The following is a 72,089-nucleotide window of genomic DNA, read 5'->3' on the forward strand; positions in this document are numbered from 1 at the left end:
GATGTGAGTATCTTATATCATCCTGGAAAGGCGAATGTAGTAGCTGATGCTGTTAGCCGCAAATCCATGGGCAGTCTATGTGATGTTCAGCTGGAGAAGAGGGAATTAGCTCGTGAGCTTCAACAGCTAGCCAGTCTAGGAGTCCGCTTGATGGATTCAGGAATTGCGAAAGTTACCGTCCAGAATTCAGCTATTTCATCCTTAGTAGCGGAGGTGAAGAACTGCCAATACGAGGACCCTATGTTAATTCGTTTCAGAGATACACTTCCTCAAAAGAAAAAGTCACCATTTGGGATTTCCGCAGATAGAGTTCTCAGGTATCAAAGCAGACTATGTGTCCCTAATGTTGTAGGGCTACGTAGATAGATTCTGGAGGAAGCCCATCATTCTCGTTATTCTGTTCATCCAGAAGCGACAAAGATGTATCATGATCTAAAATTTGTATATTGGTGGGATGGAATGAAGAAAGATATTGCCGATTTTGTGGTCCAATGTCCTAATTGTCAACAGGTGAAGATTGAGCATCAAAAGCCCGGTGGATTGTTGCAAGCCATGGAGATTCCAACTTGGAAATGGGAAGTGATTAATATGGAGTTCTTTACAGGCTTGCCTCGTTCCCAGCGTAAGTATGACTCTATATGGGTAGTTGTGGATAGACTTACGAAGTCGGCTCATTTTCTACCAGTCAGAACTACGTACTCAGCAGAAGATTATGCAAAGTTGTATGTTAAAGAAATAGTACAACTTTATGGAGTTCCGCTATCCATTATCCCTGATAGAGGAGCACAATTTACCGCTAATTTTTGGAAGTCCTCTCAAGAAGGTTTGGGAACTCAAGTGAGAGTTAGCACAACCTTTCATCCATAGACGGATGGGCAAGTTGAGCGCACTATTCAGACCCTCGAAGATATGCTGCGGGCATGTTTATTAGACTTCGGGGGTAGCTGGGATGATAATTTGCCACTCATTGAATCTGCATAAAACAATAGCTATCACTCCAGTATTCAAATGGCCCCGTATGAGGCTCTATGTGGGAGAAAGTGTAGATCGCTAATCGGACAGTTCGAAATAGGAGAGTGTCACGCCCCAAAATCCACCCTAGACGTGACAGGCATCCGACGTCATGAACAGCATCAGAAGAACCTAAATGACACAATAATAACACTTGAACCTGCCAGGTTCAACATTCGCCTCCAACAGTTTATAAAATAAAGGTAAACAAATCGTACGTATATGAATTAAATCAGCGGAAGTCCTTAGTAATCAATACTTGTCAAACATAACAACATTCCTGAGAGTTAATCAATAACTCAATAACTACTCACAAGAATGTATACTATAGAGCTTCTAAGATAAAGACATAATAGTTTGACTCATCGGGACGCAGCCCAAAAACTAATAATGAATGAACGAATAAATAGGGTGTCCCACGAATGAACGTGTGGGCTAACCAAATCAACAGCAACAGCAAGGCCTTCCTAAGCGCCTGAAGTGTCAAGAACCTGCTCTTCTCTGTTACCTAACATACCATCAAAAACAGCAATGGTATGCCTGAGTACTTCGTACTCAGTGAGTGCCTCGGGGACAACAAGTAATATGAAAATAAATTATAATAATACATAAAGAAATCAGTCCTAAAAAGATAGTATAAAAACAGTTATTCCCCTTTGTGATTCTTAATATCATTTGTTAAACAGTTTACAGGCCATTTCAAAATCCCAGTTTCCATTATGCTTTAAATTGATCAGGCAAAAATACCAGTTCCATAATAAAGATGGATATCACAATCGCCTATATAGGCCCAACTCAATATTAACAACACTGCGCAATACACCAGAATATGGATTCACGGTGGCAACTGTTCCTCCCGAATAGGAAGGCCATTAATACACCCCAGGTAGCGAACTCGGAAGTGGCCACTATTCCCCCCCCCCCCCCCCCGCCCGAATGGCAAGGAAATTAATACACTAGGAACCATAGTGAGTACTCTTCCACCCGAATAGCAAGGCAAACACAACAACAAGGTCCATGGCATAGAAGTCGATTCATAATTTATCTCAAAGTAGTCACACCATCAATAACATTAAAGTTCATTATGCCATATCGAAAGAATAAGTCATTCCAATCAATGTTTTGAAAACGTATAACTTCTTTACAAAAGATTTCCATGTCACAATTCATCAATAAAAATGTCATTACCAACTCTTAAACATCATTATTAAGTATCTCTCATGGGGGAAAACATTCATAATATTTTATACATATATAGGATTTGGTACAATCTAGGTTTAATGTGTGTTTGTCCCCACACCCACATTAACCACCATTTAGACATGAATTAGGGTTCAATAAACATGAAAAGATTACTTTTCCTTTCATTCATTAAAGAATCTTGAATATAATTTATACTTCCAACAATAGTTTCAAAAAATGATTTTCATTCAGAGCAAGTTTCCAAAAGAGAGACATACAAATCACCTTTATAGTCAAAAATGATTTTAAAAGAGACATACTTTAATACGTTTAACAAAGTTTAACAATTCACTTTCCTAATGAAGAACACCCAAACCCTAGCTTGAATCACTTTGGGAAGAATTATGCTGCAAACCCTTTGATTTGAAGACTTGGAGGAATGATTTTCGTCCTTAGGGTTTGGAAGGATGAAAAAAAAATGGGAACAAAATAAGACCATACCCATTTTAAACCCAATTTTCTTCCAGAAACGGTGAAAGTATGGCCACAAAGTACATCCCGTACTTGTAACCCGTACTTTGGCTGCCAAAACCAGTGAGGAACGGAAGAAGTACATCCTAAAAGGACGTCCCGTACTTTTTGGGCGTACTTTGGGCGAAATATCCAGCTTTTGCGCCCTTCAGTAAAACGGACATAATTTTTATTGGACTGGGAGACCTACCATTGGAAAGATATTTCAAAGATCTACAACTTTAATCAAGGATGTTTTTCCAAATTCGCAACACATTTTCATGAAAATCACCCAAAAGACAGACCTACCAAAACTTAGGCGAATAAAAGGGCCCTTAAGAACTTCAATTGTTGGTTTGACTTCAAAACGACCATCTTCCACCCGAATTCGTCAAGAATGGATTCATATAGATATAATATCATCTTAACACTAGATTTTTACATATTCTCACCTAGTTCAAGTTTATGGGGTGTTACGTTATCCCCCCCCCCCCCCTTAAGATCATTCGTCCTCGAATGAGAATAGTATTCTATGAAGTAATCACTAACCCATAAGTTGATTCAGCAAACACAGACGATTCACCTAAGAATAGTTAAAACACTAGCTCATACCTGTCATAGGGAACAACTGAGGATATCTCTTCTTCATGTCCTCCTCTGCTTCCCAAGTAGCTTCCTCAGTATCATGGTTTCGCCACAAAACCTTGGCTGACGCCACATCCTTCGTCCACAACCTTCTAGCTTGACGATCTAGAATCTGAACTGGTTCCTCCTCATAAGATAGCCCTTCATTGATTTCAATATCTTCACGATTCAACACATGGGAAGGATCGGGTTTGTACAACCTCAACATCGAAATGTCAAACACAAGATGCACCATGGCCATATCGGGGGGCAACTTCAACTCATAAGCCACTGTCCCAATCTTCTTAACAATCTCATAAGGACCAATGAAACGAGGACTAAGCTTCCCCTTTTTACCAAACCGCATTACTCCCTTCCTCGGAGGAACTTTTAAGAACACCTTGTCCCCAACAGAAAACTCTAGCTCACGCCGCCTCATATCTGTATAAGACTTCTGTCTACTCTGAGTTGTCTTGAGTCGTTGCACAATAAGATTAACCTTCTCAATTGCTTCATGAACTGAGTCAAGACCCAACATTTCCACTTCAGTTGGTTCAAACCAACTAATTGGAGACCGACAACGCCTCCCCTAAAGAGCCTCGTAAGGAGCCATCTGAATACTTGCTTGGTAACTGTTGTTGTACGCGAATTCCACAAGAGGTCGATGTTCATCCCAATTCCTCCAAAATCTATAACACCGGCTCTCAGCATATCTTCCAGCGTATGAATAGTTCTCTCTCCCTGCCCGTCAGTTTGAGGATGAAAGGCAGTGCTCAATCTCACTCTAGTTCCCAAACCTTCCCGAAAGGATGTCCAAAAACGAGCAGTGAATTGCATACCTCTGTACGATATGATGGATGTCAAAATCCCATGCAATCTAACTATCTCCTTTAGATATAGCTTGGCGTATTGCGCCGCGACATACGACATCTTCACAGGGAGGAAGTGGGTAGACTTTGTGAGTCTATCCACTATCACCTAAATCGAATCAAACTTGGTCTTAGTGAGAGGTAAACCCACAATGAAATCCATGTTGATCTCCTCCCACTTCCACTGCAGAATCTCAATACTCTGAGCCAGGCCCGCAGCCCTTTGATGTTCAGTCTTCACCTGTTGACATTTCAAACACTTAGCCACAAAGTTAGAAATATCTCTTCCACCAGTAGTGTTGTTTCAAATCCTTATACATTTTGGTGGATCCCGGATGCAACGAATACTTGCAACTATGAACTTCCATCATCAATTCTTGTCAAAGGCCATTAACATCAGGAACACATAAGCGTCCCTGCAACCGTAGAAAACTATCGCCAGTCCCAACAGTAAATGAAGTGTACTTACCCCTTTCCACTCCCTCTCTTAGCTTTGCCAGAAGCTCATCATCATATTGCTTGGATTTAATCCTTTCCACAATGTCAAACCATGATGGAGTGATTCCCACTAACTCTCCATCTTCAGTTTCATCAAGCCTAACCCAAAGACTAGAAAGCCTTCGAATCTCCTTCCCCATGGGCATGTCATGAGCACGCAAATAAGCCAACGTGCCCATAGATTTCCTACTCAAAGCATCAGAAACCACATTAGCCTTACCAGGATGATACAGAATATTCAAGTCATAGTCTTTTAATAATTCCAACCACCTCCTCTGCCTGAGGTTCAACTCTCGCTGCTTGAAGATATATTGCAGACTCTTGTGATCAGTAAAAACATCACAATGCTCACCATACAGATAATGCCGCCAAATTTTCAAAGAAAATACCAGAGCAGCCAACTCCAAGTCATGAGTCGTATAATTCTTCTCATGCTTCTTCAACTGACGCGAAGCATAAGCAATCACCTTACCGTTCTGCATCAATACACAGCCCAAACAAATTCTGGAAGCATCACAATACACCACATATCCACCAGACCCAGAAGGTAACGTCAAAATAGGAGCCAAAGTCAACCTTGTCTTAAGCTCTTGGAAAATCTTTTCACAAGCTTCGGACCACTGAAACTTAGTAGTCTTCTGTGCCAATTTAGTCAGTGGAGAGGCTATTGACGAAAAACCTTCCATAAACTTTCGGTAATAATTTGCCAAACCCAAGAAACTACGAATTTCAGTCGCACTAGTGGAACTAGGCCAATCCTTCACCGCTGAAATTTTCTGAGGGTCTACTTTAATGCCTCACCAGACACCATATGACCCAAGAAAGACACAAAATCAAGCCAGAATTCACACTTAGAGAATTTTGCATACAGCTCGTTCTCCTCAAGTCTTGTCAAAGTTATCCTCAAATGATTAGCATGATCCTCACGATTCTTAGAGTACACCAAAATGTCATCAATAAACACAATAATGAAGCGGTTTAGATATGACTTAAACACACGGTTCATCAAAATCCATGAATGCAGCAGGCGCATTAGTCAACCCAAAGGACATGACTAAAAACTCAAAGTGCCCATAATGCGTACGGAAAGCGATTTTCGGGATATCTTTTTCCTTTATCTTCAATTGGTGATACCAGACCTCAGGTCAATCTTTGAAAAGAACTTAGCACCCTGAAGTTGGTCAAATAGATCATCTATCCTAGGCAAAGGATATTTATTCTTAATGGTCACTTTATTAAGTTGATTGTAATCAACGCACATCCTAAGGGAACCATCTTTCTTTCTAACAAACAAGACTGGAGCACCCCAAGGTGAGGAACTTGGTCGGATGAAACCTTTATCCAACAAGTCCTTCAACTGATCCTTTAACTCCTTTAGCTCCGCTGGAGCCATACGATAAGGTGGAATAGAAATAGGTTGGATGTCAGGAATAACATCAATCCCAAAATCAATAACTCTATCAGGAGGAATACAAGGAAGATCTTCGGGAAACACTTTGGGATAATCACTAACTATGGGAACAGATGCAAATTCAGGTACTACGGCTTTTGTATCATTAACAGCAATCAAATGGTAAATACACCCCTTCGTAATCATTTTATGAGCCTTAAGATAGGAAATAAATCCACCCCTTGGCTTAGCAATTTCACCCTCCCACACAATAACAAGCTCCTCGGGAAAGGCAAAGTGAACTAACTTATGGCGACAATCCACATTAGCATAACATGCAGACAACCAGTCTATCCCCATAATTACATCAAATCCACCATCTCAAGTTCATACAAATCAGCCATGGTCTCACGTCCCTTGATCACAACAACACAATTATAATACACTCTAAAAGTAATAGCAGAGACACCAGAAGGCGTATCTACAGCAAAAGGTTCACACAAAGGTTCGGGTTTCATACCCAAATCAAGAGCAAAATAAGGGGTCACATAGGATAAATTTGAACCCGGATCAATCAATGAGTAAGCATCATGAGAACAAATGGAAAGGATACCTGTAACCATAGCATCAGAAGCCTCAGCTGCCTCTCTACGAGTCAGCCCATAAAGTTGAGCTGTCCCTCCACCAGAAGTATTAGCAACTTTCTTTCCCTTGTCGTTGTTACGAGCATTCTGATTATAATTGTTAGCATTACTAGCAGGCTGATTTTTAGCAGATGCAGAAGCAGGCGAATCATTATTTTGGTTATTCATAGCATCCATCTCACGTAGCCACTTTCTGCAGTCCCTCTTAAGATGCCCCCTAATACCACAGTGATGACAAATACGATCCTCCTATACAGCGGACCGACTACTACCTTGGGAGAACCTGCTTTGGTTATTATTCTTCTGACCTTGCCTACCAGAAGGTACACTAGCATTCGAATATGCGCCAGACTGAGCAGGTGCTGAATACCCTTTACTCTGACCTCCCTTATAATTATTACCACTAAAACCATCTGCCGATCGGGCCTTCTTGTTCTGATCTCGATCCACCCTCTCCTTATTCTTCCAACTCTATTGTTGTTCAGCAAACCCAACCAGAGATGACAAAGTGCAAGTAGGAGACATAGCCACAGCAGCACATGCACACTTGATACGTGGAACCAAGCCTTTCACAAAACGAGTCAACTTATGCTTTTCAGTTGGAATCATGAATAAAGCATACTTTCACATAAGGGTGAACTCCAAACTATACTCGCGAACCAACTTGTTACCCTCTTCTAGCTTTTCAAACTTCGTGGCCATAGCAAATCTCTCCTCATCAGAAAGAACCTTTCCATGAACGCCTCTTCAAATTCAGCCCACATCGGAGCTAAAGCAGCGTCATCCCTCTCAGACTCCCACATCTCAAACCATGCGTAAGAAACATCCTTCAACTAATAAGAAGCAAGCCTCACAGCTTCAGAATCCTGGGCATCCATTGCCCTCAATTCCTTGAAGGTCTCATCTAGAAAGTGTTGGGGGTCATCCACCTCTCGTGACCCGAAGAACTCTGGTGACTTCAAGTCGAGGAATTGCTTAAGTCTGCTTCCACCATGAGGTCCCACACCTCTACGCTGCTGCTGAGCCACAACCAATGCAGTTAACATTTGAATAGCAGTTTGCACAGTACCAATCTCAGGCACATCCGCAACAGGAATAGCAGGAGTAGGCGGTGCTGGAGGTGGTACTTGGTTTCCAGTATCATTTTCGTTACTTACATTCGCGCCCCCAATATTTCGGTTAGCTCTCACTGGTTGTGCTCGGTTACCATTTTTGGATCACGTCAGAGCCATTTATGCAAGGCACGAATTAACGAGCGAATTAGAATGATCTTAAAAAGGACTTTAAGCTCTACAACACCATCTAGAATCAAGAAGAATAGGAAACACCTATGAATGTCCAGGGAGTTACTCAGTCATGCAGGTGATTAGGCTACACAAGGAAAACTCCACTAGACACAGCTCGACAGATACAGACAATAATCCTAGGACGTAGTTAAACCTATGCTCTGATACCAAGCTTGTCACGCCCCAAAACCCACCCTAGACGTGACCGGCATCCAACGTCATGAAAAATATTAGAAGAACCTAAACGACACAATAATAACACTTGAACTCGCTAGGTTTAACATTCACCTCCAACAGTTTATAAAATAAAGGTAAAAAAATCATACGTATATGAATTAAATCAGTGGAAGTCTTTAGTAATCAATACTTGTCAAACATAACAACATGCCTGAGAGTTAATCAATAACTCAACAACTACCCACAATAATGTATATTATGGAGCTTCTAAGATGAAGAAATAATAGTTTGACTCATTGGGACACAGCCCAAAAACTAATAATGAATGAACGAATAAATAGGGTGTCCCACAAATGAACGTGTGAGCTTACCAAATCAGCAGCAACAACAAGTCCTTCCTAAGCGCCTGAAGTATCAAGAACATGCTCTTCTCCGTTACCTAACATACCATCAAAACACCAATGGTATGCCTGAGTACTTCGTACTCAGTGAGTGCTTCGGGGATAACAAGTAATACAAAAACAAATTATAATAATACATAAAGAAATCAGTCCTGAAAAGATAGTATAAAAACAGTTATTCCACTTTGTGATTCTTAATATCATTTGTTAAACAGTTTACAAGCCATTTCAAAATCTCAGTTTCCATTATGCTTTAAATCGATCAGGCATAAATACTAGTTCCACAATAAAGATGGATATCACAATCGCCCATATAGGCCCAACTCAATATCAACAACACTGCGCAATACACCAGAATATGGATTCATGGTGGCTACTCTTCCTCCCGAATAGCAAGGCCATTAATAAACCCCAGGTAGCGAACCCGGAAGTGGCCACTCTTCCCCCCGAATGGCAAGGCAATTAATAAACTAGGATCCATAGTGGCTACTTTTCCTCCTGAATAGCAAGACAAACACAACAACAAGATCCATGGCATAGCAGCCGATTCACAATTTATCTCAAAGTAGTCACACCATCAATAACATTAAAGTTCATTATGCCATATCGAAAGAATAAGTCATTCCAATCAATATTTTGAAAACGTAGAACTTCTTTACAAAAGATTTCATGTCACAATACATCAATAAAAATGTCATTACCAACTCTTAACCATCATTATTAAGCATCTCTCATAGAGGAAAACATTCATAATATTTTATACATATATAGGGTTTGTTACAATTTAAGTTTAATGTGGATTTGTCCCCTCACACACATTAACCACCATTTACACATGAATTAGGGTTCAAGAAACATGAAAAGATTACTTTTCCTTTCATTCATTAAAGAATCATGAATAAAATTTACTTCCAACAATAGTTTCAAAAAGTGATTTTCATTCAGAACAAGTTTCCAAAAGAGAGACATACAAATCACCTTTATAGTCAAAAATGATTTTAAAAGAGACATACCTTAATACGTTAAACAAAGTTTAAAACTTCACTTTCCTAATGAAGAACACTCAAACCCTAGCTTGAATCCATTTGGGAAGAATTATGCTGCAAACCCTTTGATCTGAAGACTTGGAGGAATGATTTAAGTCCTTAGGGTTTGGAAGGATGAAAAACAATGGGAACAAAATAAGACCATACCTATTTTAAACCCAATTTTCTACCAAAACCAGTGAGGAACGGAAGAAGTACGTCCTAAAAGGACGTCCCATACTTTCTGGGCGTCCTTTGGGCAAAATCTACAGCTTTTGCGCCCTTCAGTAAAACGGACATAACTTTTTGTACATAACTTTGCTTGGGTTGGGCGACCTACCATTGGAAAGATATTTCAAAGATCTACAACTTTAATCATGGAAGTTGTTTTAAATTCACAACATATTTTCATGAAAATCACCCAAAAGACAGACCTACCAAACCTTACGCGAATTTAAGAGCCCTTAAGAACTTTAATTGTTGGTTTGACTTCAAAACGACCATCTTCAACTCGAATTCATCAAGAATGGATTCATATTGATATAATATCATCTTAACACTAGATTTGTACATATTCTCACCTAGTTCAAGTTTACGGGGTGTTACAGAGAGACAAAGTTTGTAGGCCCAGACTTGATCCAGCAAGCGGTGTAGAAGATCAAGCTTATTTGAGATCGATTGCTAACAGCTCAAAGTCGTCAGAAATCCTATACGGACAATCGTCAATGAGACTTGGAACTTCAAGTTAATGATTGGGTATTCTTAAAAGTGTCGCTGATGAAAGGTGTACTGAGATTTGGTAAGAAGGGAAAGCTTAGTCCCTAGTATATTGGGCCTTACAAGATTGTGCGCAAGATATGTCAAGTGGCTTATGAGTTAGATCTGCCTTCAAACTTGGAGTCAGTCCACCCTATTTTTCATGTGTAAATGCTTCGTAAGTGCGTTGGGGATCCTTCCCGAATTATGCCTGTAGATGATGTCCAAGTTACTGACAAATTGTCCTATGACGAAGTGCCCATTGCCATTCTAGATAGGCAAGTTCGGAGACTCAGAACTAAAGACGTAGCCTCGGTTAAAGTTCTGTAGAGAAAAAATAACAGAGAGGAAATGACTTGGGAAGCAGAGGAAGATATGAAGTCCAGGTATCCATATCTATTTCCACCCCCAGAAGAGCTTCAGACAGAGGCACCATTATCCCCAGGTATGTAATGCTTCTTTGAATGATTTCTTGGTCGTGTGCGGACATTATTGATATTGTTGTTATAACCCTGTGAGGCACTGTGTATTGTGGGTTGTTGTGACAAGATTGTAGCGGCATAGTTACAGAGAAAACTCCAGCGAAATTTCTGTAGAATCCTTAAGAGTTTAACATTCGAGGATGAATGTTTCTAAGGGGGAAGGAATGTTACACCTTGGAAATTTCGTAACGTTTGCCCTATGAGTGAACCAACGCAAGAATAAAGTGTAAATGAAGCCCATGTAAGGTTAAGAGAGGTATTTGATAACTTTAAGTATATACCTTAAAGTTTTAGAGTTACATGAAACAATGGAAGCAGGTTCGTCGGAGAAAGTTGATGTTGAATCATGTTTGGAGAGAGTTCATATCATTTGAGTTAAACATTGCCTAGAATCACTTTGAGGAAGGTATATAGAGCCTCTTAGATGGTTAATTAAGTTCTATATAAGTTCCAAGAAGGTTCCATAAGGATTCGAGGTCAAATGAATCGAAAAGAACGCGATCACGCGAAAATGGAGAAATTGGGGCAGTGTGCAGTCGCACATTGAGTGTGCTGAGCGGCACACTGGAGGCCAACTCTAAATTTTGGGTGTAATAACTGGTCAACACCACCCCCTAAGTGGTGGAGAGAGTGTGCGTCCGCACACTCAGTGTGTTAGGTCGCATACTCTTGGCCAAATGGATTGGGGGGGGGGGGGGGGGGGGATTTTGCCACCTTTTTAAATCCCAAACGACCACAACTGAATTTCCAAATTTCCACACTTATTTCCCTACCTTTCTAGAGGCTTCCTAAGAGTTCTTGAAGGTTCCAATAACTTCACACCTTTACATATAATCCAAAGTGAGAATCAACATCAAAACTTTAAGGAAATCCATGGAAGGTGATTGTTCTTGCTTCCTTTCAAAGTTGTGGCGAAATTGGTCTTGAAGAGAGAGTTGAGTAAGGTGAAATTCTACTACTATAAGGTATGTTCTTCATCCTATTCTTATGATTGAGTTTATGTAAACTTTTAGTATCCCTTAGAAAGGAAAAGAATTAAAGTGGACAAGCCATGAATGGTGTGATGGAGAAGATGACTATGAGGTGAACTCAAAAAGGGGATTTTGGATAAACTTGGGATTAAATTGAATATAAATTCTTGATTATGATATTATGGATGTTGTTATTTTTGTTTGGGAGCTTTTTTATTATATAGTGGAAGTTGTTGAAATAGGGGAAGTGCTGCCCAAATTCCGTTAGCCTTTTAGTTGCTCTAGTTTGAACTTAACCATGTTTTCAAGACTAACGTTATTACGAATCCTCTTGAATGTAGAGTTTACGAGCTTTGGAGGAAAACGTTTAGTCATTAAGAAGACGTGACGGTATGTAAGGCTAACCTTTTCTTTCAAAGGCATGATTCCTATGTTATGATCCAATACATGCTATCACTCCACGTTTACTGACACCAAAGCCTATAGTTCTAGATGTTCTTATGATATTATTCAGCTTACCATATAATTCTTTATTACATTCATGATAGTTCACCTTATCTTATACTATTGTTCCTTCAAAGTGAGACAAGATAGTGATGATGATTATGATGATGATTTCCATTCTAGAAAGGCCAAAAAGCTTATGGTTCTTGATGTTCCATGATTATTGGTTTTATTCACTGTTGTTAATCTCACCTTATGATAATTGTTTCTTCAAGGTGAGATTTAGCGATGATTATTGTCCCATAACATAAATCGGAGGTTACCGACCTTATATCACTCCGATAAAGTTGTGGCTTTTAATTGGGCTCTCATGCATGCTTTATATATATGTATGTATTTTCTCATACCGTGCCTACATGGCCGGGCAGGACCACTGCGGTGGGCGGCTTATGGATGATGATCCAGGTAGCGAACCCGGAAGTGGCCACTCTTCCCCCCGAATGGCAAGGCAATTAATAAACTAGGATCCATAGTGGCTACTTTTCCTCCTGAATAGCAAGGCAAACACAACAACAAGGTCCATGGCATAGAAGTCGATTCACAATTTATCTCAAAGTAGTCACACCATCAATAACATTAAAGTTCATTATGCCATATCGAAAGAATAAGTCATTCCAATCAATATTTTGAAAACGTAGAACTTCTTTACAAAAGATTTCATGTCACAATACATCAATAAAAATGTCATTACCAACTCTTAACCATCATTATTAAGCATCCCTCATAGAGGAAACATTCATAATATTTTATACATATATAGAGTTTGTTACAATCTAAGTTTAATGTGGATTTGTCCCCTCACACACATTAACCACCATTTAGACATGAATTAGGGTTCAAGAAACACGAAAAGATTACTTTTCCTTTCATTCATTAAAGAATCTTGAATAAAATTTACTTCCAACAATAGTTTCAAAAAGTGATTTTCATTCAGAACAAGTTTCCAAAAGAGAGAAATACAAATCACCTTTATAGTCAAAAATGATTTTAAAAGAGAAATACCTTAATACGTTAAAAAAAGTTTAAAAATTCACTTTCCTAATGAAGAACACTCAAACCCTAGCTTGAATCAATTTGGGAAGAATTATGCTGCAAACCCTTTGATCTGAAGACTTGGAGGAATGATTTAAGTCCTTAGGGTTTGGAAGGATGAAAAAAAAATAGGAAACAAATAAGACCATACCTATTTTAAACCCAATTTTCTGCTAAAACCAGTGAGGAACGGAACAAGTACGTCCTAAAAGGACGTCCCGTACTTTCTGGGTGTCCTTTGGGCAAAATCTACAGCTTTTGCGCCCTTCAGTAAAACGGACATAACTTTTTGTACATAACTTTGCTTGGGTTGGGCGACCTACCATTGGAAATATATTTCAAAGATCTACAACTTTAATCATGGAAGTTTGTTTAAATTCGCAACATATTTTCATGAAAATCACCCAAAAGATAGACCTACCAAACCTTAGGCGAATTTAAGAGCCCTTAAGAACTTTAATTGTTGGTTTGACTTCAAAACGACCATCTTACACTCGAATTCATCAAGAATGGATTCATATAGATATAATATCATCTTAACACTAGAGTTTTACATATTCTCACCTAGTTCAAGTTTACGGGGTGTTACAGAGAGACGAAGTTTGTAGGCCCAGACTTGATCCAGCAAGCGGTGTAGAAGATCAAGCTTATTTGAGATCGATTGCTAACAGCTCAAAGTCATCAGAAATCCTATACGGACAATCGTCAATGAGACTTGGAACTTCAAGTTAACGATTGGGTATTCTTAAAAGTGTCGCTGATGAAAGGTGTAATGAGATTTGGTAAGAAGGGAAAGCTTAGTCCCTAGTATATTGGGCCTTACAAGATTGTGCGCAAGATATGTCAAGTGGCTTATGAGTTAGATCTGCCTTCAAACTTGGAGTCAGTCCACCATATTTTTCATGTGTCAATGCTTCGTAAGTGCGTTGGGGATCCTTCCCAAATTATGCCTGTAGATGATGTCCAAGTTACTGACAAATTGTCCTATGACGAAGTACCCATTGCCATTCTAGATAGGCAAGTTCGGAGACTCAGAACTAAAGACGTAGCCTCGGTTAAAGTTCTATAGAGAAACAATAACAGAGAGGAAATGACTTGGGAAGCAGAGGAAGATATGAAGTCCAGGTATCCATATCTATTTCCACCCCCAGAAGAGCTTCAGACAGAGGCACCATTATCCCCAGGTATGTAATGCTTCTTCGAATGATTTCTTGGTCGTGTGCGGACATTATTGATATTGTTGTTATAACCCTGTGAGGCACTGTGTATTGTGGGTTGTTGTGACAAGATTGTAGCGGCATAGTTACAGAGAAAACTCCAGCGAAATATCTGTAGAATCCTTAAGAGTTTATCATTCGAGGATGAATGTTTCAAAGGGGGAAGGAATGTTACACCTTGGAAATTTCGTAACGTTTGCCTTATGAGTGAACCAACGGAAGAATAAAGTGTAAATGAAGCCCATGTAAGGTTAAGAGAGGTATTTGATAACTTTAAGTATATACCTTAAAGTTTTAGAGTTACATGAAACAATGGAAGCAGGTTCGTCGGAGAAAGTTGATGTTGAATCATGTTTGGAGAGAGTTCATATCATTTGAGTTAAACATTGCCTAGAATCACTTTGAGGAAGGTATATAGAGCCTCTTAGATGGTTAACTAAGTTCTAGATAAGTTCCAAGAAGGTTCCATAAGGATTCGAGGTCAAATGAATCAAAAAGAACGCGATCACGCGAAAATGGAGAAATTGGGGCAGTGTGCAGTCGCACATTGAGTGTGCTGAGCGGCACACTGGAGGCCAACTCTAAATTTTAGGTGTAATAACCGGTCAACACCATCCCCTCTGTGGTGGATAGAGTGTGCGTCCACACACTCAGTGTGTTAGGTCCCATACTCTTGGCCAAATGGATCGGGGGGGGGGGGGGGGGGGGATTTTGCCACCTTTTTAAATCCCAAACGACCACAACTGCATTTCCAACTTTCCACACTTATTTACCTACCTTTCTAGAGGCTTCCTAAGAGTTCTTGAAGGTTCTAATAACTTCACACCTTTACATATAATCCAAAGTGAGAATCATCATCAAAACTTTAAGGAAATCCACGGAAGGTGATTGTTCTTGCTTCCTTTCAAAGTTGTGGCGAAATTGGTCTTGAAGAGAGAGTTGAGTAAGGTGAAATTCTACTACTATAAGGTATGTTCTTCATCCTATTCTTATGATTGAGTTTATGTAAACGTTTAGTATCCCTTAGAAAGGAAAAGAATTAAAGTGGACAAGCCATGAATGGTGTGATGGAGAAGATGACTATGAGGTGAACTCAAAAAGGGGATTTTGGATAAACTTGGGATTAAATTGAATATAACTTCTTGATTATGATATTATGGATGTTGTTATTTTTGTTTGGGAGCTTTTTTATTATATAGTGGAAGTTGTTGAAATAGGGGAAGTGCTGCCCAAATTCCGTTAGCCTTTTAGTTGCTCTAGTTTGAACTTAACCATGTTTTCAAGACTAACGTTATTACGAATCCTCTTGAATGTAGAGTTTACGAGCTTTGGAGGAAAACGTTTAGTCATTAAGAAGAAGTGACGGTATGTAAGGCTAACCCTTTCTTTCAAAAGCATGATTCCTATGTTATGATCCCATACATGCTATCCATATTACTCTTACTCCTAGAAATGCTAGAAGTCCATCATTCTTAAGATTCTTATGATCACTCCACGTTTAGTGACACCAAAGCCTATAGTTCTAGATGTTCTTATGATATTATTGAGCTTACCATATAATTCTTTATTACATTCATGATAGTTCACCTTATCTTATGCTATTGTTCCTTCAAAGTGAGACAAGATAGTGATGATGATTTCCATTCTAGAAAGGCCAAAAATCTTATGGTTCTTGATGTTCCATGATTATTGGTTTTATTCACTATTATTGATCTCACCTTATGATAATTGTTTCTTCAAGGTGAGATATAGCGATGATAATTGTCCCATAACATAAATCAGAGGTTACCGACCTTATATCACTCTGATAAAGTTGTGGCTTTTAATTGGGCTCTCATGCATGCTTTATATATATATATGTATTTTCTCATACTGTGCCTACATGGCCGGGCAGCACCACTGCGGTGGGCGGCTTATGGATGATGATGTATGATTATACCGTGCCTACATGGCCGGGCAGCACCACTGCAGTGGGGGGCTTGAGATGATTACCCCGGACGCGGGCTAATGATGATAACATCGTGCCTATATGACCGGGCAACATAATACCGTACCTATATGGTCGGGCAGTTTACTTTATATATTTATGGATGTTGTTTGAAAATAAAAGTTAGCATGCATGGTATTCGCCTTAAGAGGCAGTCAGATATACAGGTTATCTCTTTATCTCATGTTTCTCTATTTCTTATTTATGTTATTATTCATCCCTTACATACTCAGTACATTTTTCGAACTGATGCCCCTTTTGCTTGTTGACGCTATGGATCTGATCCCTAGGAGCTTCATCAGCAGAGAGCTAGAAGCGCTCCACTTACTTCGGAGCCGCAGTCTATTGGTATTCTCCTTTTGTATATATATTTGGGGCATGGCGGGGTCCTGCCCCTTCCTTATGATTTCCAGTACTCTATATAGAGGCTCGTAGACATGTGTGGATAATAGAAGTTTCATGACCTCACTAGTGCACATCTTGTATAGCATTTTTGTAGCCTTGTGGGCTTGTATATATGTATATGGGGCAGAGTTGACGATTATCATGTAAATGAGTTTTTATTTGAGAATTCATGTCTGTACAGGTTATGATTATAGCGAGTTAAATATGTGGTCCACCGAGATCAGACTAGAAGAAACATGCTAGGTGGTGCTCGGTAGGTTAGCTTCGGGTACCCGTCATGGCCCTCGGGTTGGGTCGTGACAGGTATTCAAGAAAAAGTATTTTCAGCTGTATTAGGTAAGTCAACCCCATCTGTTCTATCTACTTCATATTCTCCCCATTCTAATTCCCCCTCCTCTTCTCAACCCAAATATACCGAGAAAGCTAAACAGCAAAGAGTTATTAAGCGGAATCTCCCCACTAGTAAACAAAATCCTACTTTGAGCCCACCAGCAGGCAGTAGAAACTAAGCTTCTTTATTAAGCTTAGATACTCCACTCCACAATGCTCAGACCAGTTCACCCACTAGACAGAAGGAACCCACCCCTTCTTCTTACAACCCAAATCCGACCACTACTAACCAACATGAACAACCTCCACCCCATAATGGCCCACCAACCCTTAGTGTTTGCGACCCAACCAGTCCACCCACTTCATCAGCCACAGTCGTGGATAAAGCAATCTCTACAGGGACAGGCAGTCTTCTTCACTCTGGATAACAATGGCTTAAACACAATGATCATCATCCAAAACTCGAATTTTCTAGCCCAGCTTATAACGGAGGAAATGCACTTGGCTATGGAAAACTACATGAATCATCAATGGTTGGCGAATGTGCTAGACCCTCTGGCTCCGGCGATAGCTTCAACATTGTTCCATCAGCTCCAACCACAATGGAACTTACCGCCCCATTTCAACCCACCGGTGCACATGAACCTTATTCTTCAGGTTCCCTTCTACACCCCACAAGAAGTGATTCAAGCCAATAACCTCTTTTTCCCATGGCAACCAATTCTTATTCCACCATATGCACCGCCTTTACAATTCCATGTACCCCCCCCCCCCCCCCCCTAGAGCTCCTCCAATGCCAATCTCTGCGTAGATGCCACCACCACCTCCTCTTCAACCACTTGCTCCGATGCAGCCACCAATAGACTTACCACCTCCACCAGACCAGATAGAGGACGCGATAGAGGACCCGATAATGAATTCGGAGGAAATTGAGGGGATCTAAAGCAATATGTTCACAGAGATCTCAACTCTAAGATATGTGGCCTTAATGAGCTTCCCAGAAATAGAGGACAATAAGTATATTCACAAATGTCAAGTAGCTCTGACCAAATGCTCTTTTTATCTGCGTCCAGCAGCGAATGTGGATCTGGCAAAATATGCAGTAGTACTGACCCCCACATTGAGACAAAGCACTCTCAATCCGAGGGAGGGCGTAGTATCACTGAACCCCCACTTTGTAGCTACCCCCATGATGAATCCCACTAGCATTATTGTTTGGAACATAAGGGGTGGGAATAACCCTACTTTTAAGCAAAACTTTAGGGAGTTAATTCATAGTCATAAGCCTTGCATGGTAGCTCTACTAGAAACTAGGATGCAAAGCCATGATGCTCTTAGGGAGGAATTTGGATTTGATGATTTTCTAGAGGTACCAGCTAATGGTATGGCGGGAGGCATTGTGCTGATGTGGAATATTGATCTGGTCACTGTCATTGGACTCTGACAATCTGAGCAGGAAATTCATGCAATGATTCAGGTACTTCCCAATCATAAACCTGGGTGCCTATGTGTTATTTATGCTAGTACTAAGGCCTTTAATAGAAGCCTGTTATGGCAGAGTCTTAAGACCCTATCTCAATATCTCAATGATTTGTGGTTAGTCACTGGTGATTTTAATGATATTCTTTCTCAATAGGAAAAATGGGGGAGTTAACTTGTAGATAATGCCCGAAGTTCCAGATTCAGAGAATGTATAAATGCTTGTCATTTAATTGACTTGGGTTTTAAAAGGAATAGGTTCACGTGGTCCAACCACCGAAAAAACATAAAGAGTTAAGTTTAGAAAGACTACACAGTAGTTTTGCAAATGAGAAATGGCTGCAAGCTTATCCGAATGCTTCCATTGTTCATTTACCAAAAAAGCACACTGATCACAATCCAATGCATATACAATTGACCAATAGGATTTCAGCCTCACACAAAGAAGTTTTAAAGTGGAAAGCTTTTGGTATTGCCATCTGGCCTTTAGGACCATTATTCAAGAAAGTTGGGATAATAGACCACTTAGAGAAGCCACAAAAGATTTTACTAAAAAGGCCACTAATTGGAGTTAACTTACTTTTGGTAATATCTTTTCTTAAAAAAAAGAAGACTTTTGGCAAGATTAGATGGTATCCAAAAATCCTAGCCTACTCTTATAGTGACTTTCTTCAAAACCTAGAAAAGGAACTCACTATTGATTACAATAATATTCTAAAAATTAGATCAAGGGTAAACCGGTTGAATGAAAGGGATTGCAATAAGAAGTTTTTCCATATGTCAGTCATTAATAGATGTAGAAGGAATCGTGTATGTGTCACGACCCAGCTAGGGGCCACGACGGGTACCCGGAGCTAGTTACCGAGCACCGCTCATTCTACTGCTTATCTTGCTCATTTAATACTCTTTTATCAATTTTACATACCAATTGTAGGAAAATCATATTTAATCAAAATATAAATACTTTATATACATTTTCCCCTTGGCCATCAAAATAATACACATACATATGAAAACATTTTGTGAGACCATCTAACCCCCACTGCGTATCTACGAGCCTCTACTAACATAATGAATACATGGACGGAACAAGACTCCATCATGCCCAAAATATGCATATATGAATGTACATCAAAAGAATAGTCATAAGCACCTCCGAACAATGGAGTGCTATCTATCAGCTGACAGCTACTGAGGACCTGGGCCAAGCTCTCCTCCCTGTCTACCTGTGGGCATGAACACAGCGTCCGAAGAAAGGACGTCAGTACGAATATTGTACCGAGTATGAGAGGCGTACATAATGAAAGGAAACATCAATAATATGAGGATATCATCAATATGAGACAACTGAATCTGACTGATAATCATACATGAAGTAATGCATGTTGTCCTACTCATACTCATCATCATAACATGTATGCATCATATGCAAGTTGCCCGTCCATGTCGGAAAGGTGTGATAATCAATAATATTAGCCCGCGTCCGGGGTACCATCTCATGCCGCCCACTAGTGGTGTCTGCCCACGCCCATAGGTCGTGGTGTATCCATATCGCCGCCCGCCGAAGCAGTGTCTGCCCGGCCAACTAGGCCCGGTGTGAAATGCTCATGACATGCTCAATATAAATGCTCATAGTAATATGCTTATCATAAAATACTTATCTTACCATAATGTGTATATAAGACTCATGATCAACTTTACTCTATCGGGGTGACGTAAGGTCGTGATCCCCCGATTACATTATGGAACCATCATGGACATTCCGCCCCACCTTGAAAGGACTAGTACATAAGGTGAGTGTAGGCAATGAATAACATCATCATCATTCTAGTGTCATCATATCGTATAACTCATCTCATATAGACATTTATAAGTATAAGCTTTTAAATTCTTAGAATGCACGAACTTGTGAAAAGAATAGGGATTCAAGTTAAAGGATTCATGCCATTAGAAAGAAGGACTAGCCTCACATACCTTGGTTGTTTAGCTAAGATATCACTCACTTGTTCTCCGTCGATATCACGTCGTTACCTTCATAAGAGAATTCGTATCAACATTAGTGAGCTAACTATAAGAACGCGTCGCTAATTCTAGGAGAAGTCGGACAACGCTTCCTTCGCTCATACTAATTTTCTCGCGTTCTATATCAACTCCCAATATTCATAATATTATTCGCAATATCATGATCGACAATCGTCATTTACGTACATTTGGCAAAATCCACCATTTTCCTCTAATTTTCCCTTATTTCTACTTCTAGCTCATCCTTGCGTTTTCATGCATTTAATGCTTGTTTCATGATAAAAACATCATTCATAACGTATTTGTATTCACAACACTTCAATATTCATAGTTCAATTCCACTATCATTCGTTTATGTCACTATTCACTCAATAATGACCCATTTCTATGTTCTTCTACATTTCAAGTGTCTAGGCTTTCCAATACTTCAAACTACATGGAATAATCATAAAACTTACCTTGGATGATGGTTGAACAATCCTTAAGTTGAAATACTTCACTTAGCCAAAACCCTAGTCCCACCTTCTTGGGAATTTCTTCACTTAGATGACCCTTTATTGAGTTCTTACCCTTGATTCCATGAAATTAGTGTTGTTGGTCTTGATATTCCCTTTAATCTCTTGAATTCTTGTGGAGGAATTATTTGGAGAGTTCTAGAATGTCTCTTGAGTTGTTGGATGAATAATGAAGTAACATGAAGCCTAAGTCCCTTTTTAAAATCACAAAATCTGATCTTTAATGAATTCTTGTCGGGGTGAACAGTGGTCGTAAACCACCATATACGGACCGTATTTTGATTTACGGTCCGTCCACTGTGGTCGTGTTTAAGCATCCCAGAAACAGAAAGGTTGGCTGGGGATTATGGCAATTTACGACTGAGGTTTACGGTCCGTAAACTAGTTTACGGGCCGTCCTCCAAGTCGTATTTAACCATTCAATGACAAAAAGTTTTGGCTGATGGACATGGTAGTTTACGACCTGGTTTACGGTCCGTAAACCAGTTTACGGGCCGTAAACTGGGTCGTATTTAACCATATTCAACATTTACAGAAAGTTGAGATTTTTGACAAGCTGGAGGACGACTGCACTATACGGTCCGTAAATCACTTTACGGGCCGTATAGTGCCATATACGACCACTGTGCTGAAAAACTTTCCGCGACTTTCTTATTTCCAAAAATTCTTAATTAGCCATTCCCGACTTAATAAAACATCATTCACTCAATTTTTCATCATTCCACTCATCATACAAGTACGGCGAAATTTCCGAGGTGTAACAGTATGTTTTTTCAAGGATGAATCTGACAATTGGATTACCAACCCAGATCAAATTAAGGATCCTGCCCTAACCTTTTTTCAGTAGCTATATTCTATAGAACAAATTTCTTCTGAGCTTTCCAATATTAGGCATACTGCTGTTAGTTTTCACCATCTAGATCTATCCCCCATGGATAAACCTTTGCATGACCAAGAAGTGGTACAGGCTATTTTCTCCTTTAAGCCTTTTAAGGCACCTGGACCAGATGGCATACATCCCCATTTTTATCAAAAACATTGGGACATTATTGGGCAATCTGTGCTTAACTTTTGTCATGAGGTCTTTAGCTCACAACAGATCCCCACAATGTTAAATGATACTCTACTTTGCCTCATTCTTAAATTCAAAAATGCTAACCAACTCCGGAATTTTAGGCCTATAGGACTATGTAATACCATTTATAAGGTGATCACAAAGATTACAGCCAACAGAATCAAACCCGTTTTGCAACAACTTGTTGACCCGCACCAGACTAGCTTCTTGAAAGGAAGAAGAGCTAGTGACAATGCAATCCTAGTCCAAGAGCTTGTGCAACAAACCATGAAGAGTAAAAGCAGTGTTGGAAGCCTTTTAATAAAAATAGATTTAGAAAAAGCTTTTGACAGAATTGAGTGGTCCTTTGCGTATCGCAGTTTGACCTTTTTAAAATTTTCTCCAAAGATCGCTACTCTAATAATAAACTGTATTACTTCTAGCAATATTGCCATCTTGATAAAAGGAACCAAAACTAATTATTTCTCCCCATCTTGAGGTATAAGACAAGGTGATCCCATGTCACCATACATTTTTATCTTATGCATGGAACTCCTTGCCAATTATATTTCTTATCAGGTTGATATCCTACAATGGGACCCCATTTTCCTATCCAAACAAGGACCGCTTTTTTCCCAGTTATTCTTTGCGAATGACCTAACACTAGTGGCAAAGGCAAATAACAAAACTATTCAAACTATCCACCATGTCCTTACTTCCTTTTGTCAACTATCAGGACAGACAGTGAGTTGTTCAAATCTAAAGTTGTCTTCTCTCCTGGATGTTCTAATAAAGCTCAAATCATGGTCAAGCAGCTTTTTAACATCTCTCATACGGAGAAATTTGGTAAATACCTATGCTTCCCAATCTTAAAACATAAACCAAAGCACTTTAATTTTTAGTTCATCCTCAATAATATGAGAAACAGGCTTTCTAATTGGAAACCAAATTTTCTAAGTCCTGCAGAAAGAATCACTCTCATCAAATCTACTTTAAGTGCTCTTCCAGCACATGCTATGCAATATTTTCGCCTGCCAAAAAAAGACTTGTAAGGCTATTGATAGAGTTCAAATGGACTTTCTATGGGGAGAACAGCCCAAAAAAAGAAGATGCATCTTATAAAGTGGATAACATTACAATTCCTAAGGATATAGGAGGATTAAATCTCTGTAAGGCTCATCATAAAAACCTCTCTCTCCTTGCTAGCCTATCTTGGAGACTGTACACTAACAGAGATGCTCTTTGGGCCAAAACTCTTATAAATAAGTATGGACTAAAGCCCAATAGCCCTTCTAATTCCTTTATTTGGCAGAATATTTTGACAGGCAGCAAACTTTGCTCCAAAGCAGTTGCTTGGGACCCAGGTAAGGGGAACACCATTAGTGTATAGGACCATAGTTGGATACCCACATCACCCCCCTTAAGAAGCTTGATTCATGGACCACTCACAATTGCAGAATCCAAGCTGAAGCTATCTCATTTTTGGAGTGGGGAAGAGTGGAATTGGAATGCCCTTTCCTCTGTAATCTCTAAGGAATTAATACATAAAGCATCCCTAGTATCCCTACAACTGGATAAATCAGATACCTCTTTCTGGTCCTTAAATGCCAATGTTCTATTTACTACCCAAAAATCCAATTCTTTAACTGTCTTGAAGTTGCTTAGGACAGATAGTGATACTACCTAGTTTTCCTTTAACTGGGTTTGGTCCTTACACACTCCTCCAAAAATCCAATTCTTTCTTTGGCTTTGATCTCATAATAGGCTTCCCACAAAATCATATTTACATCATCTTGGAATCACTATTGATGTTTTTTGTAAGGTATGCAATGTTATGGAAGAATCTATAACTCACATTTTATTTGACTATCATGTTGCTAGAAAATTTTGGCTCGATTTTTGTCTTAATATGAGCAATATCCTTAACACACCCAACCACTGGTTGACTAACCTACACCAGCTCAACGTACCCATCCATCATAACCAATTAAGTTGGGTTGAATTCTATCCTTTTGCAGTATGGTACATCTGGTTAAATCGCAACAATAGATCATTCAGCTCTAAAAACTCAATTATCCAACTAAACCAGATGCTTATGAAGGCTGCTGAATTTAAGCACCTCACTAATACTTGTTCTCAACAGGGTATAGGAAAGAAAGAAATCCATATTAAGTGGTACCCCCTGTATTAAATCATTACAAGCTCAATGTTGATAGTGCTTTCACACCTGAATTGTCAAGGGGGAATTGGGGGAGTATTCAAGGATACGAATGGAGGATGGATAATGGGCTTTTGTCAGAAAATACATAGCATAAGCCACACAATGGCTGAACACCAAGCTCTACTGCAGGGTCTTCAATTGGCTCTTGATAGAAGTTACACCCGACTAGAAGTGGAGACTAACTCCACAGAGGTAATACAACTTCTAACCACTCCACACGGCATTTACTCTAATATAGTTGAATCATGCAGGTTGCTTATGAGGAGATTTGGGGAATCCAGTGGTACGACATAACTTCCGGGAAGGAAACAAGTTAGCAGATGGACTAGCCAAGCATGGAGCAAGGAAGAAAGAGTTTGAAGGAGTCTCACTTTTTGTTATCCCCCCTACTAATATATCTAACCTTTTGGATGCTGATAATAGAAGCATAATATGTACTAAACTAGTAACGCAGTCTGTATGTAATAGTCTAGCTATGTTAGGTAACTGTTGCGTCCTCACAGATAGTGAGTATGCAGAAAATGAGTACGGCGGTACTACTGATGTAATTCTCTAATATTTAAGTAATATATCGTTTTAACCAAAAAACAATATATATATATATATATATATTTATCTTTGATTTGGTTATAGGCAACGATCGGTAAGAGAATCTTCTCTCTTTATTATTTCTTTCCCTTTTTCTTTGTATGTGTGGTAATAAGAGTAGTTATACTCATCAGTTGCATGTTTTTACTAAGAAAGGAACATAGGAGATACCCAATTATATTCTAACATATTCCTATATGTGTTTTTTTTTTCAAATCTTTCAGGTTCGAAGCAGGGAGGGAAAGATAGAAAAGTAACATTTTGATAAAATTGAATTCTGAACCTTATTAGTTAGGCAACTAAAATCACAATTCAAATACTGTGAGAATAATATTCTTATAACCATTTTGCAGGTCAAGAAGGTGAAGAGGAAAGATAAGAGATTTTAGGATTGAGAGCAAGGAAATGAAAAATAAATTACTCTAGAACCTTTGGTGAAATTGAATGTGCACTATCTAAATTAACAATTACTTAACTTTAAGTATACTATTCTCTATTTTTAATACAGAATATCTAGTTTACAGCCAAAATTATATTGCCTCGGTCACTCTAAATCTCCAAAACTATGCTTTTATATTTTTTCCTTTTAATTAATTATGTCAATTAGGAGGTATTATCATTCTTTTTCTTAAAGTTTATTACTTTGTGCTCTTGAGTTATAATATTTTGAATATGTCATCTTCTCAATTTTTTCTTATGAGTTGTTGTGTTTTGAGTTTTGATCTTCTTTATTTTTGTTCCACGTAAATGCATTCAAGGAGAGTCTTGAGGCTTCGTTTTCTGTTTCTCTTAATTTCTTTTTTTTTTCCTCAAGTAAATATGCTAATATTATGCCCATGTTAATTATACTTTAAGACGTTTATATAAAGTTGTTATTTCCTCCGTATAAAAAGAAAAATTTAGATAAATTTTGGAAAGCAAGGTCTATACATTTATTTTACTTATCACCAATACAAAAAGCTATACATATGTATATATATATATAAAAAAATCTTTTTGTTTTATAGTAATATAGGAAATTAATATCTTTTATTACCGTGCGAAGCGCGGTGAAATTCACTAGTATAAGATAAAGCTAGACATAGACAAGGTGATGTGACAGCTCTCTATAGGCACCAATGATATTTACGTTTTTCTCCCTTTTTTTGGATTTTTCTTCCTATTTCTTCCATGCTTTATTAAAAAAATTCAATGGACACTTCTTAAATATTGTTAAATAGTAATCAATTTTATCCTATTGATTGAATCACTAATTAAAGGCTATAATTTCAGGTCCATTACAGATCATTTCACCTCCCCCGTCTTATACTTTTCCAATATATTCACATAGTTTCATATACATGTCATATCTCCATTTCTAAGGAGTTATAATCGTTGCAATTGGCTTCGCATTATAGATATAGTTGTGGCTTCCCAGAGTATGAAATAATAGTGTTCTTGCAGTTCTCTGGATTTCACTTATTGTTTAGGTACATCAATTATAGTTAGTTAGTGTACATTTTATTATAAAATAATAATTTATATTCTTGATGTAATTTCTTCATCTGTGTTTCTATCATTTTATCCAGAATGTCATTCAAAGTTTGCTATTCTTTTATATTGTTTTTCATATAGTGTATCATCTGAATAAAAAGAAGTGTTTTCATACATGCCTTGAATAAATTTGATTTAGTGTGAGAAAACCTAGGTATATTCTTTCTCATCACCTTACTACTTTTCTTTCAGTTTTTCATATTCTATTTCTTTATTGCTATATTTTTACTTGGTTTTGTTATTTTTATTTCTTCTTCAGTGATTCTAATACATATTCAGGTGAATCAACGGAATGATATTTCTAAAACAGACTGAAGCTTGAAATATTCTTCTCTGAACTTTTGTGGATACTCTTTGCAACTTCTTTTGTGTGTTCAATATATAGGATAAGCTTCCAACTGAATTTTATATATTTTGACATTTTGAGAAGTTTGAGTATAAGTATATAATTTGAGGAAGAAAAGAAATTATTTTAGAGTGGAAGGATAACTATTATGGAAGGTGATAAGACGATAGAGAAAAATGAAAAGAAGGGAAGATAAGACATTTTCATTTTAAAAAAAATGAATAAGTAGGGAAATAAGCATGGTAAAAGAAGTTAAGGGTAAACGGAAGGAAAAGGGACGAAAAAATAAGGCGAGACTTATAAAACAAGATACATACAATTTAATTTTGAGGATCTGGTGCAATTTGATTTTATCCTTCTGTATTTTATAGCTGATTCAGATTTTAATAATTATTTCTAATTAGAGGAAAATATTTGTCCTCTGAACTTTTATGGATTCTCTTTGCGACTTCTTTCGTGTGTTCCATTTATAGATAAGCTTCCGAATGTTGTATATTTTGAAATTTTGAGAAATTTGAGTATAATTATATGATTTGAGAATGAAAAGAAATTATTTTAAAGTGGAAGGATAAGCATCATGAACGGTGGTAAGAAGATAGAGAAAAATGAAAGGAACGGAAGATAAGTCATTTCTTTAAAAAAAAAAATTAGTAAGTAGGGAAATAAGCATGGAGAATAGAGTGTTAAGGGTAAACAGAAGGAAGAGCGATGGAAAAATAAAGGCGAGAATTATTAAAAAAAAAAAAAAAAAAGATGCATACAATTTAATTTTAAGGATTTGGTGCAATTTGATTTTGTCATTCATTATATATTCTTATTTTGATTTTAAAAATTACTTTTAATTAGAGGGAAAAATTAATACTTATATATGTACACATTAAATTTATAAAGTAATAAATGTATTTTAAAATTGTATACATATGCACGCAAAGAGATTAAAATTTCTTAAATCTTTCATTTCTTTACATGTTTTTTAAGAAACATTTAAAATATTTTCACCCTTATTAATTTATTGGATTTGAAGGCTAGAAAGAATATTTATTTTTTGGAAAATATATTACAATATTTAGCTATTACAAAAAAATAGTCAATAACTTTATGATGTTTTTAGCGTGGAAAAGTTACCTAGTTAAATCATAGTTTAATAGTTACCCTTGCTCCAATACTAGAATTATCTTAATCCTAGAATTTCTAATACACATATTTTTTTGTTTTTTGGTAGAGAAAGAGTCATGGATTCTATTAAAAACAGACAATAGAGAGTTTTGTTTTTAAACAAAAATCAATCACATATATGCCATTATATAATACAGTTTAATGTTTGGATTATTTGTTCTTGTATACCAAAACAAATGACCCCTAATTAATAGTCACCCTGGCAAGACCTTTAAAATTTTGTCATTTAAACCTCCATGTTTTAGCTCCAAGTATTCCATAGCCACCAATAAATGATTTATAGGAAGATCAAAATAAATGACCCCTAAATAGTTACCCTAGAGAAAATCAATATTTTGTCTGCCAATTTAGGAAGATCAAAAGTGTTCTTTCATCGTCAAGTATAAAAGAAAAAGAAAAAGGAAGAAGAAGCTTCTATTAAACAACTGAACACTAAAATAAAATATAAAGAATATTGACTTGTTCATGAAATCTTAGGTCCAGCTTCTCTAACGAACACATTCTAAGCAGAATTAATTATGAAAAAGACCACTTAGGAAAACAAAAAAGAAGAAGAGATGTCATGTTAGCGTCACAGAAGCGGATCCAGGACTTGAACCAACATGGCTTCAAGTACTAATAGTCGAGTTCTAAATTTAATTTTGTACATATTTAGTAATTTTTTAAATACACATGATATAAGACTTGGACTAAAGCTACTGAATTATGTGGAATCTACATGATATATATTTTTGTAGATGATACGAGTTACAACTTGGTTTGCTCGGGCTTAGTAAGGTACCGGCTGCCAGCCACGCCTCACATAGGTTGGGGTGTGACAAAAAGATTGCCATAAATATTTCAAGGTACCCAACTGAGGACAATAGAGAAGTGAAAGCCATTATTTCTTCCATAATGTTTACTTTTTTTGGTGTTTTCTACTTTGATGCAAGCCTTTGCTTCCATGTTTTCATACCTAATCCTTCGTTGTTTCTTCATTACTGAACCTTTCATAACATCTTTGTCTAGTAACTTCGAGTAAAACCTTCCTTGTAGTCCTATCTCCCAAACTTTTCCTAGTCATGCGTATGACTGACTGGCTACGTCTATCGTCAAATCGTTCTTGCACCTTATCATTCTGCTTGTATAATTATCCTTTTGAGTTGGGTTCCCGATTCCATTTTGTTGCTATCTTTCCATCTTCTAACAAAGCATACTCGTGATCCCATACTTGTCGTCTCATCTTCCCCCCTTAAGGTTGTAGCCCAATACTCTATGTTTATCATCCCAATTATCTTCTCTTTTGTTTTCTATAATACATACTCCTAGCGAATCGCAACTAAACATAACTGTGACTGTTCGTCTTCTGAGTCTATCTGGTCAGTTACACACACATATAAGGGTCATACTCCTATAGACGTACTGTCCCTAGATGGGCTTAACCTTTCATCGAAGAGATCTTCATAATTCTCCTTAACGTCCTTCCAGAAATCACCATTCTTCTATTACTCGATTTTCTATTTCATCACTGCAATGGTATCTAGTATAGTATTCCATTTCCAAAAATCCTCCCTGATTGTTACTATTCCTCCTTTCCCTCGTTATATAAACGCTCGTTATTTAGGTAGGTCTCTTTTAGACTACAAGTTCATCTCATTAATGAAGGGCGTATTTGTATCAATTTTCGACTTCAAACTCCTCCAATGCCCCTTATACAAATACTCCTTTTAAAAACATCACGCACTTCCTTCATTAGCTATTCAGCCTTATACTACTAACTTAATAATCCTGTGATAATAAACCTTTTGGAGAGAAATTTTCCAAACCTTAGTCCTACCTTGTCTTATACACTCCTGCGAAACAATTCATGATTCATATATCCTTATTCTCGTACCTCTGTACAACATCCTTGTCAATATAATCTACACAATAAGAAGGCCCTTATCGATATCTAGCTCATTAAGTAACGTACATCGTTCTCTTACCTTTTCTGACCAATCATTTTCCTTTTTATTTTCGAAACAATAACTATCCTCTGACGAATCTTGCATTCCATTTCATATCAATCTTTCGACATTAAATATCATCATCCGTATAACTTATAATTTTCTCCCTTTTTTCCATAATTCATGTGTTTACCTCTTTCTGCTCATAAATCATTTGCATATTTACACTCAAGTGTCATATCTAAACATATACTTAGCAGAATGATAAGGTGCAATATATATATATATATTTGGAATTATTTTGCTAAATGAAATGGCAAAATATTATCGAAATAATTTTGTAAAAGTCATTTTTGTTTATAAAATACATATTTCACTCCGTCTGAGATTCAAGAACTCCGGATAATTTAATAAAATTATTGGAGGATCAAAATTAGGTGTCAACACCAAGGAAAGAACCAAGGGAGGTGCTGAGCAGCATCAGAAAGCAACACTGGTGCAAAATGAAGAAGGAAACAGTTATAGCCAGTGGCGAAGCCAGGATTTTCGCCAAGGGTGTTCATACTTTTAGAACAAGGTGGGTGAGAAAAGAAAGAAAAGCAGCGCATGTAATTGTACTATATTAATATAAAGGTGCAAGACTGACCTCAGTGTCCAAATCTGAAGAATTTGTGGAGGAAGTAAGAGTAGAAAAATCACAACTCCTACCCAAACCTATTCCCATATTCAGTGGTTGCAATCCCATAGTTGGCCAACCTTGTTCCTGCTCAAATCATATAAACCAACTATTCAAAAGAAAAAAAAAATCCTAAAACAGAAACTAGCAAAATAGTGCTGAATATGTCTACTAATATTTTTAATCCTAATTTAACTTAGCCCAATTGTTGGTATTCTGCACATGAAATTGAATATATGCATTGAATTCATTTCTCCAGAAAACAATATCAACAGTATATTAGGTCCTATGTTCAACATCAACACATGATTTAGTCTTGCATACCAAAATCAAGGTGGCACTTTAGCTCTATTCAAAGTCATTCTCAGTACACATATTCAACAATTAATAGAAAAGGCTCGTATCATTCAAACGAAAGTACATTATTCAAAAAAAGATCCCATGAGATAGGGAAAACCTGTGTGATTTTTATGTCATACCACATTGATAAGTGCAAGGATAAAGAAAGTACTGAAACAACTTATAGTTAAATAGAGTTTCACAAAACTAAAGGACTCTTCTCTGAGAAACAAGAAAGCCTAATTAAAGGACCGATAGAACTCATCTCCATTTTGAGGAATCACACACTAAACTATCAACAAAAAATAGTTCTATTAATGAAAGCTTAATTAAAATATTACAATTGCACTCAACGGGGCTTCATCTCTTGAAATGTTTTTATGTTTTTATAATACACTCATTAGAAACATCTTCAAATACTTTCTTTTCTACAAAAGGCACCATGCAACCATCTAAGAATTCATCGTCCATTCGATTCTGCAAGTCATTCTTTATAAACTTCATTGCTGAGAAAGCTCTTTCAACTGTCGCAGTGGCAACTGGTGGAAGCAAAGCAAACTTCACCAAAAGGAATACAAGAGAATAGGTTAAATGCTTCTTTGTCCCAACCAACTTTCTTGAAAGTTCCCCAAGTCCACCTAAATTGGAGAACCTTTTATCAATATCACGAACATCAATAATGTAATTAGCAAGTTGATTCTCAAGGGCCCTAATGCTAAATCCATCAAAGTCATCAGGATATAATTCATCCATTCTCACTATCTTTTTTATGTCAAAACTAGAAAATGAATCAATTGGATTCAAGCAAGCTACTCCATTAAGCAAATCACTTAAGTTCTTGTAACTGCCAATCAATAATTTTATAAAACATATTCACACGGTAATGATGCAAAGTTAAATGATCAACCACTTTATGTCGTGATCTCCCAGAGTTAGCATATGGATCATCATAATTCGGTAATGGAATTTTATGCTTGATACAGAAGGTTTCAACCTTTTTTTTAAGTGAATCCCATCCAATATTCTTTTTTAAGAGAGGATCCCATTCATTATCTCTTAAAGCTTGCAACCTTCTCTTTGCTACCTTAACAAGAATCATGGCATTTGCAATATCCTACTCCTTTTTCTGTAATGACACATTAAGATCGTATGTGATTCCTAAAATATCAGTCATCAAATGCAATAAGAAAACAGTCTCAAACATTTGACAACTTCTGAGAAATCCCGATGTGCTTGCTTCTTCATCCGGAGTACTTGCATTTTCAACAAGAGTATCAAGTACATCAACAATAGAGGCAAAGTTACTAATAAAGTTTCCAAATGACTTGTAGTGAGATACCCAACGAGTATCACCAGCTTTAATAAGACCAAGTTCTTGATTCAGGCCTTTACCCATTTCTAGCTCATCCATATCTAATTCCTCTCGGAGTTTTTCTTTTTGAGACTCTCGAAATGCATCCACACATTTAAAAGAAGCTCCCAACACAGTCATATTTCAAAACCAATAGTACAAGTTCTCCCACCTGAATACACTTTTTAGAAACCGCGATAAGAGTCAATTGGAGTTGATGAGCAAAACAATGAATAGAATGAGCTGATCTACTTTCTTGTTTAATCAATGTTTTAAGACCACCTAGCTCACCTTGCATATTGTTTGCCCCATCATAACATTGCCCACGTACATAAGATAAAGTTAAAGAATGGTGAGCAAGCACATCCACAATTGTTTTCTTCAGAGATAAAGCACTAGTATCTTTAACATTAACAAGTCCAATAAATGCCTCCATCACAAATCCCTTTTTATCAACATATCGCAAGCAAATAGCCATTTGCTCTTTGCGTGACACATTTCTAGATTCATCAACCAATAAAGCAAAGTAGTCACCATTTAGATCCTTTATTATACCCTTAATTGTTTCAATCTTACACGCAGTCACAATATCTTTTTGGATATCATGAGAAGTCATTTTATTATTTTTTGGAGCATTTCCCAACACATAAGGTTTAATCTCCTCACATCTATCGGCGTACCATGAAAGAACTTCAAGAAAATTACCATTGTTCAATGACGATTCACTCTCATCATGACCGCGGAGTGCCAAACCTTGATTTAGGAGAAGTCTTACCACATCAATTGAAGCATTTAAGCGAACCAAATAGTCATGCTTACCTTTATCATCCAACTTGTGAAATGCAGCCTGAATGGATTGCGATCTTCACACTTTCTTTTTGATTGATTATGAATGCTATTCGGTGGACCAATATGTGTTGGAAATCTATCCTTTCTATACCAATTTCTAAACCCTATAGTCGAAAACACTTCACCGCCACCTTGATTAATGTTTTCGCCTTTGAAGAAATAGCAAGGCAAACAATAAGCTGCATTTGCACTTGTACTATATTCCAACCAATCAGGATATTCATCAAACCATCCAGAAACAAAACGACGTGGTATTCCAAAAAAGTTAGTTTTAGGGAACACATGACCCTGAGGTTGGCAAGGACGTTTTTGAATGTATGCCCTCCTTATCTCATCACGAATGTTTGAATGATAATCCAAAATTGGAGTTCTTTCAGCCGGGTCAGTCTTTAGATCATTTACATCAAATTTTTGTCTCAGAGAAAAGTGAGATGGTATTTCTATTTGGTCCGCATTTTCATCTCGATGTAGTTGATTTTGATTTTGAGACGCCGAACTTGTTTTTGGTACTTTACGAAAATATTTCTCCAAGCTCATTGAAACTTCAAACTGAAATAACAGTTAAATGCATCACACTTGTTAAAAATCAGTCAAACAAATTACTTCATGGATAGATAAATCTACTCTAACATATTGATAGTTTTTAACAGAATTCAACCCATACAAAATAAGTTTTTACTAGCACAACATAAAGACAATATTACTGTATTAGAATTCAAGAATTCTTGAAACTTTGTTCAATTCCCCCAAATAGTACTAACTACTAAGTTATTAATTTTTTAATTATATGACCATTAGTTATCTACTAAGAGAAACTAAAATGTGAAACTAACTCTGTTCAAAGAAGAAAAAATGCACAAAAGCAATTTCAAGAAATACACATCAATTTCAGAGAGAAAAAGAATTAATGCTATCAAAAAAATATAATATCTAACTAAAGGATAAGAAGAACTAAAGAATACCTTTTCACTGCAATCAAAAAATATAACAATGGTTGTGGAGGGAAAAGGGTTGAAACTTGAAAGAAAAAGGGAGAAGGGTTTTTTGTTTCTCTCAATGCAACAATGGCCAGTTCTGTTTCTTTTTCCAAAGAGTGTAGGAGAAGACAAATATTGACTAGCTTTTACTTAATGAGTAACTACTTTTTTAATTAAAAAAAAAAATAAAGTCAAACATTAGAGTCTAAACGACATCATCCTGGCTGAAATTTAATTAATGAAAGAGAATTTTCGTCAATTGTAAAAAAACAAAAGGAAAAAAAGGTGTCCCAGCAGAGGCTTGAACTCGCGCACAGAAGGAGAATCTGCACACCCTTGGCCGCTGGACCATTACTCTCTTCTTTTTCAAGGTTGTTCATCAATTAGTATATATCCAAAAAAAAAATATTAACCTATGTAACCGGAAACTTTTTCCAACGAAAGGTGTTCATCTGACCACCCTTGGTGGGGGGTGGCTTCGCCCCTGGTTATAGCTATGCATGAAACAATGATGTATTTTACTTGGTAGCTAGGAACTGGAAAACTTTTAAAGATACCACTGTCAATACAAGTTTTGTAGTAAAACAAATACAATTTATAGTAAAAGAGCGGATAGATATGTTCATAGGATCAAAACAAGCTAGGAAGTGTATAGGATTTCTTGAGGCAATTTGTAACTAGTTTCTTTGAGGCTTGCCATTCCTAGCACCCTTTCTGAAAGGTGGTTGAGGGATTCAGGTGCTCTTTAGATTGTTTTTTATAGTTGTTTGCTGGTGGTAATAATATTTACAGTTTATTATCAAAAAATAATTACATTTTCATCTTTAATATAGGTTTTGGATATAAAATCACTTTTAGTAGGAAGCGTTGAACTTTCTGGAACAAATTCAAATTAGTCCGACCCCATAATAAATACTACCAAACACTGTGTGAGAAATAAAAGAAATATAATCATCAAAATTATTGGGCCCGTGCAACCTCATCTAGTCCATATAAAAATCCCTTAATACTACTGCGTTAGTGGTTTGCTTTGCCTACATAAATAAATCACTAAGCAGCTGAACTTGAATAGAAGTGGGATGAGATAGAGATTGTGTAGGCATAAAACTTTCAAACTTAACTCTTTGGCACAAAGTCTCTTGATTAAAGTAACCATTTGCTTTTATGGTACAAGCCAGGCTAGCCAAAACTAGAAAAGAAAATAAATTTGAAAAGGGGTATTTGAGAAGGGAACATGTAGCTCAACTGATATATTAAAAAGTATCCCTATGTAGCCACCAACTTCTGGTGGCACATGCCCATATGTTTTTGGACTAGATTTTAGGGATATATTTACAATTTTAAAAGTAAAATAAATCCTTGTGCCCCCCCCCCCCCCCCCCCCCTAACGTTTGGAACTATCAAAGTATGCTAGAGGCCCAACAAAGGCAGCAGTAATATAAGTAGCAGCCTCTGAATGACTATAATCTGTACGTTCATCTGGGAAGAAATCATTTGGATTAGGACCTCCAACAATGGCTCCAACTAATATGTTAGGGTTGGCATTTGCTGTATAGTAGAATGGTTGAAATCCACCATCACAACCAAATGATTGTGGATGCCTTGCCAAAGAAGGTAAAGATGATCCTCTGTGGTGAACTCTTCGAGGATAGTTTGAACCATAGCCTACCATGTATGACATTTTCATTGGATTGTTACCCAAAATATAGTCCACCTAAATTAATAAAGCACTACAATTAGCAACCGTAACAAATTGCGAAATTGATGGTACAAAACTTCTTGTAATCGGTCAAATTATACTATTAAAAATGAAAATTTTTGTATATATTCTACGAGCTTAGTTTATTAAATGAGATATAAAGGATTTACCTGTCTTTTTGCAAGGATTCTAATAGTCTTTTCTGTTACCAAGAGGCTTCCACAGTTGAAAGTACGCTTTCTACTTGCCATGTATTTGGCATAAGTGGTGAGCAAAGATGTAATGGATGTCACATATTGAAGGTTTTCTTCAGGTAGCTTGTAAATTAGGCCCCCTGTAACAGATAAATATATAAGTAAATACTAAGACATAGCCCCCAAAACAATTAAAAAAAAAAACAAGAGAAAAGTCCAGCCTCACCTTTTGTATATTGGGTGCTTGTATAAGGTGAGTTTGGTAGTATTTTACATACAAAGTCTTCGGCATGTTGTCTGAATGAATCAAATCTATTGTCATTTCCAACCACGCTTCTCTACAATATTAGGACCATTTCAGGGCTATATATACACACACTCATCAAGAAAACTAAAATAACAAACGAAAGAACAAAATTTTAAGACAAAACATAGAGGTAAATGTACAATAATCTGGATGACCTACCCTTGCCATAAGAACATGAGCACCAGCATACTTGTTGTCCCAGCTGAATAAATCTGGTACATCATTGGCTCCCAAGTTGTTTATGAAGTTTAAGTAAGAAATGTCATTTGTTGCTCTCAATAGCCATGCTGCTCCCCAATATAGCTCATCCTACAAAGTCAATTAACCCAATTTAATCGGGCCGGGTCGAACAACCCCCTTTTACAACTAAGTGATTAGATCATACACATCAAATATTGTTGGGCCAGAAAACCATTTATCTATGTGCCTTCGTTTATTTTTGAGAAACTCTAGGGAAAGTTACGGATATGTACAGTTCGGTCAACTAGTTTACCAAATATATCAGTGTATATATTGTGTATAGATATGTATACTATATGTATAATGTATGGGCCTTTGTTTGTTTTTGAAAAACCTTTTGGGGAAGTTACGGATATGTCCAGTTCGGCCAACTAATTTACCAAATATATCAGTGTATATATTATGTATATGTATAGTATATGTGCCTTCGTTCGGTTTTTAAAAACTTTTAGGAAAGTTACGGATATGTACAGTTCGGCCAACTAGTTTACCAAATATATCAGTGTATATATTGTGTATAGCTATGTATATTATATGCATAGTATGTGTATATTAAGCCATAACTAGGCCCAATAATAAGGTAAGTGGACTATACATACCTTGTAACCAGAGTATGAGCAATAGAATGGGCAAGCTGCAGAGCCTAGTGAATCACTATAGGAGCCCCGATATTGAACTGCAAACCTGAACACTTTCACTGCATTTCCCAGTAGCTTTTTCGAGTACGCCCGATCAACCGACCGGAAAACCAAGGAGGCAGCGGCTAAAGCAGCAGCCATTTCTCCGGCCACATCGGAGCCAGGATTGCTCGGAGAGACATAATAGACGCTCCGGACAGTGTCCATATCTTCGGGCCTTTCCCAACACTTGTGATCAGCATTTGGGTCACCTACGCCAACGAAGAGCCTGTTGGGCGCAGCATTTGCACATTTGAGGAAGTAATCGGTTGCCCAACGGATTGCAGCCCGTGCATTTTGTAATTCGGTGCCCATTCTCTTGCCATACTCAACTGTGTTCCAAGAGAGCATTGTGGTAGTATATGCCATTGGGAAATTGAACTTGACATTATCTCCAGCATCATAATAGCCTCCAGTTAGGTCCACCTGCCCAAAATGGTATTATTTTATTTAAGATAAAACGCTACTGAAGTCCTTAACTTAAATAATTCAGGCGTATAATGATGATAAATGTTTGTCGAAGAGAGTAATCATGTTCTGTTACGGACTTATAGCAAGCATGAAAGAAAGCAATGATATTTGCAATACATGGACATTTCAAAAAATTAAATAATACAATCTTATAATAGCAAACATCATTTTGGGAATGGCTTTTTATAAATATCTACTCTATCACATTTTACGTGAGGGTGTTTGATTAGGCATAAAATTTTAGAAAGAAAATATTTGAAATGTGCAGTCTAAAATAAGCCAAAAAATTTGTATGACTATAAATCATCTCAATAAGGGTAAATTAGAAGTTGAATCGTTCACTGAATATAAAATTGTGTAATTTTTCCATTTTTTTGACAGACTGAAAAGGGAAAAGTTTCACGTGACATGTTGAGAATAACAACAACAACAACATGCCCAGTGAAATCCCATAATATGGGGTCTAGGGAGGGTAAAGTGTAGACCTTACCCCTATCTTGAAAGGTCTAAGGTATATTAAAAGTATCAAGCAATGGAAGAAATTATAACCCCGTAAATCGGGATCATATTCTCCATATGACTGCTACTTTAGCATCTAAATCCTAATTAAAGCCCATACTTTAGCAACATAAGGGTACATGGTATAGTTCTTAGTCATTTGTTAAACTTTAAGTGGACAATGTAAATGAGTATAAATAAAGAATATGATGTCATGAGAAACAAAGGATACTAAAAGAATACTGTTCTCAAATTGGCGTAAACACTACTCAAATAATTGTAGGAGAAAAAGAATTTTGAAGAATAATGAATTGAACTTACATTAGCAAGTGAACCATCTGAAAGTCCCGAATGACCCCTCCAAGAGATTCGCTGGTTAGGGGGTAGTTTCCCTGATCTTTGTCCTTCAAAGAACATAATGGACTTTTCAAGAGCATCTCTATAGTTGAAACCCCCTTGGGCAGTACCCAAAGAGAAGAAGAATGATGAGAAAGACAACAAGAGAATGAGGCTAAAAGTAACTTCCACTCTAAACGCCATATTATACTTTTTTGAGATTTGTTCAAAGTATAATTGGCTTGTTTAGAGTTAGTTATGATGGCGTTGATTAAGACATAGACAAATGACCCTTTATATAGGGCTTGGGGAATCCAATTAGAAGAACGCAAATTAAGGCTTTTCAATCAATTAGTGTCTTTTCTTTATTGTCATTTCCTTTTGAAAAATATTTAATTCCTGTTTGAGTAAACATATAGTATCCTACTATAGAAAGACGCGAAAAGGTAGTCCATGCCAAAAGGTAGCGGCTTCTAATCTCTTAGAACTAGTTTAGGTTGACCAAGAATTTTTAGATGAGTGACCGAAACACGTAAAAAAGCAAATCAAAGTATTTGAAGGGAAAAAATGGAAAGGAGGGAAACATACAACTCTAGAAACAACATAATAACTTTTACCTCACTATTTATTTATGTATGGGTAAAAATATTCCAAATAACAGAGACTATTTGACTGGGTACGTGGAAAGCACAGAAAGGACCAGAGTCTTACCGTTGAAATGGTCAAAGCCAACCTAGCTAAGGAGTGATGAGGCCATCCGAGAGTTTTCAACCGGACACGTTCCATTGATGTCGGATCATCGAAGTCTAGAGTGATTCATCTAGGGAGGTTAAGAATACCCGGATAAAGGATAATTCGGATAACAGTCAGACCCTGAGGTTTTAGGAATTCCTTTTAATCTCCCATTAACTCCAACGATCTTAGCCGAGTAATAACTGAAACGTGCGAAAATCAAGGACATTTGCTACCCTATAAATCCCCCGACTTCTCCACAATTGTATCATCTGATTTTTACATGATTATAAAAAGCATTACAATTATTCTCTGTAAACACGACTATTCATCTCTTCTTTTCATCATCATTCATCATTTAATTCAAGAGAATCAATAAGACTCTCTCTCTTTTGCTATTTTATTAATTATTTACTGCTGATTACTTAATTTATTATTTCAATTATTTAGTCGTTACTTTATTAGCATTATAAAAGGATTGACATTACTTGGATTAATTATGTCATTTTTTACCTTATCCAAACAAATTCAACTGGTTGACCTAATAACCAAATTTTAGACTAAACAGTTTAGCGCTCACTGTGGGGCCCTCGCAATAGTGATTATCCCAAAACACTACTAATCCTTAGTTGATTTTGTATTTGTTAGTTGTGAATCATAATGGTTGATCAGCAACAATTGGTAGACATCCAAAACGATACCAGTATCCAAAATGCCGACGGAGTTCTAAACCCTAACGCAAGCCTAAATGCAAACAAACCTCTGAACGTATGTGAGGAGACAAATGATTAGTTGTTATAGGATAGAGGCGAAGATCAAAGCCATTAGGAACCTCTCATGACACTCGCACGCCACAACCAGAGCGACAGTCCAAAAATGCCATCCAACACAGATGCCTATACAAAGGGAAAGGCAAAGCACATCCAACTTTGGAGGACTTCAAGGCCCAACAGCACGCCCTAAATCTGAAACTTGACAACATGTTGCTATCCCTAGCCGGATATGTGAGAATACGGAATCACCCGTACAACCAAAGGATGCACCCTGCTAGAGGTGTCCCTAACGTCGGCTCAGTGGAAGTCACTACTAGCCTAGGCCCTGTTCTCATCATCTTCAACCTCTACAACTTCGTGTAGAGAGGGGGAAGGGACATCATCTTTCTGGTCTTGCACCAACATACGGGGAATGACTCAGAACTGGTTCTAAACTGCTCCTACCTCCCTCGAGAATGTTTGCCTTCTTACTAGCCTTTTTTCTCATTTAGGGCTGACAGACCATGAGGGGTGGGAGTTCTTCCCTTCGGGATAGTGAGAGAAACCCCAGTAGATTGGTTTGTCTAGGTCGTTTTAATCCCTCATTCTTTGTTGCTTTAATAAAAGAAGGGAGATCCTAGACCTGGGATTGTGACTAAGCCTTTTGACTCGACCAACCTGCGTAAACATACCGAACGGGGTCACCAGAGTTCATAATAATGACATGATCTGAGTATAATTGTGAGATGCGATTACTATGGTTCTTAGCCCTTCATCTCTCCCTCGTAAAAATAGCTCTCTAGGTCCTCGAAGACCTAACGAAGATAATCAAAATCTTGCCGACCCAGTCCGCAATGTCTTTTACTCTATCGAAGGTCACCTTAAGAGCTACAAGTTTGGAGGAAAAAGGCAATGAGAGGAACATAATCAGAAAATGTAATGGAAAATTTCAAGTAGTGACTTACGTACGATTGGTAATCCAAACATGCATAGCTAAAGCAACTCTTAGTAAGGAATGATGACTAATTTTTAGGCCAGCCCTAGTGGTAGTTATCATCGGTGCTTGAAATAAGAGCTAACTTGCCCCTAGGAGTCATCGTCTTAACCTATTCCGATAAAACTCCGGGGTGTAAAGACACAGAAGGTTTTGAAACTGAGTTGCCATAATTTATGTTCGTTAGGATTTGTGACTTCACCCAAAAGAATGAGGACAAGACTTAAATTTTGGTTTTTGCCTTTTTTTTTTCTTCCTTTTGTAGGATACAAATACTCATAAGAGCAAACGATTTTTGAGGGATTTTAATAGGCAAAGTGTGTTCTCACCATTGTCTGCATCTATTTTCTTTTCTATGCAATATGTATCTTTTTTGGAGATTCTTTTATATGTTGTTGGCATATGTTTACCGTCAATTTAATTTTATTGGTTTAAGTGTCTTTGGTTTATCATTAACCTAATTGTGTGATTTTATTCGTGTTTTGTGTGATTTTGAGCTTTTATCCTTAATTTTAGTTGAAATTGGTTCATACCTTTTTAGTTGTCATAATTTATATTCGTTAGAATTTGTGATATTTCACCTATTTTATTTTTGGAAAAATAAAAAAAACCACCATTATTTTGGAAAAATATTAACTGCGATAAGAGTTCTTCTTGGTTTTGGAATCCCACCGTTATTTTTGGAAAATATTACTTATATGAATTCTTCCTCATATAAATAGGGTTACGTGAAATTTGACTATTTGCCTATATTTAGGACTTTGACAGTTTTAGAGTTGTGCTTTTATGGATATCGTGGGCGTCCTTTTTTGTATAGGAGTATGTTTTTGTCAGTATTATCTTCTGTTCCAATTGAAATGTTCAGTAATTCCTATTCCATTTTTTTTTTCCATCAGCTTAATATATATGTTGAGAAAAAGTTATTAGTATGTATATTTTACTATTTTTTAAAGTTCATTCAAAGTGAAAGAAAATCAAGAGCATACCGTTGTATAAGATGAGAAAATGATCTCTCATGGCCTACTGCAATTTAAATGGGAAAAAGATATTGTATAGTAACAATTTTTTTATTTACTGTTCTTTTGTGTTACTCCATATTTTACTTATCTCATACGAAAAGTGCTACTAATACCAAAGCAGCAAGATTTTTAATGCACTATAAATTTATTTATTTTTTAAAAATATTTTTATATTAGTTTTCAAATATGTAAATTTTATTTCAAAAATCAAAAGATTCTATATTCAAATGTACAGTCAAAATTAAGAAGTTTAAATCTCAGAAAGTAAAAAGTATCACAAAAATTTTGACAGAGAGAGTAAACATTTTGAGTTGCATAATGTGTCTAAACTCACAAAAAGATTCCACATAGATATATTTTATGTTTATTCTTTTGCGTGATTTTTTTTTTAATCCAAAACAACCAGCATGAGACTGGTTGTGTTTTATTGAAGCAAAACAGTTCTATACAGAAAATCAAAGAAAGCAAAGAAAGACAAGAAAGTAATGCAACAATGGCAAAAAGTGTCTCACAAAAGACTAGAAACTCTAATCTGAAAACTTAAAACTGACAGAACTACTGCTGCTAATTCAGTCTTGGTTTGATGCCGTTTCAAATCACCTCAAAGCTCTCACTAGGTGCTTATGGAATCAATAAGCCAAACTGGAGAATCCTTCAACCTTGGACTAGGCTGTGGTTGTCAAGTTAAGTTTCAAATTCAGTTTCTATATAATGCATTACCTAACTAGGTGATTATGATCAATCAGAAACCATACCATATACTAGGCTGCTAATGAGGTTCTTCCAATAGGTTGAACTATAAGTTAATACCACACATTGGATAGAAATTCTTTAGCAACTAAGTTACAGAAATGAAGCTGGTGACAAGCAGCTTTTCAACCTGGTTTTGCTCTGTTTCCTGCATGATACTGTGTATGATCATGCATTATATCATGACTTTTTTTGTTCAGCCTGGTTCTCTTGCTTGCAAAATCTTGAAACTGAAACTTGGCATTTGCAATTTATCTGCATTTAGAATCCCTTTAGCCTTTGTTGGATGATCCTGAAAGTTTGAACTATGAACTGTACCTGCAAAATGAACAACCGGGTTAGTTAAAAAATCTCCAACTTGTTGCCTTCTCTGTACACATGGACAATCTGTATATTTCCTTTCTTCCTCCAGTCTTGGATTAAGTTCACCTCCATGCAAATTCTCCAAGGAATCTCCCACTCTTCATTCAGAACTTTAATCATTAGAAGTGAATCTGTTTCCACTATCAGAGGAAGCAAATGGTTACCAACACAATATGTAACCCCTTCTAGTATTGCGTTTGCCTCAGCAACAATGCAGGATGCTTCTGATATCATACTAGTCCCTGCATGCACTAAATTCCCTTCACTATCTCTGACACAAAATGCTGAGGAACTTTGACTTGTACTTCTCTTGTTAGCACCATCTGTGTTGCACTTAAACCAATCATCATGAGCACAACTCCATGCTATTGCTTTACTAATAATTTGTGGTTTATATAATTCTCCAAGAACTGAACCAATACAGGCCAACTATGTGGAATATTCAATCATGGGAATTTGATCCTAGCCAACTGCCATAAGTTCATATTAATCTCATAAATCACCTTATTTCTTGACATAATCTCTCCATGAACAATAGTATTCCTTATTTTCCATAATTTCCACATGATAATGGCAGGAGTAGCCTGATAGATTGGTTTCAACTTAGTACCACATTTTGCTGTCCACCATTTAGAAATTGCTTGATTTATCTACATAAAAAGACCCTGTACAGCTGCTGCTGATAAGAATACTTGTCACACATCTGATGCAAACTCACCTGTTAGAAATAGATGAGTCATGGTCTCCTGTTGAGGTTATACCTATTCTAGCCAATACATCATCAACTGGGAGTTTCTGATGCCATACTCTTCATAAGAAAAAAGCAATCTTACATGGTAGCCCCTTAATCCACATCAGCTTGCAAAACCAGCTTTGTTGTTTCTTCTATCTAACCAAATCCCAAGCACTGCTCACTGTGAACTTTCCTGTACTTGTTAATACCCACCAAGCCTTGTCACTTGACATCCCCCTTTCTTTGATAACCAACTCAGTTATGATATGTTCAATAATTTCTGCAGGAACTATGGCTTGAAGCAGATCAAAGTTCCAAGTTCCATCTATCATAAGTTCTTCCACATCTTCAATGTCTTCATTGACATGAAATCCAGCAGGAACAACCTTGACCAAGGGCCCTAAGATAGTCCAGTTATCAAACCAGAAGCTGGATGATCTATTCCTTGGTTCCCACCAAATAGCATGCTTAATATCATCTCTGTCTTCTAACATTTTTTCCACAACTGTGAACCCCCTTTCTAATTTACCAAAGTAGGAATTTGTTTCTTACAATATTTGTTCCACATGAATGTGGACCAAGGAGTGCAACTTGTCCTGAACCTCCACCATAGTTTGGGAAAAGCTTTTGATACATCAAATAAAGATTTGAATCCCATACCACCTTCTTGTCTTGGATAACACATATATAACCATGAGGACCAATGTCTATTTCTTCTTTCTTCATTGTTACTCCAATAGAATCTGGCAAATATTCTATGCAGCTCTTGAATTGTGTACTTTGTGGGAACCATTGTTGATAACAAGCACATAGGCATGCTTTGAAGTACACTATTTATGAGCACAACTTTTCCTCCAAAAGAGATCAACTTACCTTTCCAATTCTACAGTTTTTCTTTCACCTTTTTGATCAATTCATTGTAGTATGCTTTCTTGTTTCTGGTGTGAAAAATAGGACAACCTAAATACTTGAATGGGAATTCACCTCTTGTAAAACTAGTGTTTCTGTTACTTCTTGAACTAAACTGATTGCACTGGTTTTATACATGTAAAAACAGCTCTTATCTTCTATTCATCATTTGACCTGACACTTTCTTATAATTCAGCAGAACTTCCATAATTAGTTCCAAGGAATACCTGTCTGCTGATGCAAAGATTATGGTGTCATCGGCATATGCCAGATGGTTAAGATCTACACTCCATTTAGGCATGCCAAAACTTCTATACATTGGATCATCAAACAAACCATTCAAGGCCCTTGAAAGGACTTCTACTGACAATATAAATAGTGATGGAGATAAAGGGTCTCCTTGTTTGACCCCTCTAGTAGAGTGAAAGAATCCATGAGGCTAACCATTAATCATCACTGAATACTAATTCTTTGCTATGAGTCTCCAAATCATGTCCACAAATACTTCTGAGAAACCCATCCTCTTAAGAACTCTGATAAAAAACAACCAAGACACCCTATCATAAGTCTTTACCATTGTTATATCCCGCATTTTTGTACATTCGGATAATTTAAGATAATTGCGGGAAGTTAAGAGCAAGGCTATAATTTTGATCTTGTTTGGTGCATAAGTTGTTCATAAAATTTTTGATGTGGAATATTGAGGAAGGCTAAGGGCAAATTTGGAAATTTGGAAATAGTTTTCATGAATTACAAAAATTGGTCATGAAATAAAATGGGCTTGGAAAAAACAAAAAACAAAAAAAAAGGAGGCCCAAGTGTGGCCAGCCATCTTGGATGGGCCAAGGCCCACTTGGGGACTTAATACTAGTAATAAAAAGGGGACCAATCCATCATTTTAACATCTTCAACCCAAAGAACAATCAAGAAACTTGGAAGAGAAAAAGAAGACCACTCCATTCGGCTAAGCATGGCCAAAATTGACCCCTTGAAATCTTGATCAAAAAATTATGTTATTCTAGCAAACCAACCAATTGGAAGGTCCTCTTTAACGTGGGATAATTGTTGGAGCAAGAAAACCATCTATTCTTGCAAGGAGCAATCCTAGCCAAGTGAGAAGTTGAAGGAAAAGGTAAGGTTTAATCTTCTTTTGATATGTTATAGATGGTTATGCATGTTGTAATATGTAGAAATGAATTAAATTCATGAAACTTTGTGTGTTGAGGTTGAGCCGTGTGGGTGGGGTGTGTGTGGCCGTGTGTGTTGTGTAGGAATAAGGGACCAATTTTACTTAGCATTTTGGTTGTTGTTGTAATGAAATCTATGATAAAAATAAAAGTTTGATGATTCTAGTTGAAGTTGTAAATATTGGAAAGTTGTTTGAAAGCTAATGTGATGTTAAAAACCATTTCTTGTATATATGGAAAAATGATGTTGTTAGTGTGTGAATTGTTGGTGTAGTTCATGAATTTGGAAGGAAGAAATGTGTTGTTATTGTTCTTGTTGAATTTGGAAGGTTTCGGATGGAATGGCATATTGGTTGGATTATTGTAACTATTGTGCGGATTATTTGAAGGGTTCTTGAATATTGTTTGCATGGCTTCGAATTAGTACTTGAATGTGTGAGCAAATATGAATTGAATATAAGTGAAACGCTGTTGAGGTTGTAGAAAGAAGTTGCTAATGTTAGTATGCGTTTTGAATTGATTGTGGATATTGTTAGAATAATTGTTGGTATTGTTGCTGATATTTTGGCCGAGTTAAATTCTCGGATTTGTTGTTGTAATTTTGGCCGAGTTGAATTCTCGGGATTGTTGTATTTACAGGGGAAGTGCTACCGAAATTTCTGTAAATAAAGTGTTGGATTAGAATTGAACTCTTAAGTGTTATGGCTAATGTTTGGTATGTATGAATATTGTTGTAGATCTTGCGAGGCTAGAGGCTTAAGTTCGGATTAGCGTAGAAAGCGGGCAATGTATGTAAGGCTTACCTTTTTTTCTTTTGGCATGATCTTTATGAAACGAGCAAATGACGTATATGTATGATTCTAAAGAAATTCCTGCTCTTAGAGCCACTAGGATGGCTAACGTTCTTGATTTCCATAAGCTACCTCATATGATTTTGATGCGTATATATGATGACCGAATATCTAGTTGATATGTTTCCGAATGGTATTCGAAAGATAATCGATATGACTAAAGTCTTGATTTTTCAAATGCTAACACGTTCGACTATTCCATTGAGTCTTTGATATATTTTGATATGTACATATGATTCCAAAAGTTATATTTGATTTGATCTATACGATATCCGAAAAATACTTGATATGATTATTGCTTCGATTTTCCAAAAATGGCTTCTGAAATGCTCGTAGAAGGTTCTGTACTTCAAGCGTCCATAACTTTCTCATACTAAGTCGGATTGACCCGAAACTTGTTTCTGAGCCTTCAGGGGTCGGTGAGTATACTTGTCCATTGAGTCTTAGAATTGATTTATATACATATGGTTCTCACTACTCCGCTCGTGCGTGCTACTATTATATCATCCACCGAGCCTCGGGCCGGTTATATCATTGTGTGCACTATGTTATACTCGCCACTAACATGTTATGTTATATATGGATCGGAGCCGACGCCTCGGCAACATGATATGTTCTGTTTTCTGTATATATATGAGCAAGATATGTTCTTCAAAGGAAGTATTATTATGGATATGTATATGTTATATGTATGGATCGGGCTGCACGTTCCGCAACAGTATAATATATGTATGGATCGGGCTGCACGTTCCGCAGCAGTATAATATATTTATGGATCGGGTTGCACGTTCCGCAGCAGTATAATATATTTATGGATCGGGTCGTACGTTCCTCGGCACTAATATGTTATATATATATGGATCGGGCCGTACGTTCCTCGGCACTAATATGTTATATATATATGGATCGGGCCGTACGTTCCTCGGCACTAATATGTTATATATGGATCGGGTCGTACGTTCCTCGACACTATCGCATTACATATGGATCGGTTATATGTATATGTATATGGTGGCATATGATGTCGGTACGTATGATCTGTATTTGGAAAGTAAGTGTTTTGGTACTTTGGACGTTTTACTCATTTTCGGTACTTTTCTGACATATGACATCGGTAAGCATGATTTACGTTCGGAAAATAAACACGGTATTCTGACTAATGTACTTACTTTCTGTACCGTTGTTCCGGTTATGTTTCTGTTTTCCGTATTCCATGCCTTACATACTCAGTACATATTCCGTACTGACCCCTTTTCTTCGGGGGCTGCGTTTCATGCCCGCAGGTACAGACGCGCACGTGAGTGGTCCGCCAGCTTAGGCCATCCATTCTGCTGTGTTGAAGTGCTCCCTCGTTCCGGAGCCCACACTTTTGGTACAGATCTTTTTGTTGTACATATTTATGTATATATGACTCTTTTAGGGGTACGGCGGGGCCCTGTCCCATCATATGGTTCTGTTATGTTTGTTAGAGGCCTATAGACATATATGTGGGTCATGGGTCATTGTTGTTCGGTCATGTTTGTGTGAAATGCGTCCTAAGAAGTCCCAGTTGCTATGATAGCCTTAACGGCTTGTGCGTATGTATATGTATGTATATGTTTTTGGGCGATATGTCTTTCGACAGCCTTGGTGACTTCTGTATGATATGTATGTTACAGGTGACCGCTTAAGACGACATGTGTTCTCAGTATCTGTATAAATTAAAATATGTTGGTTATGGATAAGTTACGGATATGTTGATTTGGTAAGTAGGTGTGTACGGGTGTCCAGCTCGGGCACTAGTCATGGCCCACGGGGTTGGATCGTGACAGCCATGTCCAGCTTGATGATTACATTTGCTGATTTTCCTCTATTCCTTATATCTATAACAATCTCTTGAGTTAGAAGCACATTTTCAACAATACTTCTTCCCTTCACAAAACTAAATTTATTTGGAGAGACAAGCCTTGGCAGAATACTCTCCAATCTCCCATGCACAACTCTTGAAATAACTTTATTAATGAAGTTACTCAAGCTGATTAGCCTCATGTCAGTATAAGTTTGAACTTTTTTCTTCTTTGGTAACAACACCAAATTTGTGTGACTAATTGAATTTGGAATAGTATGGCCCTCATAAAAAGCTTTAACCACATTGAACACATTTGGACCTACAATATGCCAACAAAACTGGAAAAAAAAATGCACCTGATAAGCCATCTGGACCACATGCACTATCCCCATTCAAAGAAAAAACTGCTTGTTTAACTTCATCAAGACTAGGAATAGGAGCTAAAATCTCATTGTCTTCCCCTGACACCATAGAAGGAATATGGTTATGCAAATAAAATTTGTAGCATCTTGGTCATGAGAAAACTGTTTTTTGAAAAAATGTTCAGCCTCAATTGCCATCTGATTAGCATCCTCCAACCAATCTCATTTGAATTATGAATTCTTTTTCACCTGCAATCTTTTCCTTCTGCCATTTACTAGATTGTGAAAGAATCTAGTGTTTCTATATCCTTCAGTAAACTGTAACATTAGCCTTCTGCCTCCAGAACTACTCCTCAAAGTGCAAGTATTTCTTGAGTTCAGCCAGGGCTTGTTGAAGCACCATTCTATTCAAAGGTGAAGGATCATCTTCAGATAAATCTTCTTGATCCTTACAATTTCTTCTCTAATAATCAGCTACTTGAAAATGTCTCCATAAGCTTCTTTACTCCATGCTGACAGAATCCCTTTTATGTGCTTCAATTTCTGTTTAAACAACATAAAATGATTTTCTTTCAAGTTACTTGACCAATTGTCTCTGGATATATTCAAGAAATCTTGATGTTCAGTCCAAAACTTCTGAAATCTAAATGGCCTGATAAATTCTTGGCTTTGTTCTCCCAGAGATATGAGTAAAGGAGCATGATCTGAGCATGTTCTTGAGAGATGTTCCACTTCTACATGTGCAAACCATTACTGGGACTGTTGATTAATGAAAATTCTATCCAATCTCTCAAATATGCAGTATGAATCTCCTCTACCATTCCACCAAGTAAAATGACTTCCATTGAAACTAGTTTCCGTCAATTCACAAGAATTTACACAGAATGCAAAATCTTCATAATCTTGAGGCTGGATGGGAATTCCTCCAATCTTCTCTTCTTTATGCAGCACTACATTGAAATCTCCTCCAACTAACCATGGAAGATTAATTGAATAAGCCACTTGATAAATGTCATCCCACAGATGCAGTCTCTCAACTTCATTACATTTAGCATATACTAATGTAATAACCATAGACTTATTATGATCAAGCAACACCAGTTTTAAAGAAATTTGCTGAGCTGCATCTGAAGTAACATCCACATTATCCTCAATAAAGTACCAAATTTTGCCATTGTTGTTTGATCCAGCTAGATTCATGCCCAGTTTCCTCTTGTATTTATCAATATTTATCAATATCTGCATTAGATGCTTCAACAAGATCCTGACATATACATTATCAAGTACCACATCTGATTGATTGTCACGACCCATTTTACTAGGTCGTGCGAGCACCTATCATTTCCACCGCGATAGGAGAACCCTTATCCTAACATAACCAATTTAAGTAAAGGCAGAAGAAATAAATATAGAATAAGTCTCAAATAATATATATAAGATAAAGTGCGGAAATACTAAATACAACCCCATAAATCTGGTCTAGTCATACAAGAGCACTAACTAAATGCTACAAGTCTGAGAGATGATAAAGTCTCATAATACAATTGTCTCAAAATAAGAATAAGACAAGTAAGTAAAGGTAAGAACATCCGGCCAGCGGCCGTCATCGTGCTCACCCTGGAATGACTCTACAACAGCTTCGCCAATCAGTCACGAAGGAAAAGAGTGTAACCTGTCTAATACTCTGCATCCATAAAAGAATACAGCAAGCGTAGGTCAGTACAAAACAACAGTACTGGTAGGTATCATAGGTTGACTAAGACTAGTTGACATATATAAAGACAATAAGGTAAGAGAAAACAAGCAAACCATAGAGTACAAGTCATGCTCACAAGTAATCGACTCACAAAATCAATGCCTCAATGTAACATCTAGCCCCAAGTGAAACAGATATCCAAGTATACCGAAAACCAAGTCTTATCAGGTCAAATCAGCACGTAGCCCATATCAATACAGTCCAAGAATATGACCGACACAGTATCCAAATCACAAGCAACCACCAAGGATAATCAAACAATGCAATATGAGATATGAATGCAATGCATGTACTTTTGTACTCCGAAAGCGGAATACCTCCACGCATCGGCAGCACAACCCGTGGGGGACCCGCGAAGTCTAAGAACCGTCACTCCGTACACAGCTCAGAGGACTTAATTATCAGTCAGTATCACAATATCGATGTTCCAAATCAGCCCCTCCGCACACAGCTCAGAGGTGTCTTACCATGTTCCATAATCAGCCCCTCCGCACACAGCTCAGAGGTGACTTATCATGTTCCATAACCATCAACGTTCCTTCTCGTTTCCATCAATAGTGTCAATCACACAGCATAATAAGATGATATGAAATGAATATGGAACTATACAAGTACAACAATGAATAATATCAAGTTCAAGTTATGCCACACACAGCGCACTAATATCATTAACAAGTGATCCACACAGCAATACCAATATCAATATCTCAGCTTGGCGACGAGCTAACAAGTAAATCACACAACAAGTAAATCAACACAACGGGTGTCATGCCCCACAATCAATCAAGAGTTGGTCCATACAGTAATGGTAACGAATCTCCAATTTTCATAACAAAAAGAGCCAACTATCCCAAATTAGCTATACTAATAACGAGGCGTACACTAAGTACCAGAATCAATATCAATTAATTTCATCCTTCCAATTAACTCCCAATTCACATACAATCCACTAATTTATACACAACGCACCAAACAAGATCATATGGAGTCTACAGGCCACAAGCCCGATCAACAAGTCACAAGCAATACCAAACCCTAAGGCAACATCCAACCCAACTTCATACCCGAAGGTTTGCATGGAATCTCCGACAATATCATCTAAATATACGCTTCGCTAGTAAAAGTCTCACCAAAAGGGTAAACCGTAACCTACCTGGAAGGCCGAACATTAATATCACAAACAATCACACCTTAAAAGTCTACCATATTCGAATGCGGAATTAGAAACAAGAAGAAGGCATTTAATAAATTTAACTCTTAATAAATCCCCAAATTCCAACCCATAAACTAGGGTTCATAAACTAATAAAGTAAAAATAATGATCTAAGGCTCTCACCATGGAATTAGTGTTCTAGATGTTCAATTCCCATCAATAATAATCAACTAATTTAGCTAACAATTACTCCAAATTCGGATTATATAGAAAACCCCCAAATTTGGGTATAAACCCTAGCCTTTAATTCATAAATGAAGCCTTAGAAATGGAAGATTCAAGTTACTATAGTCATTACCCGTCAATTCCATGCTAACCCATTCTAGATTCATTAACAAAATAAGGTTTTATACTCACAAGTTCATTAGAGGAAGATAACCCAAAATCCACTTAGCTCTCATAACTTTAGGAAGATTCTAGCATGGATTAATGATAACTAGGTGAGACAATGAATCAAGATTAGGAAGAGATGATAGATGAGTTTACCTCTAAAAGTTTTCCCTAAGAAACCTCTAGAAAAGTTCCCAAGATGAACCACTTTCGGAATAATAAATGAATGAAAGAACTTGAGGTTTTATATCATTAAATACCCCAGTCATTGCTCGTTCACCGCTTCTGCAGTCACTCAGACCGCTTAACTTTCCAACCCAAGTCTCAAAATGCACCCAAGTGCCTCGGGAATCAAGCCAACCAAGCACACAAGTTTTAAATGACCATTCGGACCTCTCGGAATTGACGAATCTCAGATCAAGGTCCGTTTACCCAAAAGTCAACTTTGGGTCAAATCTTTTTTGCTTTTAAGCCAAATCTTATCAAAACTCACTCAATTCGAGTCTAGTGACCTCAGGGAGGGCGCCAACAGTCCCCGTTGGTCAAATATGAGATAACAGAGCTCGGGAAAAGGTCAAAAAGGGTCGAAAATGCAATAACGACCAAGTGGATCGTTACATTGATGCACTTCTTCCTCAATAACATGATCTTTTAACTGCTTCTTCAAATCCTTGTCAATTTGAATTTCACCTTCTTCTAATATTTCATGTAACTCTTCTTCAAATTTGTCTCCCCATTTGGAAAAATGAGACAAATTTTGATGCTTGAGCTTCTCATCAGAAATATTATCATCCACAATTACATAGTTATCTTCTTTATTCAATGCTTGTAACCTCTCTACTGTGTCAACAATATCTTTTTCATCACTGTTTATACCAGCATGCTCCTCCACTTCTTCAAATGTAATCTGAGCTTTGCCTTGTTCCTGAACAATATCAACCTTGTCATGTACTGCACTCTTTGATTTGTCTTGATCCTGAACCACCTTAACTATGTCATTCTTAGCAACCTTTGAACTGTCTTGATCTTTGCTACTTCCAACTGGATTCTACACTGCATGACAACTTTGTACAACTTCCACTTCCTTCTCTACTGATTGTATTTCATCTTTATTGATCAAGGCCTCAAACCTTTTTTATGTAGCAGCTTCTGCCCGTGCTTCATTAACATTAACAGGCTTTCCATTCTTGAAATTTTTAGGATTCTTCTCCATTATAAAAGCTCTATCATCTTTGGCAGGATTAAATTTGACAGCGTGTCCAAATACTTTACCTGCTGGAATAAATCTAGGAGTCTTCACTTTGTTCCAATCATTACTTTTATTCTTCAATTTTGAATCAACCTACCTTCTCTTTCCCTTCTCTTTTGTCTGATTCTTTGTCATCTCTTTTAACGCCAATATCTTCAGTTTTCCTTCTCAATTCTGGATGGAGAATTCTACAACCCTCTTCATCATGACCTTGCAATTACACTTCTTACAATACTTTGGAAGAACATCATATTGAATATTCACACCAACAATTCTTACTTCACTAGTCTTTTCATCAACAATTTCCATCCTTACAGAATTTGGAAGATCTGCTACAAGATCAACTAAAACCTTAACCTTAGCACAACTAGGTCTAGTTTTGTTAATCGTAGCCAAATCTAATTGCAAAGGCTTACCAACAGCCGAAGCCAATGAAAACAAGGACTCCTTGACAAAGAAAGTTGGTAATAAGTGAGGAAAGGAAATCGATGCCATAGCCATTGTTGTCTCTTCATCAATTCTGAATTTTGGATCATAAATCAAAGGCCTCATAGGATAATAATAACCATATTTTGAATTTATATAATGAACACCCTTCGATGTCATTGTAATGAAGTCTTCCAGCAATTCAAATCTCATAAGAATATGTCTATGTCAGAATATCTATTCTACAATCTCCCTTGATCCCACATTGCTTAGGAATTATCACACGAAGTTCTTCCAACTTAGGCCAACCATGAGAGAATTTTCCATCCACGGGATAGTTGAGTTCTTCAATCGAATTCATACGTGAAACTTCTGCTTCCGTCCATCTGACCATTGCCTTTCCATTTATCATCTCCACAGGTTTGATGGGAATAGGTTCAATATCAATTTTGGTCGTATACAAGTCATCATTTATCGATTTAGGGTTCACAAGAGCAGCATACGTAACTAGGGTTTTTGCTTCATACACCTTTGGATTTATGATGGTATTTGAGTTTGATGATGGAAGTAAAGGAGGAAAGTTGGAAGATGAAGCTATGTCCTGGCCAGCCACCGTCGATAGCTGGTCGCCGACCGCCTCCATAGATTAGGGTTTACTCACTTTTTAGGGTTTTGCATGGAGAGAGAAGAGAGTTTTTTTTTTTGGAGTTTTAGAAGGGAATCTATGGTGGTCTTAATAGGTTATTTGGGGAAGATGGGTTCATGAACCCTGTGATTTTTGTTTTTGAAAGTTAAACTCATGAGAAAATCTCATGCATGCTATTTACACTTTTTTTGTTTATTCTTTTGTTTGATTTTTACCATTCTGAAAAATTCAACTTTGATTGTCTGATTTATATAGTCTCCTTGTAGGCGCATTGCAGATATATCCAGAATCAATTATTGTAAATCTTTTATCAAAATATTAAAAACAATTTAAATATTTGGTTGATATCTATATATTTAGCATAATTGTTTTAGTTACAAAAAGCCTCACTTGTGAGAATACACTTAGGTACGTTGTTGTTGTTACAAAAATAAGTTAAAGTATACATTAAATACATTGGTTATTTAAAGTAATTAGAACATGCGAATTTTGATGGTTTCGGAATATTTGAAATGGAGTGACTGGATATCATCCGAAACATAAAGATGAATAATTAGATTAAGTTAGATAAAGTACACAAACGGTATTTAATTGTATCTCATCAATTCTTGATAGTTCATTTCTATTTAGTCAAATCGATATTATTTATACTAACATGAATATTCTATACACTTTTTATTGATAGACGCAAAATTCACGCTCAAAACGCGTACAGTGAACTAGTTATTATAAATACTAAAGTGCTAATGAGTAGCATAAACGACTTCTGTCATATTTCAGCATGTATCTCACCAGAAGGCCAATTACCATCACCCTTTTTCTTTTCCCCTCTCTTTTTGGGAATACCAATGCGATAAGATATTTACCTTCTACTGCAGGGTAACATCTTTCGTAGAACATATAGCTTGTGGTGTTGAAGATTTAGAGTTTGTTTGGATGGGTTTAAAAAAAGTAGCTTATAAGCTGAAAACAGCTTATAAGCTGCTTTAGATAAGTTAAGTCAAACGGACTCAATTATTTTTTTGAGTTTATTTTAAGTATAAAATGACTTTAAGTTGGTTAATCAAACACTTAAAAAAATTGAAAACAGTTTTCAGCAACTTATAAGTCAATCCAAACAGACTCTTAATGAGGGCACTTATCCTTTTCCTATTTATTAAAGCAGAGAAGTACTTAACAATTTATTATTCTTCAGTGTCCTTTTATATTTCGATTTAATATTAGCACATCTACAAATAAATTTAAATTCTATACATGTACTGACGGCTGAGAAAATATTAACACAACTCAAGTCACTCGTGATATACATTAATCTGGAATTTGATAAAAATTGTACTAACTTAATATCATAGGTTAAATTAGACCGATGATGGAAAAAGCATGTATATATTGCATAACTTAAATTCCTTAAAATATATTGAAAAGAAGATCAAACAAAGGAAATAAAAAAGGATAATCTAGCAATCCGTTAGGCCTAGGGCATAATGCTTCATGGTTGTTTCTAAAACTTTGGCTAACTATAAATTCTTATTTCTCATGCGTTTAGGTTAAAGTTGAAATCCGAAAGAATAGATGATCATAAGCACATGCATCGTGCCTATTATAATTGAATGTCTGCAAACTCCTATTTTTTGACATTGAGACAAAACATGTGTTAATATTATCGGTACCTTTTAGTCCATTCCTAAGCCAGAATAGTGTTGCTCCCAAACACACACACAAGTATACGTGGTCGTACAAGTAATATAGACTGTTAAGTCCAGATATCGATCCCACAGAGACTTAGATTCTACTATTACGCTAATTCAAATTCGAATGAAACTATTCAAGAAAGTGAAAATCAAGATTGGTTGTTGTGCTAAACTAAAACTGAAAAGTAAACAATTTGTGATTGGTGTTTTTATGACTGAGACTATGTTGACAAAGATTGTAAGAATTATCAGATGAGAGAAAGATCTAGGGTTATGACTTTCGACAATCCAGTTGATCTTCAGACAATTCCACCTATTTTATTTCCTGGGTTACTAGTTAACGGGTTAATTATGCTTTATGATATTCTCTCGAACTACTCACAAGCTTGTAGATGTTACCATAACACCTATATCTCTATGGTCATCAGAGGGAACAAGAACACGTTTATTTCTCCGTTTTCAACTAAGTAGGGCTAAAGGGTATATCTCTATCCTCATTAGCGAAACGATTAAATCGAACAAACTCTATTTATTCTTATTACGTACGTGAATTCCCTTTCTCAAGTTCAATTCACGCACCACAAATAGTGTCTAACTATTGGCCAGATAATCAAACAATTAAAACCAAGAATAAATAAGCAACCCACAATATGGAAAATCAATAGATAATAATCGTCATCAAATCAACTTTCAAGTCTTTCGCCACAACCCTAGAACTAGGAGATTTAGCTACTCATGATTCGATCATAGACAACAGAAGCCATGAATAAACTAGGGTTGAAAAAGATGAAAAATAAAATAACCTAGAGAGAGAAAAAGGAGAACGGTGGCTTACAAATCCTTGAATAATCCCAGAATACCGTTCTCAGCTATCAAAGCGTCTATATATAAGCTACGGTTAAAATAACAAATGAGGAATCCAAATCCTATCCTAATCGGGAAAACATCCGCAGAGTCCCGCTTTCCTTCCGCATCGCGGAAGGATCGCGCAATGATCTGCAGCTTCTCGCCTTCTTCACGCGATGCGGGTCGATCGCGCACCCTGATGACTGAGTTTAGTTGTTCCGCTTTCTTCACGCGATGCGGGTCGATGGCCTGAATTTCTGGAGCTTCTCGCGATCCTTCCGCGATGCGGAAGGAAAGCGAGGATCTGCAGTTGATTAACTCTCCTTTTCAGTTCGTCGTTTTCGTTCGTCGACTCTTCACCTCAGCCAATCGACATATGCTACGAATTCCAATCACTTCAAGCACATTTCCCATCATTTGTCGTCATCGTACCTATACACATAAAATATAACGACATAAGTTCAAATACGACAGTTACGTCATGAATTACGCGATAAAAGTAATAAGAAGAAATTGTAATACGACACAAAACATGATATTTGTGCCAAATATCAAATAACTATGCACTTTATGATCTAGATTATAGATGAAAATACACCTATACCCCTCCCTGTTTATGCAATGGTTGTAATTACAGATTTTGTGACAATTAGTAGAAAAAATGTCTTGTTGTATTTTATTGCTTTACGTTTTCTCCTCCTTTCACTTGTTTTCTATTTGGGTTTTCGTTTAACAGATAATCTTAGGCATCAGTCGGAGAAGTCGACACATAAAATTGATTATTCCTTTTGTTAAAAAAAAAAAAATCCTTCCCTCACATACGAATCGAGGAAGGAAAATCAGAAAGGAGAGTAGTTAAAATCGAACCTAGATTTATTTATGAAAATATTTTACCCATACAACTAAGTTATAAGCTTTGAAATCAATAAAATTGATTCTAATTCTACCTCTAATTGTATAAACAAATGCAGGGTTTGAAGCTCCAAGCTTGCTTGGGAGCAAAAATTGAAGCCAATAATAATGAAACGAATCCAAAAAGATATTCCTTGTGTTGACATTAAGCCCGACCAAAGTAACCAAAAGCCTCCATGCATGGCATGATAAAGCTTAATTTAGGGTCATAGTGTTTATATTGTTAGTTTTGCTAAAGAGGGACCAAAACTGAAAAACTGGACAGTAACCACCACTTTTTGTGGAAATCTTTTAAAAATAATTTTTCTTTTTTGAAAAAAATCGTAATTAGCATAAAAAAGAATGGCGCAATTGGCGGTGCTTGGCCTTGGATGGGCGCTAAGATATCGGCGCCAAATTTACTTAAATGATGAGTGGGGTTAGATAATATAAGAATATTTGTAAAATATATATTGTGAATTACTCTACTTTCTAGGAGAGGGTTACTATTGCTTTTCTTTTGTTTGCTTCTTCTTGGGATCTTCTTTATTCCTTTTTCTATAGTTTTATTTCCTTTTTGCCCATGCTTTTGGACCAAGCCATTGATTCTTCCATATTTCGTATCTTTCAATGCCCGAGGAGTTTTGACCATTTTGTTCAAACTTTTCTTCTCACTTTTGAAAAATGGCTATTGGATTCTTATTAATCTCGTTCAAAGAATGAGCTTCCATTTATCCCTTTTTAGTGAAACAACAAGAAATGCAACTTCTTTTTTGGTTTAAACAAGAAATACAATTATGTCTGTTGTTTGCGTCACTGAACAATTAATCTTAAGATTGAAGTAATAATATATGCTCCTTTCGTTTCCATTTATGTGATGACTTTTTATTAGAAATATAATCTAATAACTAAAGAATTTTGAAACTTGTGATCTAATATTTTAAAATATATATTGTGTGGAGATAAATCAGTTTCTTAATGTAAAATAAGAAGTTTAAAATTAAATTATATCTAAATATGAAAAATATGTCATACAAATTGGATTTAAAATTAAAAAAAGGGGCAAATACATAGACACACACAGAATCACTCAAACTTAGAAAAAATACATCTAATAGAAAAAGCCAAAGAAAATTGTCCTCTGCACCCCTCTCCCAATTCTTCTTCTTCATCATCATCCATAAAATTCCACTAATAAATCCTACAACTCTCATTATTTGTTCAGTTTTTTCTTCCATGTTTATAGAACAATAATTAGTTTTATTCAATTGAACTATAATGAGTTTCATGATAGGATAGGTAATTTTCAATTGTTAAATAGGAATTCAATTTCTTTTTTTGGTGATTCAGTGATGGAGATTCTGGATAGTATTAGAATTATGGATTATTAAATGATGTATTTGGTGTTGTTCTTATTGGGTTGGTGGTGTAAGGATGGTGATAAGGTTGTGATGGTGGCGGAAGGGCTGTGGCAGTTAGGGCTTGATTGGTGATGAAAAAAGTGGGGTCCATAAGAGCCTTCACTCGCCCAAAGTGGTGCGAAAATCAAACATTTTGCCATGTGTGTCTACAAGACACACCTATATCAATTTGAAGTGTCTACGTAATTATTAGGTTAGTTTAAATGTCACATTAATAGTTGGAGCCAAGTTTAAGTATATGCTTATGTATTTTGCAAAAAGAAAAAAGGATGGCCATGCTTGCGAAACTGAGTCAAGAATGCGTGAAGACTCAACCCGTGCTTTCGTTATAATTATGTTCTTACCATTTGTTTTGGGGGGGGTGGGGTGGGGGGACTATAAAGAATTTGATAAAAATTAAGATGTCGTACCGTTAAAGTTTAAGTCTCGTGTTAGAGCCCGTTTGGATTGGCTTATAAGTTGGCTTATAAGCTGTTTTCAGCTTTTTTGAGTGTTTGATTGGCAAGCTTAAAGTCATTTTATGCTTAAAATAAGCTCAAAAAAATTGGACCCATTTGACTTAGTTTATCTAAAGCAGCTTATAAACTGAAAACAGCTTATAAGCCAAAAAAAATAAGTTGGACTACCCCAACTTATTTTTTTCAGCTTATAAGTTGCAAACAGCTTTAAGCTGTAAGCCAATCCAAACGGGCTCTTAGTATGAGAGTTTAGATCTGAATTTTCTCATAGTGGATTTGTAGTAATAGTGGTGTGATTATGGGACAAGATTAGTACTCATGTAAATATATTTTATGTGATACTAATACATAAATATAGTTGAATCATTTTCTGCGTCATCCTTACACATCGAATAACTGCGGTAAATATCACCAACCTTGGAATATCAAAAGAACCTGCAAACATGCCCTTTACTGAAGGATTACAACCGCCTATTCTCATAAGATTTACTCGCCATGGGTCACTTCCCCCACTCGGCCTAAACCCAACAATCACTTCTTTAAAGAACCCCCGAACCACCTGTGCTTATTCCACCACAATGCCATCCTGTCGACACCCAACTTAGCCTTTTATAATCTCATGCAATATTAGACTTAGCACACCCCGTGACATCTTTTGGATGAACGTTTTACCATTGTGATTGTCGTGTCACCAAACTTGAACTACTCAAATTCTCTTCAATACACCTCCATTTCATAGGATAGGAAGAAAACTCTTAATACCAACCCCGCCTCAACATGGTCATTATCCTCTCATATGATCAATTGTTCATCCCAAGCTTACACTTGTCTTCAAGATATCAACATATGTACCCTTCCATTACCGAATCATTGATGTGTCATTGATACACCTATGTCATAGGACTGTAGTAATAAATCCATACGACGTTGAAGCATTTCTACTCCAATTACACCTCGAGTAAATCATCCTTGCTATGTCGAACCTCCTTGGGTGTAGTCTTCAAAGTCACAATGCTGATTACCTAGCTATTTCACTAACTGTACTAATTCAAATCGTCAACTCTCTTCCTATCACCTGCTATGCCTTAATGTACTTCCTCATCTTCCAAGCAAATAGCAGCCGATGGCATGGATACCATGTCATCTTTCGCACCATCACTCCAATTTCTATGGGATATCATCGAACTAAAGAGTCTGAATCACAACCCCACTTAATTGAGTCTTCAAGTCATAGCTGCAATCTTAACTTTTTCATGCGCCCTTGTCACGGTGACACATCTCTTACCATACCGTGTTGATGTTGGGTGTATTTATACGCCTAACCGGCGTGTTTTACCCATGTTTCTAACTTGCTTTGAGGACTAATTGCACTAAATACACCTAACTAGTATTGAATCTTGCGTTATGATGTTATTGTTGCATTAAGATATTTTACATGGAAAATGCATCGATTCGGAGAAAAAGAGCAAAAGATCGCTAAGGCAAGGAAAGCCACTAGACCTCACTGAGCAAGGCTCAAAGCGAGGCATCCCCTTGCTATACAGCTCGCTCAGCGAGAAACAAGTAAAGCATTAAAAGTGTGGAGAATTCGCTAAGGAAGAAAATTAGCTGGGGCTTCGTTGAACGAGGCTCAAAGCGAGCACGTGTCTCATCCTGTCTTTAGCTCATTGAGCCAAATTGAAGAAGAAGAAGATGGAAAATTTGCTAAAGTCTTGGAAGGAAGAAGGACCTCACTGGGCGAGGTCCAAAGCGAGACACTCCTTGGCTTTGCATCTCGCTCGGGGAGAGGAAAAGAACAAAGATCCAATGTGGAAATTTCACAAGTATAGAAGTACACACCAGCCTCGCTAAGCCAAGGCTATGGCGAAGCCGTGGCTCGCTCAGCAACCTCACTTGGCCGAAGGAAATATTTTTTTAAAGTCTTGACCCATTATAGACGGGCCTTGGAGGATTATTTCTCAACGCTATAAATAGACCCCTAGGTCATTTTGAGAGGGGTTTGGATGTTTTAATAGAGAAAATCAAGGAGAAAAGCCATTGTTTGCAGGTTTATCTCTTTTACCTTCATTTATTCATCTTATCTTGGATCGAAACATGAAAACTATTTGTTGTAATCCGATTATGAGCGGCTAAACTCAATAGTTCTGGGGTTGTCATGTAACCATGAGTATTGACGTTTGAATAGTATTTTCATCTTAGTAGTTTATTCATATACGATTGTTTCTTTACTTCTATTCTTAATTGCTTAATTGCCTGCATAACAGTCTAGTTCTATCTACTATTTAATATACAAACTTTGGAGAGTTGTTGTAGATTAGAGAAGAAGTAAAGAGAGTTGATATGATAATCCCTACAGTTGGGCTAGGATAGGAATATACTTAGTCACTGCATTCAATTAAATACTGTAAACAAATTGCGTTCTTTACATGTCAATTCCATAGAAATATAGGCGGCGAACTGTTTTGAATAGGCGAGTAGTGGTTCGGGAGAACACTACTAGAGCTAATAATCCTATTAATTTGCAATCTTGAATAAAGCTTCTAGGGTGAATTACTTGCATGACTCAGTACGATTGATGAATCAACCACGACCCTGGAATATTCATATCTCTGTGTTAAAACCAAGTTTGAACCAATGTTTGTGAAAAATTGTGACGCATTAAGTTAGTCTTTTACTTTTCGTAATAAATTACAAAATAGCCAATCCTTTATACGCATACTTGCGTAATTAGTAGTAAAAGTGCATTCTTGTTTAGCCGTTGATCATAAGTCTTTGTGAGTATGATATCTGACTATCATAAGTCACTATATTACTTAGTGACAACGTATACTTGCATATGCATTTGGGAACAACAAAATTTTGGCGTCGTTGTCGGGGACTTAGAAATTAACGATTTTATTAGAAAATATATTACTACTTTAGTTATTCAAGTATTAACGTCTTAATCTGAGCTATTATTGACGCATGTACTACTGTCGAATGCGAAGGCCTGATAATCAAAATAATCTTGAGGAATTCAATCCTGAGCCTGAACGGTTATTCCACCAGTGCAGGAGAGAGTTAACTTTATTTCAAAATCAGCAGGCTCTAGTCGAATTACCTGTGGATATGGTAGCTCAGGTTCCACTAGTGACAGCGCGGAAGTTGCATGCCTCGTGGGTAGTGTCACTTCGAGCATTGTCAAGCCCAACATCGAGGGTCACTTCGAGCTGAAACATCCTATGATTCAGCTGCTTAACTCTGGTGGGCAGTTCATGGGTTTTTCCCATGAGGATCCTTAGCGACACATCCAAACTTTTTTGGAGATTGCTGATACTTATGTTACTGCAAGGGTCACTACTAATTATGTGCGACTTACACTATTCCAATTCTCTCTACTTGGGGAAGAAAAAAGCTGGTTGTTCGCAGAACCAGCAAGATCCATTACTTATTGGGATGATTTAGCAAGGAAATTTCTGACAAGGTTCTTCCCTTCTAGGAAGACAGCAAGGCTCAGGAGTGAAATCATGTCATTTAGGCAAAAAAATGGAGAGAGTTTATATCATGCATGGGAGAGGTTCGAGACTCTTCTCAAAGATTGTCCTCATCATCATAATCATCAATCGAATGAGGTTCTGACACACACACACACTTATCGAGAGTCTGGATGCTCACACGAAGATATTATTAGACTCTGCAGCAGGGGGAAGACTCTTGATCTTAGCTATGAGGAACTGTTTATCCTCTTGAACAGGTTCTCTCAGAGTAGTCTAGATTGACAAGGTGACATAAGCAGAGGTGTAATTAAGAAGGCATTCAGAGTTCTTGAAGTGGATAACTATACGACACTATTAACACAGATTGCGGCTATGCAAAATGATTTCCAAAAGTTTACTAAGGGGCATGCCCAACCATAGGTGCAAGCAGTGCAGCAAGCTAATGTCTTTTATGATATTTGTAGAGAGGGTGGTAGCGGTTCTATTTTTTCCGATTCGCATTTGTACTTGCCTCATTTAAAAAGGAAAGTGTCTCAGGGAAGTATGGTTGTCAATCGTTCCAGGAAAAAGGAAAAAATATACTTCTACGTAATGGTACTCTAAATAGACTTATTTTTTAGAGTCGCCACCTAATTTTTAGGAAAAACCAATTCGAAAAGGGTTCATTTAAAATGGTTAAATTTTAAAAGAAACTTAATCTAACCAAAGTATGGGTAAGGGTTCTGGTGATCCCCGGGGAAGGTGTTAGGCACCCCGGTATTAAGGATCCCCTCAATTGCGGTTTACCTACGGTTTCTAATAGTGTGCCTTAATGTTATGAATTTGTTTTGATAAAAATTGCTCAGGTTTATATTTCCGTAATAAGGAATGTCATTTATGCAAAATATCACATCTCGGGTGCCGGGTTTCATGCTTGGACACTTAGGTTAAGACCCGAGGTCGCTTAACTTAAGTAGAACACCACATAAGCCTACCCTTTAAAAGTCCTTTAAAAATCTTCTATTTTTCAAGTAAAGTTCTCCCTTTTATTAGGGCATACCATTATAATAATCCTCGTAGGTTCACCTTATCTGTTTCTAATCTCTCATCCTTCCTTAAATTCAATTTGGTTCTTAAATCCAAGTCATTTATGTTCAAACACTCAAAGTTAATATATCAATCTCATTTTAGAGTCAAATTATAAAAAGCAAGCATTAAGAGTAATTCGTATTTCACATCTGTTTTATACATGGCTTTGAAAATCAGTTTTGGCAACTCTAAATCTTAGGTTCTAATCTATAAAGGTTCCAACAATACTTAAATAAAACAAGTAAACAGGATATTTTCAAAATAACTAAAGGGAGGGAGAGAATGAAGGTGGAGAAAGGTTAATCAGATAAGCCTATCTCCTCGCCTTCTTGAACCTTTTGTTGCAATTCCGTTCTTCCTTTATTCTTCATCTGAAAGCTCTAGATGTCCAAGTCTTTGCCTTGTTTCCTACTACTTCTCTTCTTGTCATTCCATATTGCTTGGATTCCACATGTATGCTCCAATTGTGCAATATTCGCCCTTGTAGTATTCCCTGAACTTGTTTATTTGTACCTCGCAAGAATACAAACGAGAATGATTAGTAAAAAGGATACGCCACCCCACGTTTATGAATATAAATATAATATCCCTCGATTTCGCATCTAACTGTGGGAGCTTTGATTTCTGAAGGCTCAGAATCATGCTTCTTTAAGAGTTCTACTCCTTTCATGACACAATTATCTGAAACTAAAGATCATAATAGACTCAATGACACAATTATCTGAAACTAAAGATCATAATAGACTCAATGAATCACATAAACATTTCAGAGATATCTTCTTATCGTCATGGTTCTGTTAATAAAAAGCATAGAGTGATCACACGCAACCAGTTAATAGAGAAGTAGCATTTTAGCATAGAGATAGATTTCAATAATCTTTAGACATGCTAAGGTTCCATTTTTTATGTCCAGAATTAAACGAACGATCTAATCTTCAGTAAACTCTAACGGTAAAACTAGTTGTTGTTAGGCGAAAGCTCATAAACTATTTGCTGAATCTAGGGATCTATATAAGAAATCACAACTCAGCTATTAAAAAAAAAGCTGCAGTGGAGAATGCACTGTCCAAACAAATGGGCTGGGGATCATACAGGGGGCGGCAAGAAACTTGAACTACTGCCCGTTCAAGAGTTCTAGCACATATATTGTTAACTCAAAACAAATTCACACTACTTGTTTGGATATAAAAAACTTCAAGGATTTACCCAATTTAACAGTTTAACAATAAGTGAAGTAACTTGAGCTTTAATGCCACAAACTAAATAATTAACTCAAATACTTTGCAGTGAACTCAAGAAGATTTAAACAATCCTACAAATCTACCAAATCATCTTACGGAGAAGTAGTTAGAGTTTCTAACAAGAAAGAACACCTAATCCCTAGGAACAGTAGTTATTTCAGTTTTCCTTTTAAAGATAATGAAACTTGGTTACGCTTCAAACCCTAAAGATTTAAGAGGCACGCTTAGACAAATTTACTACTAGCGGACTCAACATGTTCAGAAATAACTCCTGTTGCTTTATCAGGCACAAGATTTAACATCTTATCCCATTCCAAATAACACACACATAGGTTAAGATCAATTAAAGGTTCTTTGTTAGAGGTTCACTATACAAGCAAGGAACAATGATCTATTCACAAACTAATATGATAAAGGGGACACAAGCAGGTAATTGTGTTATCTATATTTAGGTTCATTCAAACATTCCCTATAAAACCAAGTGGAATCACTACATGACAACAAATAGATCTCTTTTTATCGAAGAATATTCGTTTTTCGCAAATTACATTAGCAGGCAAAATAGCGTATCAATTATATTCCCTGGTTATGCCACAAAAGAAATTGACTTCTAATACATAGTGAAGAAGATGAACAGGAGTTTGATATTACTTTCACTTCTCACAAAGCTTAACCAAAGTACATCTTAGGAGAACAATGTGACTTAAAGCTAACACAAACAATCATATTCAAGTCATACTCATGGTCCCACTAAAAAAAACTTACTCTAAAACTAAGGACCCCAAACATACTGTCACAACCCGACTCGGGGCTGCGACGAGCACCCGGTGCTAGCCCACCCGGGCACCCTCTTAGCTTACACTTATGCTTACATCTAGGTGAGCCACATAATTATACATGCATTTCCATTCATTCGTCAACTGGTCCCATATGGACAACCGCACATTTATATCATCATAGGCATTTATGCCACATCAATATACATGGGCCAACGTGGCCGACATAATGATATACAAGACATAGGCCGACAAGGCCAAACACATCTACCCACACACATACATGTCTACGAGCCTCTAAGAGTATAACATATCACACTAGCGGGACAGGACCCCGCTATGCCCATAATTATATACACAAAAGAATGAGTACCCAAAAGATATGGCTCCGAAGGAAATGGAGCTCTCTATGTAATCTCCGAATAGGCAGCTATGGATCAAGCCTGTTTTCCTGTGCACCTGCGGGCATGACGCAGCGTCCACAAACAAAAGGACGTCAGTACGTAGAATGTACTGAGTATGTAAAGCATGAGCAACATCAATAAATAAGCATCATGAACAACATATGAATTAGCATAGGAGGGGGGGGGGGGGGGGAGACAATAATATCATCGTCCTAGCACTTACCTGCCTTTCGTAGGACTTTCTATTTTTTCATACGTATTTGTACACCTACGTCATCATCCATATTCCATAATAGTACTCGTACCACACTTGTGCTCATGTTCGTGTACATGCCCTTATTCATATTCTTATACATAGTCTTATCACATTCATATTCATATTATATACATAGTCATTTCATATACATAGCATTAACATAACATACCCGACCTCATGGAATCGGTGTTTCATACATACTTGGCCAACCAAGGCTCAAGGTTACTCATACCTGGCCCTACCAAGGCTTCAGGGTTATCCGTACCATCTGCAGAGGTGTGCGCGCGTTTCGTAATCGTATACATACTTTATACATATTCATATACATATATCCTACCCGGTGTTATAAGCTCGGGGTGTCATTATAACCCTTCATAGACACATGTAAGTATAATAGCCCGTAGGCACCTTTAGCATCATTATTATTATCATCGTTATCACTACATCTTTATCTTAGGCTTACTCGTCATATGGGGTGCATAGTACAATCGTAGTACATATCAAGGATTGTGAGGTTGGGAGCTCGGAATGTCAATCATTTGGAGACAACATACTCATATAGAGGATTTAAGAGTTTGGCCAAAGAACCATGCCTTATGAAAGAAGGGTTAGCCTTACATACCTTTTCGTCGAACAATTCTACACTTGCACGTACTCCTCCGATGCTCACGTTTCTACCTTTATTAAAGTCGTACCACCATTAGAATCGACAATTTGCACACATGGATAAAACTAGAGAAAATAGGACAGCATTTCCTTTATTTATACGACATTCCTCCATATCGTAATTCAACTTCCAAACGTCAACAATACATTCACAACATCATAATAATAGCCTTTAGTCATCTACATCATCCACATTCTTAATTCACTTCCATTTATCCCTATTTATGGTCACAACACCCAACTTCGTCCATTCATATACAATGTCTATTTCATGATCTTAATGTCATTTATAACACATTCATATCACAACACAACAACAATCATGATTCAATTCAAGTTATGTCTCAAAAACGTTACTATTCATCATTCATAACTCATTTTTCTATTCTCTTCTAATGACCAAGCATTTTAACTCTCAAATACCTTAAACAACATATAAATATCATGAATCTTACCTTAGATGTTGTAGGAACAAGCCTTAGTTGATAATATTCCACTTTGAGCAAAACCCTAGTTTTTCTCCATTTGGATTTCTTGACTTTAGATGATCCTTGATGGGTTCTTACTCTTGATTCACTTATTTAATGTTGTTGATGGCTTATAATCCTTGAAAACTTGTATAATAAATGTAGAGAGATGTTTTAGAGAGAGAGAGGAAATGTTGAAATGATTTCATGAACTTGGTCCTTTATTTAATAACATTCCACTGATCTGTCGGGTTCCACTATACGGTCCATTATACGGTCCGTATAATGGTTATACGGTCCGTATAATAGACCGTGAAATGGGTCTGCCTGCACCCCTTCACTGTGACCATTTGACGGTTCGTTATACGGTCCGTATAAATTTATACGGTCCGTATAACTGACCGTAAATTCCACCAGCAACCAACCTCCACTATGATGGTTTTACGGTCCATTATACGGTCCGTATAATAAGCCGTAAAACTCATCAGTTCACTGAATTTATTCTCATCACTTCGTTTGATCTCCGATCCTTGCGGAACCTTCTTAACACTTGTTCAACACTTCAATACCAATCTAAGGGACGTTATAACTCTTCTCCAAGACATCACTAAGTCCTGGCTAACTCGTTGCTCGTAATCCCTTTCCGATATTCGTTCACTTGCGTACCAACGAAAAATTTCCGAGGTGTAACATTCTTCCCCCCTTAAGAACATTCGTCCTCGAATGTTAGGCACTTGGGGATTCTACAGAAATTTCGCCAGAGTTTCCCCTATAATATGGCACTACCAACCTGTCCCAACAACCCATAATATCGATGCATCACAGGGACACAACACAATAGCATTTAAAATTTGGCCACACACGACCCAAAAGCATAAAAAGGAAATCATGCATACCTTATGATTTTGACGTCTCATCTTGGCCCTCGTCCAAAGGCTGAAATAAATGTGGGTATTTGGATTGCATACTCTCTTCTGCTTCCCACGTCATTTCCTCTCGATTGCTGCTCCTCCATAAGACCTTAACTGAGGCCACTTCCTTGTTTCTAAGTCTCCGTACTTGCCTATCTAATATGGCAATGGGTATTTCATCATAAGTTAACTTTTCTGTCACTTGAACATCATTTACTGGGACGATCCGCGTAGAATCTCCAACACATTTCCGAAGCATCGAGACATGGAAAACTGGATGAACTGACTCTAACTCTCGAGGTAAATCTAACTCATAGGCCACTTGCCTACCTTGCGCACAATCTCATAAGGCCCAATATACCGGGGACTAAGCTTCCCCTTTTTGCCAAACCTCATGACGCCTTTCATTGGCGACACTTTAAAGAATACCCAATCTTTAACTTGGAACTCTAAGTCCCTTCGACGATTATCCGCATAGGACTTCTGGCGACTTTGAGCCGCTAACAACCGATCTTGTATAAGCTTGACTTTCTCTATAGCTTGCTGGACCAAATCTGGCCCTATCAACTTAGCCTCTCCAGTTTCGAACCACCCAATCGGGGATCTACACTTTCGCCCATATAAAGCCTCATACGGCGCCATTTGAATGCTAGAATGATAACTGTTATTGTAAGAAAACTCAATGAGTGGCAAATGGTCATCCCAATTTCCTCCAAAATCTATCATGCATGCCCGTAACATATCCTCAAGAGTCTGAATAGTACGTTCAGCTTGCCCATCGGTCTGTGGGTGAAATGTCGTGCTAAGGCGCACTTGGGTCCCTAAACCCTCTTGGAACGATCTCCAAAACTTGGCTGTAAACTGGGTCCCTCTATCGGAGATAATAGATACTAGAACGCCATGGAGTTTCACTATCTCTTTAAGATAAAGCTGCGCATAATCTTCTGCCACATAGGTCGTCCTGACCGGTAAGAAATGCGCTGCCTTTGTGAGTCTATCCACAATCACCCATATAGAATCATACTTACGTCGAGAACGGGGTAACCCTGTAATGAAATCCATATTAATCACTTCCCATTTCCAAGTTGGGATTTCTATAGCTTGCAATAATCCACCCGGCTTTTGGTGTTCAATCTTCACTTGTTGTCAATTAGGACACTGAGCTACGAATTCCCCTATATCTTTCTTCATTCCATTCCACCAGTATATAGACTTAAGATCATGATACATTTTCGTCGTGAACGGAGTAATGGGAACAATGAGGTTCCCTCAGTATTTGGTGACGTAGACCTAACACATCGGGAACACATAACCTGCCTCGACATCGGAGAACTCCGTCTTCCAAAATATCAAATGATGACTCCTCCTTCTGAGGGAGTGTATCTCTGTACTGCATTAGCATGGGATCCTCATATTGTCGCTCTTTTACTTCCGCTACTAGCGATGAAACTGTTGAATTCTGAATAGTGGTCCCCCGGCTACCTGAGTCCATCACTCGGACTCCTAGGCTAGCTAGCTGTTGGAACTCACTGGTCATTTCTCTCTTCTCTTGTCGCACTTCACATAGAATTCCCATGGATCTGCGGCTAAGAGCGTCAGCCACAACGTTAGCCTTTCCGGGGTGATACAAGATGTCAACATCGTAATCCTTTAGCATCTCCAACCATCGTCGTTGTCGCAAATTCAACTCTTTCTGCTTGAAGATATACTGAAGGCTCTTATGATCTGTATAAATATCCACATGGACACCATATAAATAATGTCTCCATATCTTTAATGCATGGACCACCGCAACCAATTCTAAATCATGTGTTGGATAATTCTGCTCATGTTTCCGTAACTGCCTTGAAGCATACGCAATCACCTTATCGTGCTGCATCAATACACAGCCTAGCCCAACACCTGAAGCATCACAATAAACGACATACCCTTCAAATCCCTCTAGAAGTGTCAAGACCGGGGCAGAAGTCAATCGGTCTTTCAACTCTTGGAAACTACGCTCGCAAGCATCTCTCCATTGAAACATAGCTGACTTCTGAGTCAACTTGGTGAGTGGCGCAGAAATAGAGGAAAAACCCTCAACAAATCTTCTGTAATAGCCTGCTAAGCCCAAAAAGCTACGAACCTCCGTAGGAGTCGTGGGCCTTGGCCAAGTCTTCACGGCCTCAATCTTTTGGCTATCCACTCGAATACCGTCAGCTGCAACAATGTGGCCCAGAAATGATACCGAGTTCAACCAAAACTCACACTTGGAGAATTTTGCAAACAACTCTCGAGCTCGAAGAACTCCAAGGATAATTCGCAAATGATCCGCATGCTCGTCCTCGGATCTAGAATACACTAAGATGTCGTCGATGAATACAATTACAAATAGATCCAGAAAAGGTCTGAACACATTGTTTATTAGGTCCATAAACACTGCCGGTGCATTAGTTAACCCGAACGACATCACTCGGAACTCAAAATGACCGTATCTTGTTCTTTGGACTTTTCAAACTTAGCGAACTGGAACATCTTAGTAGCTAAAGGAAGGGAAATCAACCTTCGGCGGAAATAAGGGACTTTCTTCTGAGGAGTACGCAGCCGAACAACCGCTGGGGTTTCCAGCAGTGATAGCTGAACTAATCAGATGGGCCGCCCCAA

At 37.2% G+C, this 72,089-nt stretch overlaps 2 protein-coding genes, 1 long non-coding RNA gene and 1 other non-coding gene across 4 annotated transcripts; 1 reads left to right on the plus strand and 3 right to left on the minus strand.

The window, feature by feature from the left end:
• The first annotated feature begins 22,981 nt into the window (after nucleotides 1-22,981).
• On the plus strand, nucleotides 22,982-25,183 carry LOC132605103 (uncharacterized). The gene is made up of 2 exons (XR_009569034.1): nucleotides 22,982-24,193; nucleotides 24,844-25,183. It is a non-coding gene; the product is annotated as an uncharacterized LOC132605103 (long non-coding RNA).
• A 7,458-nt stretch (nucleotides 25,184-32,641) lies between these two features.
• Nucleotides 32,642-33,912, minus strand: LOC132607878 (uncharacterized). The gene is made up of 2 exons (XM_060321955.1): nucleotides 33,496-33,912; nucleotides 32,642-33,373 (listed from the first exon to the last, which is right to left on the minus strand). The coding sequence occupies exons 1-2, from the start codon at nucleotides 33,910-33,912 to the stop codon at nucleotides 32,642-32,644; spliced, it is 1,149 nt and encodes a 382-aa protein (XP_060177938.1).
• Nucleotides 33,913-35,475: 1,563 nt separating this feature from the next.
• Nucleotides 35,476-39,185, minus strand: LOC132606200 (endoglucanase 3-like). The gene is made up of 6 exons (XM_060319591.1): nucleotides 38,760-39,185; nucleotides 37,392-37,895; nucleotides 36,712-36,861; nucleotides 36,472-36,583; nucleotides 36,222-36,385; nucleotides 35,476-36,066 (listed from the first exon to the last, which is right to left on the minus strand). The coding sequence occupies exons 1-6, from the start codon at nucleotides 38,976-38,978 to the stop codon at nucleotides 35,737-35,739; spliced, it is 1,479 nt and encodes a 492-aa protein (XP_060175574.1). The 5' UTR covers nucleotides 38,979-39,185; the 3' UTR covers nucleotides 35,476-35,736.
• A 24,484-nt stretch (nucleotides 39,186-63,669) lies between these two features.
• Nucleotides 63,670-63,776, minus strand: LOC132608426 (small nucleolar RNA R71). The gene has a single exon (XR_009570349.1). It is a non-coding gene; the product is annotated as a small nucleolar RNA R71 (small nucleolar RNA).
• Nucleotides 63,777-72,089: the final 8,313 nt, after the last annotated feature.

This window comes from Lycium barbarum, chromosome 8 (assembly GCF_019175385.1).
Source record: "Lycium barbarum isolate Lr01 chromosome 8, ASM1917538v2, whole genome shotgun sequence".
In the NCBI taxonomy this organism is placed as follows: domain Eukaryota; kingdom Viridiplantae; phylum Streptophyta; class Magnoliopsida; order Solanales; family Solanaceae; genus Lycium; species Lycium barbarum.

What these genes read in the sequence shown, in the direction of transcription:
- LOC132607878 (XM_060321955.1), bottom strand. Translation starts at nt 33,912, where the DNA reads ATGAGCTTGGAGAAATATTTTCGTAAAGTACCAAAAACAAGTTCGGCG. An exon ending in TTAATCAAGGTGGCGGTGAA is followed by an intron (nt 33,374 to 33,495) that starts GTGTTTTCGACT and finishes CAATCCATTCAG; the next exon opens with GCTGCATTTCACAAGTTGGA.
- LOC132606200 (XM_060319591.1), bottom strand. Translation starts at nt 38,978, where the DNA reads ATGGCGTTTAGAGTGGAAGTTACTTTTAGCCTCATTCTCTTGTTGTCT. An exon ending in GCTCATACTCTGGTTACAAG is followed by an intron (nt 36,862 to 37,391) that starts GTATGTATAGTC and finishes TTGACTTTGTAG; the next exon opens with GATGAGCTATATTGGGGAGC. An exon ending in GAATCCTTGCAAAAAGACAG is followed by an intron (nt 36,067 to 36,221) that starts GTAAATCCTTTA and finishes TTATTAATTTAG; the next exon opens with GTGGACTATATTTTGGGTAA.